Below are 72,089 nucleotides of genomic sequence, written 5' to 3'. Positions count from 1 at the left end.
ACGGGTCCAGAACTTATAGTGGACACCACGGAAAAGATTGCACAAATACGACAACGTATGGCGGCAGCTCGCGACCGTCAGAAAAGCTACGCGGATAAGCGTAGGAAGCCATTGGAATTTCAGGTCGGGGACCGGGTTTTACTCAAAGTCTCACCCTGGAAGGGTGTGGTTCGTTTTGGCAAACGGGGCAAGCTCAATCCGCGGTATGTCGGACCGTTCGAAATCGCAGAAAGAATAGGCAAAGTGGCCTACAGACTAAACTTACCAGCTGAACTCGGTGCAGTTCACAACGTTTTTCACGTGTCGAATCTGAAGAAGTGTCTGTCAGATGAGACCCTCATAGTTCCTCTGAAGGAACTCACTATCGACGAGCAGTTGCGATTCACCGAGGAACCAGTAGAAATTACGGACCGGGATGTTAAGGTCCTCAAAAACAAGAGAATCCCTCTTGTTCGAGTTCGTTGGAACTCCCGTCGTGGCCCAGAGTTCACCTGGGAACGCGAAGATCAGATAAAAGAAAAGTACCCCCAGTTATTCGCGAACAGTACAACCACTATTGAGGCTGAAGCTACCACGGAATTTCGGGACGAAATTCCAGATCAACGGGGGGAGGATGTGACACCCCAGGAAAACCAGTAAACGATACAACTTACCTAGCTTCCTCAGTGAGTACGTACCAAATTTCGGGACGAAATTTCATTCAAGTTGGGGATAATGTGACAACTCGTATTTCGAACCTATCTTGTGTAACGTTATATGCTTACGTGAAACTTTATTTATTGAGTGAATGCATGATTTTGCTATATGTTATATGTATTATTTGAACCGATCGCACAAGCCGTTTGGACCGCACATCTTTCACTCGGCCCAACCCCACTCGCAACCACTTACCTGACCCGAGACCTCAAGGGCGGCCCAATGATGGGTTCGGCCCACTCACTCCTTGTGCGCATACATGGACCTTAGGGGGTGTAGTTCCTCATAACTTGCAAAACACTTTACACACACACAAACCCTAGGAGCTCTCTCTTCTCCTCTCCCTTGTGCGACGGCGAACACCCCATCTCTCTCGAAGCTTTGTTACGGATCATTCCTTCCCTAACCGGTTAGTGTGTGTTTATCAGTTTCATGTTAATTGATGTTGTGATATGCATGCTTTATGTGGTGAGTATGGTTAATGATGTTTTAAACTGTTAAGGTTGTTATGCTTGGAAATCGGCTCATGTATATTGGTTGATGTTTATATAACTTGAACGAATTAAAAGTATGTTAACAGTTTTGATGTGCGGTTAAACTAGGGTGCATGCTAGTTTAGAACCGAATGAATATTATATAATCGGCTGTAGGCATATGATCGTGTTTAAGAAATCAGTTTGGAATGATTAGGGTTGCATATTAGATATCGAAATCACTAATTCGAATGCTACGATGATTGTTGTTCTTGATGTTGATTACAATTAGGATGCATGATCATTGATTAATTCCGGATTCATTGTTCTTGAATTGATATGAACGTGTTTGAATGCTGAGTAATTGCCGATTTGATCTGATTGAAACTGCCAAGAATTGTTAGCTGATATTACGGAAATCATGAACTGCAAATTAAGGAAATCTGTTACACATGCATAGTCTCGACACGGATTGCGAGTCGAGAACTCACTGTCTCGACTCGAGACCACAACACCGACACAAACAGCACAATCTGAGACCACGGTTGCGGGTCCGGTTGCGACTCGAGACCGTGAAGTCTCGACTGGTACATGATGCCCCGAGACCTCCTTGTTGCGACTCGAGACCTGGTGGCCAGCACAACTCGAGACCGTCTAGTCTCGACTCGAGATCCCTAGTCTCGACTCGAGACCATGAACACATGCACACCGTTTGGACTTTGCACACTATTACGAGCCCAACCATTTGGGCCGCATACTTGGACATTGTTCTACTGTTGCTGATCTGCCATGATTATATGTGTATGCTATGACCGTTACTTGTGTACAATACGTGTAGAATATACGTGCACTACTTGAATATGAACCTGACTTGTATGGTAACCGTGGTAGGACGTGGTTGACCACCTTATAGCTTGATTGACTTTTCTGTGTTTCTGCCGAGCAAACCAAGGTGAGTTCACACAGCCAAGGCATGGGATTCCCGGGTTGGGAATGGGTTGGAAGGTTTGAAATGGATAATTACTCGTACTTACGCTATTGCTAGACTATATACCATCGTCCTCAGGTTAGTCAGGACACTTACGTAAAGCCTACGTAAATTAGTATCTACCACTGTCTCCCGGGTCGGGAGGACACTTACGTAAAACCTACGTAAACTCAAACCTACTACCGTCTTCCGGGTCGGAAGGACACTTACGTAAAACCTACGTAAACCCCACGCGTACCCCTGTCCTCGGGGAAAGGCACTCACGTAAAACCTACGTGACCTTGTACGTATTCCTGTTCTCGGGCTAAGAAGAACACATGGTTGCAAATAGTGTTAATGCATGAAATGTCTGTTGACTACGTCTTCATGAAGTTTTAGGTCTAGAGAGGTCAACAGGGGATCTAAACAGTTAAAATTATGTATTCTATAGGTAGGTTCGCTTATTTGTACGTTAGAATAGAGGTCCGCTCATAGGTCTTTAAGAGGTTCGCTTATACATCAGAGTGTAACAGGTCCGCTCATATGACCTGTCATATGAGCGAACCAACTAGGCTATATATAGGTGTGTTCTCTGAGCAGATCTGAGATGCGTGATTGTGCTCTGGAGCGAAACTCTGTCAGAATTTACTCAGGAAGCTAATAAAAGTAGTGGAATTAATAGGACAAGCTGTTGTTACCTTGCATATTCTGTTTCCGCCTTTATATGTGAGGATGAGCTACCTTGACTGACTTTTCAGGTCAAATGATGGTCCAACAAGTGGTATCAGAGCTCAGGACAAGGAGTTCATACTACTACAGCTTATATCTGCAGAAATCTCTCTCTTCTACTCACTTTCTCTCATACTTTTTCGATTTTCAGTGGTTCCTACGGTTAAAATTGTCTGAAAATGAAACATAACGTGCAAAACATACTAATAACAAACCTTAGAAAGAAGCAGGTTAAAATTCGGACTAAAAATGCGTAAAACAGGGTAAAAACTAAGATTCGCTTTTATGAACAAAAGAGGTTCGCTTTTTCGGACAAATTCGAGTAGATTCGCTCATAATTCACTAGAGGTTCGCTCGAAATAACCTTAGTGGTTCGCTCAATCAGACAAATTCACTGTCAGCTTCGCTCGAACGGACACATATAGGTTCGCTCGAACATACATTCTGGTCCGCTCGAACGAACAATATTTGGTTCGCTCAAACTGATATTTAGTAGGTCCGCTCGAAAGGACATCTGTGGGTTCGCTTTTAGTACATTAGCTGATTCGCTTATCTGGTTCACTCGAACAGTGATTCGATTTTCTGGTTCGCTTATTTGAACCATATTGATTCGCTTATCTGTCATCTGTACAGATAGATTCGCTTTTGCGTCCTGATTTTCAAAAGTTTCGGAAAATTTTTCTAAGTGTTGGTTAATTTTTCAGGTACAATCAAAATGGATGATATTTTCATGAATCCCTTCAGCGACATGTATGCTTTCACAGGGAGTTCTGGAAACAATGACACCTCTTCAAGCAATGCAAACAAGAGTCCACCGAAAGAAAGAAAGAAGGAAGCTTGGGAGTCCGAAAGCGCATTTGGAACATATAACAAACCTCCTAAGCTGATGGCTATAGAAGATTACAGCAGGTGGGCAACAAAGTTCGAAGACTGGTTGATGGCATTCGCTTTTCCCAGCTGGAAGAGTATGAAGAATGGTTACGCCGAAGGAAAGAAGAATGGTGAAGCATTGAGATCGGTTGATGAGATTGATAGTTTTGTGGCCGAGCAAAAGTGTGTGGCATTATTGTTTCAGTCGGTGCGGGAAGACATCATTTCGCTGATAGATTACTCCAATGCTAAAGATCTGTGGGAGAAACTCGAAAAGAAATGTCTTGGAAGCAAAGAAATTGTAAAGAACAAACGAAAGCTTCTTAGAAAAGAATTTGATCTTTTTGGATGTCTAAAGAATGAATCGGTGTGTATGATGATAGAGAGGTTCGGTCATCTGAAACTAGAGTTAGCAAGACATGAAATCAAGTTTTCTGATGAAGAACTTGTTGATAAATTGTTCGATTCATTACCAGATGAGGTTGATTGGAGATATTATGCGCTTATGTTGAAGAATACTATTGCTCCTGAAAAATTGACTCCAGATTTGGTGATTGAGAGACTTGAAAGTCACGAGCTGGAACTGAAGAAAACTTACAAAGTCAATCATTCTTCTTCTCAGCAGAATTTGGATCTCTATTATCCAAAAAGCATGATGCCAAAAGTAACTTCTCCAAAGACGGCATTTTCAGCTGAGAATGTATCTCCAGCAAGCAAAGAAAGTCAAAGCAGTCCAAGTAGCGGAAGTCACAGTGGTTATCACAGTGGATCTTCATCTTCTGCAAATCGTTCTGATGCGAAGTTTTCTTGCAACATTGCGATAGATCTGAAGAGCGCACAGAATTTTGATGAGGAGTCGGCTAAGCAGCAGATGGTCTTTTTGGCATCTGTGCTAGAGTCTTATGAAGGTTTGGTGGCTGGTAAGATCGGGAACACAAATCTGACGAAAGAAGATTACGATCAGATAGACCCCGAAGAAATGGAGCTTATCGACATTCGTTGGGCAATGGCGAGTGCTGTTCGACGTGCTCAGTGTTTCATGGAAATTACCGGGAGGAAGACGATCGGTGGTCCGTTTACAAAGTTAGGGTTCGATAAGTCAAAGGTGACATGCTTTAAGTGTAAGCAGAAGGGTCACTTCAAGCGGGAATGCAGGAATGCATATGCTGATGAGTCAGAGAATCCGTTTCGAGATGATTATTACAAAAAGGCAATCTACCATCAGAATAAATCCGAGCCGCCTAGATTAAAGCAATCTGAAGATAACAGAGACAAATCAAGGGCTCTGGCTGTGATTTACGATGATGAGGGGTATGATTGGAGTAAGGAAGTTCTACCGGAAGAAGATGCGGTGGGTTATGCATTCATGGCAAGTAACGATGAACCCATTCCGTGGAAAGATAATCGAACAGAGGATCAGAAGTATAAATACCGGAAGATGATTGCTGAAAACAAGATTATCAGACTTTCTGGTATATTTCTGGAGGCAAAAAGAGCAAATAGATGGGATCCAGATAGAGAGTGCTACCTTGACAAGTATGGCAACATCGCGATTGATGACAAAACGCTAGATATCGAAGCCATCATCAAGGAGTACAAAGAAGAAGATGAATACTGGCAGCACAAGTGGTGCGGAACGCCAACTGAGAAGATGATTGAAGAAGAGAAAGAGAAAGAGAGAAAGGAGAAAGAGGAGAAAGAGATGAAAGAAAAAGAAGATATTGAGAAAGTAAAGAAAGTTGATACGGGCTTGATCGATACTACGCAGGACTTGACGGATGAGAACCTGGGAAAGATGGCTGACAAGGTGCTGGCTGCGAAAGCACTTGAGGTAGACCCTAATTCTGTTACTGAGTCAAAGGGGCTGGTCAGTCAAATTGTGTCAACAAATGCGTCAGGTAACAAGTTTGATGGAAATGCTGACTGCAAAAATTGCACCAAACAATGCAATTCTTGTAGCACTGTCACGTACCTTAACAATGAGAAAATCAAGAATCTGACAATGAAAGTTAAAAGTGTTGAGGATCAGATTCTCGGTCGTGACAAAACTGTAAAAGCTTCAACCGAACGGATCAAAGAATTAACGGCTCAAATTGAACATGATAAAACAGAACGTGAGAAAATAAAATGTGAAAATGAAAAGTTAATTCTTGAAAACCGTCAGATCTCAGAAAAGTTTGAAAAACTTAAAACCATTGTGAAAGATAGTGATGATCGAAATGGCAAAACATTTAAAGAAAATGAACATCTGGGAGCTGTGGTGAGAATAAAAGAAGAATTAATTAACAACCAACTGGATGAAATTGCTAAACTGAAACTTAAAGTTCAAGAAGCTGAAATTGAAAATGAAAGAATTCAGTTGAAGTTAAACAGCTATAGCTCAGCAAGCTTTGTTTTGCAGCATATTGGTCCTAAACCCATAGGGAAAAACAAAGCTGGCGAGGATGTGTTTTCTGATGGAACGGGTGTAGGGTTTCCCAAAGTTCCACCGCCAATTTTAGACAATTACACGAAAAAGCAGTCTAGTTTGTTGGAAATTGAGGAAGAAAGTGATGTTAAACTTCCTGAGAACATTGATGTCACGTTCACGTCTTCCAATGACGAGGGTGTCCAAAATGATGAGGTGAAAAGTGTGGTAGACAAAGTGCTTAAACCGGATTGTGACACTTCTGAGGAGGATGGGTGTTTCTTGGATAAATACATTCCGAAACAAAAGTCCAAGAACAACTTAGATGAAGAATCAAACCTTGTCATGTACAAGATGATGGGTTCGGATAAGTTGTTTTCGGATTCAGAGTTTCCGATCGAGAATGTAAACATGAACAAGTTGACAAATGTTTTTAAACTGGTTGAAGTCGAGTTGTCAGCAGTAAATAATCTGAGTCGAAAGAAAGATAGGGTTTATAACAAGAAATCTGTTAATCCACCATGTTTTTACAATAACAACAGTAACAACTAGTCAGGTGGTTATCAGGGGGGTAAACCGTATCAGAAAAGAAATGTTCCAAACAAGAGGTTTGTCGAGAAGAAAAAGTTTGTGAACAGTTCGAATTCACTTGCTGATGAAGAAAAAGAAATTTTTTCAAAATCTAACAAAGAATTTTTTGAGAATAGAGCTTCACAGGCTCAGTCTGAAGGCACGAGTCGAGTAGCTGATACTCGTACTTGTTTTAGGTATGATAAGGTTGGTCACATTGCACGAAAGTGTACTTATGTGAAGCCTAAGACTGAAGCTGTGAAAGTTCAACAAAAGAAGGTTGATGTGAAGGGTAAAGCACCGATGTTTGTTGAGAAGAAGGTTGTTGAGAAGAAAAATTTTAAAATTGACAACTTAAAAGTGAAAAATGAACCCGTAAAGAAGTCGGTAATTAAAAATGACATATTTTACAAAAGGGTTGCAGTAATTCAACAGGTGTGGAAACCTAAAATTGAATAAAAAGTTGAGAAGAAAGTTTCAACTTCTGAGGTGAAAGAGGCTGAAGAGCCAATTACTGTTGATTATGATGCAAATTTTCCGCCTCTCAAGGCTGAAAATTTCAAAATTCAAATTGCTAGAGTCAAGGTTACACCTAAGGCTGATGAGGCCTGGGTGGACTCGATGTTTGACTAAATAGTTTGAATTGCCGGAGCTTCCTGGTTAGCGAAGCATGAATCGGCATCTTTCTTGAAGTTGTTTAAATGATGATTTGTTATGTGCAGGATCTTCCAAAACTTGTATCCAGGTGGATCATGGATAGTGGAGCATCAAGACATATGACAGGGAAGACCGCATTACTGTATGATGTGAATAACATTAACGGTGGTTACGTGGGTTTTGCGGGAAATCGAGGAAAGATCATAGGTGAAGGAACGTTATCAAATGGCATCGTAACGTTTGAGAGGGTTAACTACATCGCTGAGTTGGAGAACAACCTGCTGAGTATCTCCCAGATCTGTGATAGGATGTATACTACTCATTTCACCGACAAAGAATGTTTGATCTTGAAACCGGGATTTGTGATACCTGAGGAATGGATCATCATGAGGGCACCAAGAGTCAATGATCTGTACGTGTTGGACATGAGCGTCGCTACTACAACCACGGGTCAGGCTCATTGTTTTGTGTCCAGAGCAACGGAAAAAGAGTCAAGATTATGGCACCGAAAGATGGGGCATATTCACCTAAGGAAGATGAATCACTTGGTGCATAACGATTTGGTGACAGGAGTGCATGTCAAAGGTTTTCATCTGGAAGGGGAGTGCATAAGTTGTGTCAAAAGCAAACAGAAGAAAAAGTCACACCCTATAAAGCAAGTTAATTCAGTTTCAAGACCATTGGAATGACTTCACATGGATTTGTTCGGTTCAGTGAATGTCAAGAGTATAACAGGAGATTCCTACTGTTTGGTCGTGACTGATGATTATTCCAGATTTTCTTGGGTTATGTTTTTGAAATCAAAAGACGAAACGTTTGACAGCCTGATGGCGTTGTTTAAGAGAATTGAGAATTTGTACCAGAGGCCGATTTGTAGAATTCGCAGTGATAATGGTACTGAATTCAAAAACAGTAAGATGGAAGAATTTTGTGATGAAAGAGGTATACTGCATGAGTTTAGTGCTCCGTACACTCCGCAGCAGAATGGAGTTACAGAACGTAAAAACCGGACACTAATCGAGACAGCCAGAACGATGCTTGCAGACTCTAAGTTACCAATTAATTTCTGGGCTGAAGCTGTTTCTGCTGCATGCTATACTCTCAACAGAGTTCTTACTATAAAGAAGTTCAACAAGACGTGTTTTGAGCTAATCAATAACCGCAAGCCGAATTTGAAGTATCTAGAACCGTTTGGGTCTCCCTGTACGGTGATAGAGCCTAATGGAAAGTTTGGTCCGAAGAGCATTGAGGGTATCTTTGTTGGCTATTCAAGTCCTACACGGCGTGTCTTCGTTCCAAGCGAGAAGCGGATTATTGAAGCAGCGAATGTTGAATGTCAAGGTTACACTATGCCGCCACAGAATCCTGGTGATTCACGGCGTTATCATTATGACAAACTTTGGGATTCGTTTGACATGAGAGAAGAATCAGAGGAAGAAGAAGATTTCTTTGATGAGCTGGATATTTTGCGAGAGTATGAGTCGCAGCTCAGGTTCCCAGCGGAGTATTCTAGAAGACCTCGGGAAACTTCAAATGATGATGAAGCAGGTCCTAGTAATGTTGGTGAACATGATGATGAAGTTGCTCCTGGTAATCAGTCGGAGGTGAATGATGATCAAGAAGCTGATAACATGCCAGTATTTGACCATGGTGATTCAGATCTTGAGGGGGAGCAGATCCAGTTGTCAAGTCAAACAAACCAAGTTGGTGAACAAGATGCAGAGCAGAATCTTACTAATCTGGAGGGAAATGTAGAAGTTCCAAGCGAAGTGATGCCGCGAACTCTTTCTTATCATCCAGAGGAGTTGATCATAGGAGAATTGCAATCGGGCGTTCGCACGAGACGTCAAATTGACCAGGGCTTAACATGTTTTTATTCTACAGTAGCACCTTTACAAACTGAATTTTCATTAAGTTGTTTTATCTAGCAGGTCGAACCTAGAACTTACAAAGAGGCGCTTATTGAAGACTCTTGGGTCATAGCGATGCAAGAAGAGTTAAGTCAGTTTGAAAAGTTGGGTGTGTGGAAGTTAGTGGATTTGCCGGATGGTCAAAGGAAAATCAATACAAAATGGGTTTTCAAATGTAAGAGGGACGATAGAGGAGTGGTTGTAAGGAACAAAGCTCGACTCGTTGTTCAGGGCTTTAGTCAACAGGAGGGGATTGATTTTACCGAAGTCTATGCTCCTGTCGCACGACTAGAGGCTATCAGAATTTTTCTAGCATTTGCGTCTTGGAAGAATTTCAAAGTATATCAGTTGGATGTAAAATCAGCGTTTCTTTATGGGAAGGTCAAAGAGGAAGTTTGTGTTGGTCAGCCGCCGGACTTTACTGACCCAATACACAAGAACAAAGTTTATCTGCTGGACAAAGCGTTGTATGGTCTACATCAGGCGCCGAGAGCCTGGTACGAGACTTTGTCTCAACACCTACTCGCTAACCAGTTCATACGCGGAAAAGTGGATGCCACTCTCTTCACTAAAGTCGTTGATGGTCATCTTCTGATAGTACAAATTTATGTGGACGATATAATTTTTGGGTCAACAAATGAGAAATTGTGCAAAGATTTCGAACAGGTGATGAAGCAGAAATTCGAAATGTCATCAATGGGGGAGATAAAATTCTTTCTGGGTCTACAAGTTGAACAACTTCCTGAGGGAATTTTCATTCATCAAACGAAGTACGTGCATGATATTCTAGAGAAATTTGGAATGTCAAGTTCTACTCCAGCTGCTACCCTACTTGCGACTAATCATGGGATTCACCCAGATCTCACCGAAGACAGGGCTGATGAAACGTTCTACCTTTCCATGATAGGCTCTTTGATGTATCTGACTGCTTCACGTCCTGACATCATGTACCCAACGTGCCTCGCAGCTAGATTTCAGTCTAACCCGAGAGCATCGCATATGATTATTGTCAAAAGGATATTTCGGTACTTGAAAGGCACACCCACATTGGGGTTGTGGTATCCTAGGAAAGGCGATTTTACGCTCGAAGGGTATTCCGATTCGGATTTCGGATGCTGCAAAGTCAACGCGAAATCAACAACCGCAGGATGCCAGTTCTTTGGTCCTAGATTGGTTACCTGGCAGTGTAAGAAACAAACATCTGTGGCGCTATCTACATGTGAAGCGGAGTACGTTTCTGCTAGCAGTTGCTGCTCTCAGATCCTGTGGATACAGCAACAGATGCGCGACTACGGTTTGCAGTTTCTTAACACACCTCTGTTTGTTGATAATGAGGCCGCAATTAACATTACTAAAAATCCAGTACATCACGCTAAAACTAAACATATAGAAATTCGTCATCACTTTATTCGCGATTGCTTCGAGAAAAAGTTGATACGAATTGCGAAAATCCACACTGACGAACAAAAAGCTGATTTGCATACCAAAGTTTTTGATAAAAATCGGTTTCAATATTTGTTAAAACTTAATGGTATGAAATTGCTTTCGGTGTCGGATGGAATTGTGAGCGTTGATGAGAGTACTGTTGCGGATGAAGACGAGAAACAATCTGCGATGGTTTGTCGATTTTTTACGTATTTTGGTATTTAGGGGGAGATAGATAGTTGTACATAGTTTATTTTCAGAAAAATACAAAAACAGTAAAAAATGAAAAATACAAAAACATGATAAAATTGAAAAAGAGCTTGTGTATATAGGGAAAATGATTGTACATCAGCTAGACAATTACAGTATGCTAAAGATTTGGATAGTCAAAATGAATTAAACAATCTTACTAACGATGTGTCGATAGGTTTTCGCACATTTAGTAAATTTATTCGGGATATAAACCTAAAATTTCAAACTGGTGAAATTCGTGGGGAACACTACTTGGATATATAGGTAACCCCTGAAATCTCGTTTGAAAGGTCCCATATTCTGAGATACTAGGTCTTTATACTCAGTGATATCTGGGGTATTATTCCGGGACTTCTGCTGTATGGAAGTACTGACCTAGTCCCCGAATAATACTTTCTGCAAAATGCTTGAAATATAGTATCGCCCTCAGCAAGCTGATGAAACAATAAAATTGATAGTCGCTGCTGTTGTAATGCTAAAAGATCCTCTAAATGGGACACACCAAAAGTCGAGCCGTCATCTCTCTGCTGAACGGAAGTTCTGACCTGAGCTCTCACGGTTTCGCACCTAACCCCTTACAGATATCATCTGTGGTATACTCACCTGTAAGACTGAATATCTAGGATTCTGGATACGGGAGTATATTCAAGAGGTGGGACACATGAATTGATCTAAGTTCTTAAGACACTTAAACTGTATCCTGAATAGATTGAAGTTTGTGTGAGAATTTAAGATGGATCAGTATATCGACAATCGAGGTGAATTGTTTAAGTCTGAGTATGAAATGTAGCTTAACGGTACTTGTAATCTGTCTAAAAAGCTGATATGATTCCCTGACACGCTCACCAAAATAAACGTGTAAATAGTTTACTTTCTGCAATTTAAGTTTTCTGTTATTTCATTTCTTAGTTTAGATCATATCAAAATCCAAAAAGATTTTATTTCTGCTTAATTTAGACAAACCAGAGTGGAAAGTTGATTGTCGGATTCTAGAAAGATGAAGCAGATGCAGGAGATTCTGAGCTGAAGAATGAGGAGGGCTTACATTGTTGGAAGTTTGATTGTTTTCTGAGTCACAAACAAGTTCATTAACTTGATACTTGTTATTTTCAGAGATAGTTGAAATGATTTTACTAAATCAGTTTGTTTCGTCAAAAAGATCAACCAGGGTCATTAAATTGAACTTGGTGGACTAATCAAGTGATCAGGGTCATTAATTTGAACCTGAATACTTGAGTGGATGTTTATAACTGATTGAGTATGAGTTTTATTGATTGAAAAGATAGATTGTGACGTTATTGGTTGAGTAACAGGTTTGGAGACTTCATTATTCCAACGGAGGCAAACTGTCAAAGCTTGAACCAGACATCTCAAGATCCCAGCATACTGAGAGGGGGAGTCTGTGAAAGGGGGAGTCTGGATCAACAGCTAAAGGGAAGATTGAAGATGGAGTCAGGTGGTGATTCTGAAACCTGTGAAGAATGCTTACGAGGAGAAGACAGAGTTGGAGAAAAGACCAAGACCGAAGACTCTGGATGTGAAGACTGATAAAGACTACGTCAACATCCAAGGGGGAGTCTGTTGATGCATGAAATGTCTGTTGACTACGTCTTCATGAAGTTTTAGGTCTAGAGAGATCAACAGGGGATCTAAACAGTTAAAATTATGTATTCTATAGGTAGGTTCGCTTATTTGTACATTAGAATAGAGGTCCGCTCATAGGTCTTTAAGAGGTTCGCTTATACATCAGAGTGTAACAGATCCGCTCATATGACCTGTCATATGAGCGAACCAACTAGGCTATATATAGGTGTGTTCTCTGAGCGGATCTGAGATGCGTGATTGTGCTCTGGAGCGAAACTCTGTCAAAATTTACTCAGGAAGCTAATAAAAGCAGTGGAATTAATAGGACAAGCTGTTGTTACCTTGCATATTCTGTTTCCGCCTTTATATGTGAGGATGAGCTACCTTGACTGACTTTTCAGGTCAAACAACGGTCCAACAAATAGTCTAGTAAGTATAAATATGGGAAGCCCCCAATAGTAATAAGCATAATCACGGGAAACCCCCCCCCCTCTAATAGTACCTACATACATGGGAAGCCCCCACTAAATGAATATACGATTTGTAGTTACGAACTTACTTACTGTGAACTCGCTCAACTAGTTGTTGACTCTCTGTTGCATGCCTTGCATGACCTTAGGTACTTATGGAGCTTGCACAGGGAGGAGCAGGTCGTTGTGGGACATGGATCGTGGATGCCATGTTAAACGTTTAAACATTTGAACTTATGATTCACTTTGGGTTTACATACTTATGCTTCCGCTACTCAAATTAAGTTTTGTTTGGTTGAACATCAATTGTATTGAATGGGGTTTTACGAACTACTTTAATTATTAAACACTATGTTCAATATGATTGATGGCTTGATCCTGGTCAAGTCACGCCTCCAAGCGGTGGTACTCCGCGTGTGGATTTTGGGGTGTGACAAAAGAGCTGGCCGATAGGCCAGGCATCCCGATCGGACAGCCTGCTCGATCGGACAGTCCGTCCGATCGGCTGGGCTGTTCGATCGGCTAAGAGCCTAATCGATCCACAGCCTGCTTTGAGTGTTTGGTGCGACGATTTCTGATATTTCGATTTTGATTGAAGACAATACGAATACGATAGAGTTCCCTATTCAAATTACTTTTAATCCCAACCACTATATCTACATACAAACATCTATATTTCACACTATCCTTTCGCTACCATTCATCATAATTCGATTTCGATTGAGTTCGATTGAGTTTCGAGTTTCGATTCGATTGATCACCACACATAACATAAATTAAACACGCACAGGTAACACGTAAGGCACACACACACGTAATATAACACCAAATTCGCATAATTCGAGTTTCGAGTTCGATTGATGATTTGATTAGCTTGATTATTGATTGATTAACTTTGTCGCATTGTTACTTCCTAATATTCACAGTCGTAAAGCGTTTCACGTCGATTAAAATTCGATTACTTCGATTATTTGATTAATAACACTTACTCCACATAATACAACTAACAACACACAATTTAGACTAGATACAGTCAAAGAAGTCAAACTTGACTTTGACTTTGACTTTGACTTTGACTTTGACATTCGGTAACACGGGGTGTTACAGACTTGGACCTTAGTGACAATAAAAGATGCAAGACTAGTTAATTATGTTATGTTTCTTTGTTTTTAAGACATTGTAACCTCTTTTAATTCAATAAAACAAAACTTCAATTTCCATGTGTTATGAAACAATGATTCTGTTACGACACTCCTCGACGTTTCCGCCGCGGTTTGTTGTTTTACGCGGTCGAGGTGTGACACCCTTCGTCTAAAAACATCTGAACCCTCTCCATGTATAATCCATCCACAAACCCTATGAATAACAAATTAAAACCCATAACTTGTGATTAGTATAGCCTATTGACTGAAAATTGTATGTAAGTTTTAAATAATCAGAAAAGATAATTATATAAATTAAAAAAAATCTGAAACAAAAAGAATAGATTAAATCAAATTGAATAACATTTTCTACTAATAAGATTTCATCAATCTCTCTATGTACCTCTCATGTTTTAGGTTTTCCTAGAGAGAGAAAGTTCTAGAAAGAGAAAGGTTGTAAGGTGGTTCAAACAAACCAGAAACTCTAAAAGAAGAAGAATATTAACAGATCAAACTGAAAACACTTTCTACTTAAAAAATTTCATAAAAACTCTCTCATATTTTAGGGCTTTCTAGAGAGAGAAAATAAGGAGGTGTGGTGCGGTTATCCAGGGGTAGGGTGGGGTGGTACGGTGATCTAGGGGTAGGGTTGTAAGTCCAAAAATCTTATCAATCGGATATCACAACCATAATCAAAGTGCTGAAAACTAAGAAGGTGATAGAACAAAGATGAAGAAAGTAAAATTGGATTAATGTATATTGCACACAAGTTCTAAGACTTGTCTGGTACAATTCGCATGAAACACAAAACAATCAACAACATGCTTATATTGTACAATACTTGTTGATGCATTATCTATGATACGAGAACATACATTAACATTGACGAGACGATCCGTAGTATATTATAGCGCTATAGGTGTAACAACCCATTCCCTCTTCCGATAATATTTCAAGAAGAACCCACCGGGGAATGATAGAACCCGTGAAACGTTGGACAAACCCTTTGGTGGTTTAAACATGACAATTGGTTTCTATACATGACGATTGGTTTACACATACATGACAATTGGTTTACTATACATGACGATTGGTTTACACATACATGACAATTGGTTACTCATACATGACAATTGATTTTTCAAGTATACATATATATAAACCATACAATTTTACAAGAAAACATTTTGATTACGTACCTGATTTCACAAAGAAACATTTTGTCGAGTCTCATGGCTACAAGTTTCTCTTTTAAACATACCAACTTTCTTAGTTGGTAAAACATTTTGCAATACCAAACACATTTGTTACAAGTTGATTTCAAAGATCTTATTCATCGACTCTCGTAGTCGGACAAGGTATTGCAATAAAAACACAAAGCCATGAACTTGACCACAAAACCTATGTTACTCACTGGCTTTTTTATGTTGACCGACTTTTTCACGTATGTTTCAGGTATTGACTTTCAAGTATGCTACACATAGGAATGCATTCAGGCCTTAGACTTCTTTAAAACAAAAATAATTACTTGTATTCTTGTGTTGTAGAACAATGTTATTAATTCAATGAAATTTTTAGTACCATGTGTTGTGAACAATTTGTAACGTGACTCTCCGACAATTCCGCCGCGAGTTGTTTTATTACGTGGTCGGGGTGTTACAATCTTGTTCTTGACTGAAACCTGTTTCTTTTTCTTCTTTTGATTCATCTCATGGATTGTAATTTCCCAATAACTTCTTCAAGTACAAATTCATCATAATGATCTTTTTCTTTTAACAATGTTACATATGAATCAAACCTTGTTTCTAATGCATCCAAAAACCATTATTTAAGTTCTTGTCTTGAATATACAGTGTTGAAATGACTCAGTTCAGTTATCAAATGATTAAATATAACCATAACGTCCTCTAACCATTTGTTATCCACATATTTGAACAACAAGAATTCTATTTTGAGCAATTCACCCCAACTCTTCTTAACTCCATCATCTCCCTCACATCTTTTCCATAGAGCAACCAATAAAACCTTTAATGATTTAAACCTTCTAAAATGTAAGTGAAGTTAACATTGTTTACATGCAATCACCCATACTTGATGCATAGTGTTTAATCATTGTCTTTCTTGATTGCATCTATGCTCAGTATTTGCTAGTTGATACTTTTGCTACATACTACTTTAGCCCAAACTATTTGTATGTGAAATTTTCACTGCAAATGTCCATGTTCCCATGCGTTTCATTTTGCAAAGAAATTCAGTTTGTTTTATTTCTTTATTTTGCTTAAGCATTGGATCTCCTATGCGTATCGAAAGATAGACCTAGAGGTTATTGCTTAGGTTTCTACTTTATTTTCTTGGTGCATCGTTCAAGCTTTGGAGTGGCATCTCTGCGTATATTCGTCAAATATCGACCTGTCAAATATGAACCTTTCAAATATCGACGTGGTGGTTAAATCCTGAACAATTTCAGTTTGTTTTACATTTTTTAGTTTTGCACAAAATATTGGACTCTCTCTGTGTATACCTCGTCAAGTATCGACCTGAGAGTTAAGATCTCGAGATTCTGATTTGTTTTCCATTTTGACATAGCTGATAAAAAGTTTTAAAAGTAGTATTAGAGTTTGTGCAGTGCACGATGAAGGGATATGTTGATAGTGTGGGACCCATAAGGTTTTGTGTTTAATAATATATAACGTATCGCATTGCAAACGTGGATAAGCAATACCTTTGATCATTGTGGATTGCTATCTAAAATTCTAGATAATTGAACAAAAATGTATGTTAGTTCAATTTGCATACTGGTATGATCCTCTTTCACTTGATACTCAAAAATATGTGTTGTAGATACTTTATATATTTGATATTGAAAAATCCAAAAAGATTTTAGGTGTGTTTCAACATGTGTTTTAACATAAACTTCTTAAAATCCAAAACGAATTTTCTTTTCAATTTGTTTTTGATAGTCTTCCATATAAAACTTAATAAAATGAGTTTTTCATATGCACCGAGGCATATTTGAGATAAACACGGGTTTATCCATAAATGTGAATTGGTCTAATGGGGCTTTCGAGAAGTTGTTTATGATTGAGAACAGATTGGTGTTTATAAACGCATGAGGTGAAGAATTCAGGATACAAGTTGGAGTGAAGATTTCGAGAAGATCACCTATTCGAGAATTCAGGATACTCACTAGGGTAAAGTATTCCGAGGGAATGAAAAAAAATATGTTTGGTTGGTTAGGTAATAGAATCACCCATTCCATAAGGCATTCCATTCCATCTAAAAACCTCAAATTCACTGCATCTACACCCCTTGTTTTTTTTCATTCCATTCCCTTTTTCACCCTTCATCACCATCAACAACCGCTACATGCCACCACCGCCACCCACCGTCGCCGCCGCCCCGACCACGACAGACCATCGGTGCCACCGCCACCCACCAATGCGACCATCCACCACCACTACTGCAATCCACCGCCACCCACCGTTGCCACTCGCCATCCACTCCGACCACCGCCACCCACCGCTGATTTTGTTCCTTCGTCTTTTTCGGCCTACCAAACAACACAAAGTAATGATTCATTCCATTTTCACATGGTAACCAAACAAGACCAGGGAATGGTATAATGCTCTATTTCATTCATTCCTTTGTCCATTCCATTACCCCGGTCATTTCGTTTACCTGTACATTCCATTACCCCATACCAAACAAAACCTAATTTTAGTCAACATAACCTAAACTCTGCACTTAGTTAAAATAAATAATACAATCCAAAAATATAAAAGAACACTAAATTATACTAATTCATAAGGTCTTGTGATTATTATTTTGTGAGTTATGGACTTATGGGTTGTTTTTCACTTTTTTTCCAGCAATCCTCATTTGGGTTATTGGCCCCCTATCAACAAAAACTATAACGATTAGGGGGTGCATGTTTGTCTAATCGGGGTTTGTTCACAGCTCACGGGTTAGCAGGTGAACCGTGAACGTGTCTATTTTTTTTTATGAAAGTTCAACTTCATTCACAAAACCACCAAGCCAATAGGCAGCCAAACAACAAACTACATCAAATTACACAAAATCAAACTTTACACCAATTGGACCAAAAGATTGACATGAATCCTGACATACTTTGTTTTGTTCTTGTGTGATTAATGCTTAAACCCTTAATATATACTAAGATCGACTGCTTATTATTACTCTACTTAGACCTCTATTATTGGCATAAATCGTAAACGTTCCTTTGATGTTTTACAGATGTTGACCATTATTCACTCTATCTTGTGAGCTTTCATGGAGAAACAAAATGATTACATATATATAAATGAATAACCAGATGTTATCTATGTTGGAAATTGAGGAACTTGATGGCATACACGAAAGCAAAGAAAAATAGAAGGATCCAACCAACATGTGCTATTGCCACCACAAGAAGGAATTCATACTCGTACCCGAAGCGTTCTTTGATGAAGCCTTTCACAGTCATGTTACCAGATCCAGGCACCTCCAACATGTAATTTTCATCACCAAGTTGGCTGGTTATGAGGCCGTAGATTGTCCAGCTGAAAGGGTTTGCCCAGTAATACCACCTGCACCATATTGGTGCTTGCTGAATATTAAAAATAAGTTTATTAGTTTCAAGCCTTTGTTGAATGGGATATGTCAGATTATGGTTTATTTCTAATGGACCAAATGATTAAGTTAAAAGATTTACTATAAAGGAAATTCAAGCGTTTGTTGAATGAGATATATCGGATTATGGTTTATCTCTAACGGACCAAATGATTAAGTTAAAAAGATTTACTATAAAGGAAAAGGGTCAAAAAGGACTTGTATCAAATGTATTCGTTCGCTATCCAACATGCCCATTTGCACCTATGCATATTAGTTTACACTACTTTTTTTTTAACGGCAAATTTCTTTTATTCCTATCGTTTGTGGGACTTGAACCCAAAACCTCCCCCTCCCAAGGTGTTTAAAGGCTTTGCGTTTGCCAATGGACCACCACCCCATTGGTATTAGTTTACACTACTACGGTGACTCTTAAAGGAAGAAGGTGTAAAGCAAGACAAAATACCGGTTTTGGGGTGATGATTCCAGAGAACAAGTTCCAAAGGCAGATGAAAAAGTATATCAAAACAGCAGATATTTGGGGGTTTGGTGTCAATGCCACAGTCATCATACCAAATAAAGTGAAGTAGATAAAGCTCATAAACATATAGTAGTAGAACCACAAAAACTTAGCAGCTGTCCACTCGAACCCCATCATCGGGTACAAAAAAAAGGTGTAAATACTAGTTTGAATAGCAATATATAACGACTCTATGGTCACCTGCACAATGTCATCATTCAAGTTACAATAAGTTCTTACCTATTATATAGTAAATTAAAAACTCGACTTTCTCGGACTCATATCTTACCTGGGCAAGTGCATAAGGTAAGGATGAATACATCCCCGCAGCTCTTTCGCGAAAGAAAACTGTTCTCTCTACAGAAACAATAGGCTGCACTGAGTTTTGATTTATTGCTCCAAGGAAGAGAACAACAACATACAAAGCTCCACACAAATCCAGAAGATCTTGTTGTTGATGTCTGTATGCACAAACTCAAAGGTAAGGTTATGTTGAACTATTCATATGCTTCTCTAGTAGTATTTTGATTATTAACTTGTGATCAATTTGTTTATCTTCACTTTAAATTTTCAGATAAGAGAAATGGAAAGAAAGTGTAATAACTCCTTTTTAGTTAATACATTTATATACATATAAGTTTCTTTTATGTGGCCTTCTAGAGCGAAATCATGGATAGATTAAGTAGAAGAGGTTAAATTACTAAGATTGATGAAGCAAAGTATGAATAGCCATACATCTTTTCACCCTTTTTGAAGAAAATAGCAGCAAATAGACCAGCAATGACGATTGTAACAACAAAGCGAATGACATTATATTGCGGGTTCTTCCAATACGACCAGTGTTGTTTCCACAAACACGCTTTGCATTGTATGATAAACGGTTGTGTGTACTTGGTTCTAAAAGAGAGATCCTTGGAACCACTTGGTGGGACACTAAGTTCCGCAATTAGTTTTTGATTGTCCCTGATAACACCATAGAGTATCCATAAAACATATATTAGAAATATAGAACGAAAACAATTATACCAGATATAAGACTTAGAAATTACTGATAGAGGGTGGAATTGGCATAAATCTGAGCATAGTCAACATTAAGTTGAATTTCAGCTAAAGAAGAAGTCACTTCCAATACCCATGTAGCAGGATTATAACCATTCTTGATCTTTGGCACCCCTGAAATAGCCTAAAGGAAATAAAAGTTAGGAAAATTTCATTTGAAGTACACAAGATCATGGCTAATATTTGCTGGTCATACTCATACTCACTTCAAAATATTCCACAAGCTTGTGAGACCGGTCACCTAATGGTCCAGCGTAGATAATTTGTCCTCCAATTTTCATCAAAAGTAACTGCAAATTTAAGCATCACACCAGGATTAGCATAAAAATGACACTTCTATAGATTTGCCCGAGATGTGGCAATTTTCACCCATTCACTTATGAATGGGTTAATTTTGAGCATTGTTTTATCTCATACAAGTCAAATAAATTTTTTTTTTGTCTATATGGAGAATGGGTAAAGTGAATTGACAGTTGTCAAAAGTCTATTTTTAATGCATACAACCTCCTAAAATTCGTTTTCTTCAAAGACTTCAAATATTATTGTATGATATATGTTACTCTGAGCATATACTTATCTATAAATTCTATTTAAAATGACAAATGAGGTATTTATGGGTCAACCCAAAGCGACCCATTTTCAAAATCTCTCATTCGTATGCTACAAACCTCATCAAAAGATTCGAAAATATCTATGCTTGGTTGGTGAATTGTGCAAACAACAGTTCTCCCCGTGTCAACTGTGTTTCTTACAGTACGCATAACAATGGCTGCAGATCTAGCATTAAGACCAGATGTTGGTTCATCCAAGAAGATGATGGATGGATTCGCCACCAACTCTACTGCTATTGTCAACCTCTTCCGTTGCTCTATCGTAAGACCATTTACACCTGGAAGCCCAACAATTCCATTCCTTAAAGGATGAAGCTCTACTAGTTCCATCAGTTCATCAACGAACATCTAAAATTCAAAAAATTGTCAACACAAGAGAGAACATAGAGGATTCTGAACTTAAATAGTGATAATTATAATGAAAAAGGGCATAAAAGGTAATAATAAGTAAATACCTTGCGTGTACTTGTATCAACTTCTGAAGATAGGCGAAGCCATGCAGAATATAAAAGAGATTCATAAACAGTGACATTTGGTGAGTGAATATCATTTTGTTCACAATAACCACTAACACGAGCAAATGTTGATTGATTCTTTGAGTATCCTAAAACAAAGATATTTCCTTCAATGTATCCACCAGTCTTACGACCTGCTAACACATCCATCAAGGTTGTCTTTCCAGCACCAGTAACTCCTATAAGTGCAGTCAATATCCCTGGTCTAAAAGCACCACTAACATCATTGAGCAATTGCAGTCGGCAATCTTTAACCCCTCTAGCCTTCATTTCCTGGTCATATATAGTTTGATAATTAAGGGTGGCGAAATGGGCAGGCAAGATAACATGTCAAAAACAGCCAACCAGACCCCATAACATGTTTTATTCTTTTTCATTTTAACTTTATGGTTCAATAGCATGTTAAATTAGATAAAGAAAACTATACTAACTAGAACAATCTAAACTTATTTTAATATAGTAATTTACCAGGATTTAATTTATGCATTTCAATATGTTTAACAGTTTGATGCGTTCAACCCATATGACCTGAAGGAATCAAAAACTAATCTAATCTATCCTAAACTATTCCTGATCTAACCTAATCTAGAGAGAGTTTATTGAAAATTATGTATGTCTTGTTGTCCCTGGCTTATGACTAGTGATGACACAGAAATGATACCAAATTTTACTACTTGAAACAACCACACTTCATTCATACTCAAAGCTTACATAAATAGGGAAGACTCCATGCAAGGTTAACAAGGAAATAACTACTAACCCCCATGACCTAGACACACTACTTGCATAAATAAAAATGACAACTATCCCTCACTAAGACTCATTTATTGACCCCACTAACCCATACTGAAATCAGCTCCGAACCAGATCCATAACTCGAGTTTAACCCATCAAGATTGACCCAACATTTCTCAAGTTAGAAGACTTACGTTGATTAAATACAGTTGATTTTCAATAGGAGAATCCATAGTAAAGATAATATAGAAAATGATGGATTGTAAGAAAGTGACTAACATAAGGCGCATCTATGTAGTAGTTCACATGGTTGAAAGCAAGTGAAAGAGGTTGAAATGGTAGAACCATTCCTCTTCTTTTAACGGTTGAGATGTTTCTTCCTGAACTGCTTCTCACGACCATATCAGTACCTTCACGATCATTTACAACATGTCAAACAGAATTTATTACCTTTTTACAAAGACCAAGCATCATGATATAAAAATCAAAGGCTCACCTTCATTGACATTTTCCTCTCTGATCACAGGTTTAGCATCACCAAGGGCTGAAAGAAAGGATTCATAGAGTCAAATCTATAGCAAGAACCGAGGAAGAAAATGTGATGCGAAGCTATACATACGATTCAGGAAAGTTAGTGCTACAATAAATAATATGTTGAAGATAATCGAAAACCCAAGGAGTGCTCCAACAGATATCCAGAACCAGTGCTCCTCTGTATAAAAGCTTCTTGATTTGAGAAGGGCTTTCCCAACTGTTGATGCATTAATTCGCGGATCAATATTGGGCTGCATAAAGGAGAGTTTATTTTATTGAGGTGCAATGATAATCCTTCTAATCATTACTTTCTATTAATTGAAGTGTGTTATCAAGAGTTAACTTACAGCACTCCATCTTTTGTCAAGAAATTCATTTAGAACCAAGGCATTCTGTGCATACATCATAGGAGAGACATAGAATCCCCACGACATCCATGGCTTACTATCATCTGAAGTTACATCATTAGATATATCAGTTTGTATTTTTATGGTATTAGATGATAATATCATGGGTCAAAAATCATGTAAGATATGTAAAAGAAAGTTTTCACCACAAACCCGAACATAGATGACACTAAAGGGGCAAATACAACACGCATATGTGCAAATTGGTCAACTTGGGTTATGTTCGGGTTAATAGTGAAAACTCTTTTTTAACATATATAACATGGTGAGCCCACCAGCCCAAATTTTGGATATATAAATAGAATTAAAATTGTACCCTTTGCTATTATGAATCCTCCAAGGGTGACTATCAGCAATAGGGTAAAGGCACCCAAAGTGTTTGAGAGTACTTCTGTTCTTCCAACAGCAGCAATCAATCGGAAAAGGGAGAGAGCCATTTGATGTATGGCAAAGTAAGTCAAGAACTGTTGAGCAAACCTACACCACAAAAACTGTTAGATATTGAAGAAGTATAATGATGAAATCTTGTTAGCACAAGTCACTATAATTTTACCTGGTGAAACCTGGAGCAAAGCCTATAGTGTAATATGTAAGAACCACCCAAATACCTGATTCCATAATAGATAAGGGGATTCTAAGCACCCAAATGGGAAGAGCAAAAGCCCATGCGGGATACAACAACACATCTCTTTGTTTATAAAATACTGGAAGCCGCATGACTGTCAATGCAAGATCAGCCATCCCATTAAACATCACAATAAGGAGGCCAAAGAAAAGTGCACCAACAAACTTCCCTCCATCTTCTAAACTTCCCACATGCATTTCAGTTCTGAAAAACATGGCCATGCCTACCAATGACATAAATGTCAACTGGAACGACTTGAATATGTACAAAAAAGAATTACGCTTCGATAACAACCATTCCCTATCGAAGCACGCTTTCAGTAATTCAAGATTTGATGTTCCATATTTTTCTTTTACCAAAGCATCGGGATGTGTTTTGGATTTATCATATGGAATATGAATATCTGTTTCAAGTTTCTGTCCAATGTGAAAAGACTTGAACGCGTGCGAAAATTCATAGATTGTGATAAATTGATAAGGTTGATTTTTCCTGAACCAGTATTGTTTTTGGTCTTTCTTTGAAATTACTTCTTGAAGGAAGTCAGCTACCCCCTTCCTTTCTGGGCACTTAAATCCCATCCACTCAAAAAACTCAAGAACGTTTTGGCAAGGGCCTTGATACACAATGTGGCCTTCTGACATCAATATGACATCATCAAAAAGCTTGTATGTCTCAGGGTCAGGTTGCAAAAGAGATATGACCATTGTTAAGTCCATTACATGAACCATCTGTCTTAAGAACTTGGTGATTCGACAAGTGGTTGAGCTGTCCAATCCAGTCGATATTTCATCCATGAAAAACACGTTTGCTGGCCCAACTAACATCTCTCCTGTATAATTTTTCAAATCAACACACATTAGTTTCATTTCAGTCACAGTTTTTAATTTTTATTTATAATAGGTGGATCATTGAACTGTCCTTAGATTGTAATTCTTGCAGCTGATATCCGACATTTTGTTGGACATACATAATAAACCTAATTATTTATATTGTATTTGTTAGATTTGTATTATTGTAATTAACAATAGTTATATGTTATTTAGGATACTATCAAGGTTAATTCGATAGTTATGTTAAGATGGATTTGGAAGTTGTGTCATCAAATGGTTTCGAATAGTTTTTGTCGCCAATCACCCTCCAACCGTTTCCATAACTGTCTCATAGGTGTTAATTAAAAAGATATACAACGAAAGTGACTAGGGTTTATTATTAGAGAGTAGGAAATGAATAATACAGAGAAGACATAAAGGCTATATATAGCCATAAACATAAGCCCTAACTAAACATACAGAAGCCCGATAGAAGGGCCAAACTTATGAAACTTATTAGGCTAACATCCGCCATTAATATGCTTTGTTCACCCTCAATAAAGGCTATATATAGCCATAAACATAAGCCCTAACTAAACACAGAGAAGCCCGATAGAAGCTTGTGTTGTAGATGATGATGAGTGAAGTGACAATCAATCTCCATATGCTTTGTTCGCTCACAGAAAACAAAGTTCTTTGCAATTTGCATAGCACTTTTGTTATCACAACGCAGAGGAGTAGGCTAAGAAATGTTGACCCCCATATCTACAAGAAGCCAACGTATCCATACAATCTCACATGTAGCCACGACCATAGCACGATACTCAGCCTTGGTGGAAGATCTAGAAAAAACATCTTGTTTTCTTACTTTTCCATGAGATTAATGAATCTCCATGAAAAGCACAGAAACCAGTAGCGGATTTACGATCATCATGATCACTATCCCAATCAGCATCACCTAGAATACGAAGTACAGTGCCCCAGTGAACAGAAGTAGGAGCAGTAACAAACTGACTAACCACATGCATAGCGTGAGCTATATCTAGGCGAGTAACTATAAGATAAACCAAACTGCCCACAATGTTATGGTACAGACTCGGATCTACTAAAGGAACACCATCACTAGGAGAATACCATGCATTGGTTTCAAGAGGAATGTCTATAGTCCAGTTGTCAGAGAGTCATGCCCGGTGAAACAAATCTGATATATATTTAGTCTGAGAAAAGAGATAACCTTTCCTAGACTGAGCCACCTCAATACCCAAAAAATAACGTAGCAATCCCAAATACTTCATTGCGAACCGGTGAGCCAAATCTCGCTTCAATGACTTAATACCATCATGATCATCAACAGTAATAGCCATAGCATCAATATATAAGGACAAAAGAATTCTTCCTGCATTCGTACATCTAACAAACAACGTTGAGTTGTGATTACTTGGGACAAAACCAAGTGAAGTAATCACCATGGAGAACTTCTCAAACCAAGCACGAGGGGCTTGTTTGAGACCATATAAGGCTTTTCGAAGCCAACAAACTTCACCCGGTTGGTGAGCAATACCCCGAGGAGGAGCCATATAAACTACCTCATGAACTAAACTACCTCATGAACGTCACCATTCAGAAATGCATTCTTGACATCCATTAGAAAAATCTTCCACTGACGAACGGATGCAATTGCAATCATAGTACGAACTGTCGTCATCTTTGGCACTGGGGCAAAAGTCTCCTCATAATCCATACCATACATTGAGAGTACCCCTTTGCAACAAGTCTAGCCTTGTATCGCTCAACAGACCCATCAACCTTTGTCTTTATCTTATATACCCATCGACAACCAACTGTATGTTTCCAGGTGGGAGTGGAACCAAATCCCATATATGGGTTTGATGAAGAGAAGTAAGCTCTTCAGTCATGGTATTCTTCCAAAGAGTATCAGACACAGCCTCTCTATATGACTCGGGTTTAGATCAATGATGTATGTTTGCAATAAAGGAAGCAAACGAACCTGAGTAAGTGGAGTAAGCAAAATTTGGTGGTTTTGTGGACTTACATGAATGGGTAGACCTCCTCAAGGTCGTGAATCTATGGTCTCAATAATCGAAGGAGCAGCCTCAGGCGGCATAGATAGAGCGGAAGCACTATTGGACTATGTAGACATCTCATGAACTGACACATTAGGTGGCATAGATGGTTCAAAAGCAGAAACCTCTGTGTCAATACCAAAAGGATCAATATGCAGAAGATCTGACATCGTTACATTCTGTGATTTAGAAGGAATCGAGAAGAAAGGAATATGGTCCAAGAAAATTACATGTCTTGAAACATATAGTTTTTTACTTACAAGATCATAGCAACAATAACCTTTTTATCTAATACCATACCCCAAAAATACACATATAGCTGATTTTGGCCCCAACTTATTTCGTTCAACATGAGGGCAAAGGACAAAGCAAGTACATCCAAAAACTCGTTATGTAGAGTAGTCTGGTAGATGACCATATAACTTCTTGAATGGAGAAATCCATGAATTCATTGAAGTGGGAATTTGATTAATCACATGTACAACAGTGAGAACTGCTTCTCCCCAAAAGGTACTAGGAACCTCACAGATAAAAGCAAATAACGCGCAGTCTCAACAATATGACGGTGTTTTCTTTCTACAACACCATTGTGTTCAGGAGTGTCGATGCAAGACGACTAATATATACTTCAGGAACAAGCAGCCTAAACAAATTGATCAACCTTTTAAAAAAAAGGGGGTACTCAAGCGTTTCGGATTCAAATCATTCAAAATTTTGGTGTATTATCCCCCTAATTCACACCTTAAACACTTCATCACAGCTAAATGTTATGCCTTTACAAGAGTCTAAAGTTGATGTAAATGCCAAGAAAATCAGATTTGTGCTTCATAAGATACACCCACGTATAACGAGTATAATCATGTATAAATCATATATAATAGTTCGAGCCACCCTTTGTGGATATTGGCAATGAACCCCACACATCAGAATGAACAAGGTCCAAAGGAACAACAAAATAAGACACGCTTTTATTAAATGGTAAAGCAGAAAATTTTGCCAGTTTACAACCACTACAATCAGAAATATCACAAGTGTTCAAATGACCTAAAGCACCAGTAGAGGCTAAAAACCGAAAACGTGACGCTCACACATGTCCTAAATGAGAATGCCAAATATAAAACTAAGAAGACAAAGGACTCAAACGAAAAGAAGACAAATCAATACTAGAGGCAGCAACACCAAACACTTTAAGTTCTTCAAAAACCTAGAGTTCCCCCAACCTACGGCCAACCCCAATCACCCTTTGAGTGTGTTGATCCTGTTCCACACAAAGAGAATAAGAAAAGAATACCCAATGACCAAATTTACACAACCGATTGACCAAAGCAAGATTCAACGCAAGTTTAGGAATATAATAAACATCAGAGAGAGAGTAATGTGGGGAGTAGTAACAGAACCAACACCCTCCACTGGCATAGATGTAGCACTAGCAGGCAAAACAGAGACTGGTGAAACACGTGACAAAGAACCAAACACTGACAAATAAGGTGACATACGATGAGATGCAGTAGAATCCAAAATCCGCAAGGATGTTGATATGGCAGTAGGATTAAAGGTTAGATACTATTTGAACTACTCGAAACTGTAGAGATCCAACGCAGAAGGTGGCATGGTGCTAGAAGCCTCGATATCTATTGATGGTGCAGAAGCGGCTGTGAATTGTGGAAGACGAGGTGACCATGATGGAGTAGAAGAACGTAACTAAAATTGTCCACCTAATCTGTTTAGTTGACCACATTATTGTTGCTGCACTGATTGTGGTTGTTTAGGTCTAGTAAGTAACAATGGCCACTGAGACTTTCAGTGATTTTTCTGTTTGCAAAGTGCGCACTCATCAAATGCAACTTTAGGAGTTTGTCTAGATTGGTTGGAAGGTTAAGATCATGATGGTCTACATTGCTCAGTTGGAACAGCAAACATGACAGGAGTGGCTATGGCTTTAGACCCTTTATCAACTTGAGACTTGATATGAGTCTCCTCTGCAGTCAGTTCATGAACAACTGAATCAACTGTGGGAAGAGGAGACCGATGAATGATTGTTCCACACAATCCTTCAAAATTTGAACGTAACGCCATAAAAAGCTAAACCAAACGTTGCTTTTCCCTCGTTGTAATGTATGCCTTAAAAACTTTCAAATCTTTTGATTCTTTAAGGGCAAATTGATCCCTCAAGTCAGACATGGCAGCATAAAAATCTTGAATACCCATATCACTTTGCTGAAGAGCACGTATATCATATCCCAACTGGTACTGCTTAGCAAAATTATACTTTGTAAATAATCTATCCAAATGCTCCCAAACTTCCTTTGTTGTGTCATACTTAGCCAATTGAATACCAATTAATTGTGTTGCAAAGTTGTTGATCCAAGTGATAACTTTGAAGTTTTCAATTTCCCATGTGTCAAGCAATAGTGCATAATTTTCATCTTTCTCGTTTATAGGCTTGGCTTTAACCCTAGTGACATAACCCCACATATGTTTTCCACGAAGAAAATTTTTCATGACATAACTCCAGTATGCATCATTTTTACCATCCAATTAAGTACTAATGGACCAAAGAGAATCATCTTTTCCAGCCATATTAAAAAATAATTAAATACGGACGACGAAGAACAAGTACAATATTCCCATATGTGACAATCCAACACCAAAAGCGAACTGGGTGACGGACGCAAATACGAATGAGAAATATACGAGACCAATAAATACGAACCAAGTAAATGATCTTCCACAATAATTAAAATCCAAAGTAATTAATTCTATTGTAATGTCTTGCACACTAGATTGTGGGATTGAGTAATATTACTTCAATAATAATATAATAATACACCAATTAAAATAATTGTGGAGAAACTATCAACTACAAGGACAAAGTAAGTAAATGGCCTCATTGTTATAATAGTTCAGCAGAAGATGGAATCAAAGAACTCAAGGACAAAATTCAAAATGACTAATCTTACTTACATACTTTCTGGTAACAAAATTATCGCATAGAAAGGAAGGTGTGTCATTTAAACAAACAACTTGTTCAAAAAAGGATCCTGAATGAGTTACGTGTGAATGAGTGTAACTCAACAGGCCAAACCTAAGGCTTGAGAAAGTTGAAGATGAAGAACCAGACGATTCCACTAGTTTTAGATATATTTTAGGGAGGTTAAGGTGTGCACCCACCCACATGATTTGTTATTTTTGTCCAATTAGGCGATAATAATGTTATCACGTGACAAAATCAAATGACTACACCAGTGTCATATCTAGAAACAAGGAGGATGAAACACTCCGGAAACAAAGGGAGCTAGTGGTTTACACAAGAAGAGGACCAACTCAAGAACACAATCAAACCAAGAACCCTAATCATATCCAAGAATATAACTAGATGGCAAGATTCTCACATACAAGAAAAGGGTGTTAGGATGTGAGCTAAGCAACCTATCTCTAGATTTATATTGCATTCCATTTCTTCATTCCATGCATTCACATCCGGATTATATAACATAGTCAATCCCAAGAATATTGAAGAGGCCCTATGTGTTCTCTAGTGAAATTTTCTTCTTGATGAAATTCCAGACCTCAAACAGAATTATAAATGAAACTTGTTGGAATCACCACAAGGTTGTGTGTAAACTCAACAACTCCTTAAATGGTCTAAAACAATCTCCATGGTTAGATATATTCTTAAAAGTACCTTTGCAATATAGAATTATTCAAAGAATGAGACCATCATACCATGTTTGTTACTCATAGACATGGATAGATTGCAGGTCTTGTCGTGAATGTTGGTTCTATTATTGTTAAAAAACCAAAAACTTAATGGCACAATAGTTTAAAGTCGAAGATCTTGGAGCCTTGAGGTATTTCCTAGGTATGGAGTTTGAAAGGAGCGAAAAGGGTATTTAGTTTATGAGAAAATTACCAAAATAGCCAAGAAAAAGTTTGACTTACCAAAATAGCCACCTCATGAGTCTTTGGAGAGGGGCATCACGGATTCAAATGCGCGGGATGCCTCTTTCAAGACCCCTCATGCGTCTTTAAATATTGAAGTGACACGTGTCTCAATGATTAGGTGGACTCCTCCAACGCCTCAGGCAGACTCATCCAATGACTCAGCAGACTCATCCAATGCCTCAACAGACTCCTCCAATACTTTAAGAAAATACTTTAAAATATTTAAAAAATACTAAAAATATTTTTTTTTAATTTAAAAAAAAGTTACTTTTTTAAATTTATATACGTAAAGATATCTTGGCTAATTTTAAGAAAATACATAAAAAAATTTAAAAAAAAATACTTTAATAAAATATTTAAATTAATTTTTTTCAAATATTTTTTTTTTAAATTAAAAAAATATTTTAAATTTATATACATAAAGATATCTTTAAAATACTTAAAAAAATACTATACATATATAAATTTAAAAAATATTTTTTTAAATTAAAAAAATATATATTTAAAAAAATATTTTTAGTATTTTTTAAAAAAATTTTTAGTATTTTTTAAAATATTTTAAAGTATTTTCTTAAAATATTTGGAAGAGTCTGCCTGAGGCATTGGAAGAGTCTGCTGAGGCATTGGATGAAGGCATTGGATGAGTCTGCCTGAGGCATTGGATGAGTCTGCCTAAAGCATTGGATGAGTCTGCCTAATCATTGAGACACGTGTCACTTCCATATTTAAAGACGCATGAGGGGTCTTGAAAGAGGCATCCCGCGCATTTGAATCTGTGATGCCCCTCTCCAAAGACTCATGAGGTGGCTATTTTGGTAAGTCAAACTTTTTCTTGGCTATTTTGGTAATTTTCTCTTAGTTTATTCTAGGAAGTACACATTGGATCTTTTGGAAGAAACATGAAGGCTAGGATGCAAACCGGTTAATAGTCAAGTTGAAGGTGGTAACTATAAGCGTGTAGGAGAACCTATAGGAAAAGTGAGTTATCATGTGTAAAATAGGCTACCAATTCTTTGAAATCATATTAAAAAGGGACACTTCTTATAGGAACATACTTGTGTGCATCAACAAATAACGAAGGGCATACCAGTAGTGAGACGTTTCTTTTCTCCACCAGAGATACCTCTTCTCATTTGATCACCAACCATAGAATCAGCACACGTTTCCAGCCCAAGTATCTAATAAGAAAATATTTGTACTTCCAAATTATGTATGTATGTATGAACTGAAATTAACAAGAGGCAACAACAAAAAAAACATGTTTTCACTTCATTTCATAATATTTTGATTTGTTTTATATATTTTATTTAAAATTATTCTTATTTGTTTATTTAAAGATAAAAATAAATTTTATGATATCAAAAAACAAAAGAATAAATGGGAAAGTGCCAAAATCGTCTCTGAGGTTTGATAATTGCCAAAATTGTCAATGGGAATTAATGATACATTTTAACTGAGATAGTGGTTTAGATGAAAATGACAACAAAAATGAAAACTTGAGGGTCCAATTACAAAAGGTTACATTTTTAGACTTAAGTGTCAAAACTGACCAAAACTCATGGACCATTTTGAGATTTTATTTTAGTCTATAAGAATTGGTATAGTAAACCTTGAGAACATAAAAAGCAAGTGATTGAGTTGGTATAATAAACCTTTATAATATAATCACTTATCAAACTGGTTTCTCTTCCTGGAAGTGTTGTAACATTTATGAATGCATCAATATCAGGGTCAGCTTTGGTTCCAGCTTCTTTCTCCATCCTCAAGATATCTGTAAGTAGTTTATATCTTGGCCCAACCCCCAAGCATCGTCTTGAAAAATCCAATGTTTCTCTAACCGTCATCTCACCAGTATGAAGGTTATGTGGACTTACGTAAGCACATGTACGTTGAGGAATAAAATCGTGGAATTGGTGGCCGCAGTAGGTAACATTTCCAGACACCTGCTTCATGAAACGATTATCCAACAGTGAACAAACACATTGAGGTTTTCAAAAAGATGTGACCAGAATAATATTACTTTGAGATCGTGATCGAGTTTCCCAGCAAGTGCTAGCAACAATGTGGTTTTTCCCGCTCCGGGTGGACCTAAAAGTAGTGTCAACCTGTATTTAATAATACTTTTAATAATAATAATAATAATAATAATAATAATAATAATAATAATAATAATAATAATAATAAATGTACAAAATCTTTGCACAGTGAAATGGTCATCATATTTTTAAGAAATAGTAGATTACATGAAACACTAAAAACAATTCCCCTATATAATAAAAAGGAAACGTTTTGAACAGTAAAACAATATAAGTATATTAAAAAGGTCATTAAGTAGAAAAGCAGGGGCGCAGCTTTCTTGGGGCGGAAGGGGGCGCCCGCCCCCCTGAACTTTTCGACGCGTAGTGTTATGAACAGTACCTTCGTATAAAATTTTTTAGGTATATACGTTTTCGACCCCCCTCCCCCCGGAATTGGGAAAAATTATTGTAATTTCTGATACGTATTTCGACATACCACATGGAATGATCTGTGTGTTTCATTGTGAACAGAATAAAGAACACAAAGTAAGTTACCTTGATGGACTGATAATCCCATTAATGGATTGAAGGATCTTCACGTTTCTCTTCTTCGAAGGAGCGAGCCCAGTCGATTGCAGTATGTTCTTCAGTTTTGTTTAATATCTTAGAAAGCCAATAGATATCATACTTTAAGAAAAACTTGAAGAATAAGTGTACCTCAATAAAGTTTAAAGTGACATTATAAAGAGATGGAAGAGCTCTATCACCCACATAAGCTTCTCCTTCAACTGATAAGTTCTCATATCTCACTTCAATCTTTGGTGTCTCAATTCCATCCCTGCATAAATTAAGGTTATGGGAGATAGTAGTAAATCAAACATTACACTTACTAGCAATGAAAATATCTAATTCTTGGCAATTTTAAATTAATTCGAACGTCTCTAACGCTTTAGACATTAAGAGAATACATCTAAGGTAGAGGAGAGGTAGCTAGATTTGATAACATATACGTATGTCATTCAATCTTGTACATTACTACTCATCTCTCGTTTTGGAAATAAAATTATACCAAGACCTATATAAAAATTGCCACATCGTCACGGCATAACAAGAATTTTTTAGAACATCGTATTTTATAACTTAGAGCATTCACATTCTGCGCGGAATGTATTGGAGTTGGAATTAGAATTTGTATAGGAACTAGAATTGATTCCGCGCGTTGCTGGGCTAGTTTATTTAATGCGATTAAAGCATACGGATTTTTTTTTTCCAATTTCCTTTGAAGAGAAAATAATGAGCGATTACATTTCCAACTCTTTAGATACTTCCAAAGTTGTTTGAGAAAATTAATTATAACAACCCTCTTAAACGCTCTAGTTATACCCCCTATACTCGTAAACGACCCTAAATAACATTAATTCATTAAAAAACAAATAAAACAAATATTTAAGGTGCTCGCGGGCCGCGACCAAGTCAGCTGGCCGGTTCGCGGGGCACAACCGAGTAACACCAGGCGAGCCCTCAGGCCGCCACGTGTCTAGGTGTGTGTGAGATCTAGGGTGTTGATTCACCCAAGCTAGGACCTAGCCTATCCTCTTGCGGGCCGCGAGCCACCCCTGATCAGGCCTATAAATGGAGGTCGAAGCCTAAGTTGTTCGACGCTCAATTTCTTTTCTCTCTCAAGTCATATAGTGCGAAATTATCAGGAATAATACCCCCTAAAAAGCGAAGCTCTGCCTCGTTGTAAGTATTAGAACCCCCGATCACGTATTTGTTACCCTACCCGATTGATCTAGGGCTCCGTAACGCATGTCAAGGCTCTGCCTGACTCAGTTCGTTGGAGTTCTGTCTCGTGTTGTATGGCTAATGTGATTTGGGTTATCTTACTAACACGGATGCATTGTTTAATTGTAATAGATAATAACCAGGAGAATCATCAGGAAGCTAAAGTATTATTAAGTCAACAGTGTGAGTCATTCTCTTTTTCTACCAAACTGTTTTACAAAACTTCAATTGTTTCAATTATACTTAACAGCGATTCAGTCTATGTATTCTACAATTGTTGCCGGTATGTGGGGTTTTGTATACACTACTTGTAATCCGTTACTATTGGACGACGAGTTAGCCAATGTGTAACATGACCACAGTCATGGAACTTGGATCAATGAAATGACAAATACTGAATGAGTATATTGGTAGATATAAACATTGTAATCGCTCTCAATACTGTAAAGTTATAAAAGTTATTTTGATTAAACTGTGATGCACTCATCAGTATTTCTTACTGATAAAATCTTTTTAAAACGCATTTCAGGTAACTTAATGTGAAGCCAATAGAAGCTAGCAGGGGAGCACTGAAAGCTTAAAGAAGTAGCTATAAAAGTTACATAAATAAAAAGGAGTTTATGTTTTCAATAATTAGGGTTTATTCCTATAAATGAATTATGTATGAAACTTGGATTTTATCCCATTTAATTATTATAAAAGTTTGGTGTTTTGAAATTCTGATAATATTTCCTAACTACGGTCCTGATGTTAAATTCCGCTGCCAATTTAATAAACCCCGATACCACCCGCTATGTGTGCTCACGCGACCGCCCGCTCCCGGGGCAGGGGTCGGGGTTGCGACATTAATCGTAGTCGGATCTTATGGTGTGTTAATACGGTTGAACCTACATCTTACCGCAATTTTGTATTTATTAATCCTAGTTGGAGTGTTTGAGTGTCTTTTTACTAATCATAGTGTTTGAGTGTTTTTTTAGTTTCAATTTCACTCCTTACACTATATTTAATAAACACTTTTAAATCGTCATATTTTGTATTTAATAGCCCCATACTGTAAAAATAAACGCTTTTAACTCGTTTACTTTTATTTAATTTTTTTCTCTAATATTTACGTTCGTTAACACTTTTAACGTTGTTGTATTTAAATTTTTGACATCAACGTTTCCTCATAATTTTTGTTGAAAACAGAATTGTTTTCTAATTAGATTAATTTTTTTTAATACGTAAGTTATAGCGAGTATCAGTTTCAATCGAACCAGTTACAAGAAAACAACTTCAGACCAATATTATTATTGTTAAAACAGATACCAATATGTGTTTTTATGATCTATATCGTTTTGGATGTAGTTGCTACAATTGCCGGACAAATTCCACTATCTAAACAAAGGGAATTTTAGTTTCATACGCCATGTACTTTGGAGAATATACACCAGTGTCTGTAAACTGTAGTTTACAACAAGCTAAACTACAGTTTACAGTTTTTTTTTTTTTTTTTTTTTTTTTTTTTTTTTCAGATACTATTGAAAACTGCAGTTTACGAACTTGTAAATTGTAGTTTATACTATTTTATTGGTTTTTATGTATAAAAGTAAACCAAAATTTTCTATACTAAACTGTAGTTTACTAAACAATAAACTTTGAATAAATTGACTCTTTTATCATTATGTATAATTGTTTTTTAGTTTTTATTTTTAAACTATTTATTATTTAATATTATAAATTTATTATTTAATACTTGTTTATTTACTTTTTATTATTTATTATTATCTTCTGATAATTTGTTTACTATTTATATTTTATTATACTATTTGTATTTTGTTAATTATAAACTCCTCTTTATTATACATAAGTTATTTGTTATTTGTTATTTTATTAGTTATAGATATCAGTTATTTAGTAGTTATGTCTATAATAATAATACGAAATAAAAAAAACTAGTACATTGTTACGATATCAATATTATTTAATTTACATATTGAGTTTTAATCTGTGTTTACACCCTGTGGTTGTTACCCATGGTCATATTACAATCTAAATGTTGATTAAGATGAGATTTTGATTTTTTTGTATAGCCTCCCCATTATGTGCTATCTGCATGAAGAATTTGGGTACGACCAAGAAGAGTTAATTTTATAAGTTTAGTAGGTTTAGCCGACGTAATTTGTATATATGTTGTTTACAGTTTTCTTTATCATTTTATTCAGTAATTTATGATGGGGCCACGAAGAAGATTGTGTAAATGGGTTCCCATTTTCATTTTCAACATCTACATTCTCAAGATTCGGTAACAGTGCTTCTCACCGATTGGGTGAAATGGGTGGCAAAGGGAATAGTTCCAGGCAGCTGTCTGGCACTACCTTATTGACTCAACAAATTATGATTTTCTCCCGCTTTAAAATTACGATTTTACCATCACTTCAAAACTATGTTTTTACCCCCACATAAAAATAAATTAACACTTTTGCTCCCAGCTAAAAGTTTCAATTTTGTCATCCGTTCAAAATTACGATTTTGCCCCGTTTAGATTATATTTTTCCCATTAGTTTTTTTTCATAAAATTACGATTTTGTCATCAGGTCAAAATTATGTTTTTACCCCCACTTAAAAATAAATTTACGCTTTTGCTCCCAGCTAAAAATTTCAATTTTCACCTCGGTTCAAAATTATGATTTTGTCCCGTTTAAATTTACAGTTTCATTAGTTTTTTTTTTCTCACAGCCAAGTTACGATTTTGCACTCAACTTAAATTTACATTTTCTCCGTCGTTTTTGTTTGTTTTCCTGGTTAAATTATAATTTTGCCTCCAGTGTAAAATTACAGTCATACCGGCAACTGCTTTGCACTCCCCCATTGGTCCATTTACTTTACGATTTTATCCCTAAATTAAAATTATGATTTCGCCCTCAGTTCAAAATTACGTTTTTCCCATCGTTTTAGTTTTTTAGCAAAACAATAAAACTTTTTTTAATTGGTTGACTCCATTTAATTTTTTTTCATGTCAAGGAGCTGCCTAACATTCGCTCATTAGTCTTGAAAAATTACAGTTTTGCCCTGAGCCGAAAATTACGGTCTTATCATTGTTTTAGTTTTTTTCCTAGCAAAATTACAGTAGTGTTTTTTTAGTTGATTGAGAATTATTCGGCCATCGCCCCGCAACGCGGGCGGGGCATCAACTAGTATACATATGAATAGAAAGAGATCATGAACAGCATTTTTTTATTTTTTTTAATATTATTTTTTTAGATTTTTTATTATATTGTTTTATTAGTTTAATTGATTGAAATATATATTTTTATATTACCTTTAAGATACGATATTGTTTTATTAGTTTAATTGATTTAAACATATATTTTTATATAACTTTTAAGACACGATTATCAAACAAGAAATCATAAGAACGAATGTATACTGGTACCGATGTTCAGTACGATATGGTATCGATACGATATTAATTCATCGAAAGCAAAAACACTAAAAATAAATATTGATACGGATACATATGTTATTCAATCGGCTTTGATTGAATTTGGTACAATAGCGACACAATATCCGTTTATAAAATATATATCGTAGTGTTGAAATAAAAAGAGAGGAAAAATTGTTTTTGATTTTTTTCAATATTATTTTTTCTAAGGTTTTATTATTTTATTGGTTTATTACTTTAATTGATTTAAGTATATTTTGGTCTCTCATATAACTTTTAAGATACGATTAAAGTACCCGTTATCAAACAGGAACAATAAAATAAACATAAAGCAAGCGAACCGAACCGATATCAACTGAACAACATATATGTGTTTTCTTATCATCGAAAGCATATCAATATGTGTTTTTTTTTCGACCGATACAGTGCTTTCTCTTTCAATTACTATATCGAGTACAGATACTGTAATAAACCAAATTAATACCGACTTAATGTCCGCCGCGAAGCGCGGAAAAATATCACTAGTAAAATGTATAAATCCCAAAAACTAAAGGTGGTGTACCAAAAGAAAGATATATCATAAAACCAATCAAAGAAGTTGATGGGGCCACGAAGAAGATTGTCCAACTATATCTAATAAATGCATAAGTATGCCCTGTCAAAAAGCAGTTGAGGAGGTGGAGTATTCAATGAAATCATGACCTTAACTTCACCTCCATATTTTGTGTATATTATTACATAGAGGATAAAACAAAATTCAACGTGAAATAAGAAAACCCGTATAAATCCTATCAAATAATCAAAAAGTTATTTATTTAATATATATCATTATACTTATTTAAAATTTAAAATAAACTAATCTAATGTAAATTTGTAAGCAGTTGTTACGCATATGTAATAAAATGTCACTGTTTAAATAACGGGCATAAATGGGGGTTGACACTAAAGAGCCTGTTATCACGATGAGTGCTTCGAACGTAAGTGTTGCAATTTCTAGCACCGTATTAACTTCTGTCGCTGAAGGACGAGGTACAACGGCGGCGAGTATTACGACTACAGTCCAAGCTCCAGCGGTTACTAGGTCTTTAGCACTCGAGCTTGATGCTGAGTTGCTTCCAGGATATGAAGGGGGTCAGGCGGGCGCCACGTCTTCAAGAACGAGGTTCCCACCCTTAGGAATGGGGATTACGTTGTCTCCCGCTACATCAGCGGTAGCAACAGCTATTTCAACCACCTAAACACAGGGGGTGCCTCTGTTGGTGTGACAACTCGAACTTTAGACTTACTTTATGTAACGTTACATGCTTATGTGTGCTACATTAATTGGTTTAATGTTATGTGAGTGTATTTATTATGTTATGATTATGTGATTACATTACTTGACCGAATCGCACAACACCGTTCAATCGCACAAGCCCATTTGGGTTACACCTTGCATTCGGATCAATGAGTAGCCGAGTTGGGCTCGGCCCACTCCCCTTTCACGCAAACAAACACCCTTAGAGGGGGTTGTTCTCTCATTTGCTACAATTCTCATAACACACACACAAACCCTAGACTTTCTCTTTCTCTCTCGTGTTGCTTGGAACCCGACGGCACAAGATCATCCTCTTGTTCGGATCACACTTCTTTACTCGTAATCGGTTAGTGTTTTGTTTATGCTTTCGTGTTAAGTGATGTTATGATTACATACTTAGATTAAACGGATTAGTGTTGCATGTTATTAAACTAGGGCCGATTCGATTATGTTGTTATGCTTGGTCCTCGGATGGATTGTTATGATGATAAATATAATCAGATTAGTATGAATGTTAATCGGCTGGAATGTCATGTTTTCGGATTTGTTACACAACCGTTTGGATGAGTTAATTAACTTAGAATCGGATGTATAGATATAGAAATCGGCTGTGATGTGATAATGTGTCAATCGGATTTATGTTTGTGAAATCGGGTTTGCTTATGGTTGAATATGAAGTGTTACATGATGATTAAATCCTTAGATGATTATGTTTAAGGTGTTTTGAATGATTGTTCATGATTATCGATCATCTAGGGTTCATGAGAGTTCATATGGATTAAAAGATAATTGCCTTGTTTGATCGATTCTATGCTAAACGAATAGTTGGAAACTTGTTAATTGATAAGTGTAGATAAGGAAACTCGTTGAATGATTGTAACTGAATGCATGATTTCTGGAAATTCAAACTAATCGCACAAGGGGCTCTGATCGCACAAGAGACCCCCATCACACAAAGGCTTGTCCATTCGCACAAGAGGACCCGAGCGCACAAGCAGTCCTCAGTCGCCCAAGCTGTCACAAGTTGGGCCGGACGTGCACATCGGACTGGGCTGGTACGGATCGCACAAGGTTACCGGATCGTACAAGCCCATCCGGGTCGTACAAGCTACATCGTCCATTGGGCTGCGTATGACCATGGGCTGCTGGTATTGGGCCTCAAAGCCCAAAGGCCAATCGCACAACCTAGCTTAGTCGCACAAGGTTAACCGGGTCGCACAAGGTTAACCGGGCCGCACAATATGTTGTTTAATTGCTTTGGGCCGTGTATGTTTGGACTGATTACTTACTTGTGGGCCGGGTATCGTTGGGCTTAGACTTTGGATCGCACAAGTCACTCATGAATGATTATGATATTCGGGCCGATTACGTTTGGGCTAATAATTTAAACGCACAAGTATGATTTTATTATACTCTTGACTGCTAAGATGTTGCCATGATCAAAACATGATTATTAACGTGTTAACTTGTATGATTTATACATGCATTACTTGAAGTCAAAACCTGACTTGTATGATAACCCTGTTAGGACGAGGTTGACCACCCTTAGTTCAAGAAACCCTCTTTGTGTATCTGCCGAGCAATCCAAGGTGAGTTCACACAGCCAAGGCATGGGATTCCCGGGTTGGGAATTGGGTTGGAATGTTGATATGGAATGAATACTCGTACTTACGCAATCACTAGACTATAGACCATCGTCCTCAGGATAGTCAGGACACTTACGTAAAACCTACGTAAACTAGTATCTACCATTGTCTCCCGGGTCGGGAGGACACTTACGTAAATCCTGCGTAACCTACCACCCACTACTGTCTTCCGGGTCGGAAGGACACTTACGTAAATCCTACGTAAACCCCACGCGTACCACTGTCCTCGGGGAAGGGCACTCATGTAAATCCTGCGTGACCTAGTACGTATTCCTGTTCTCGGTTTAAGAAGAACACATGGTTGTAAATAGTCTAGTAAGTACCATAATGGGAAGCCCCCATTGTAAAGGATAAATGTGAGGATCCCTCACCAGTAGTATATACTTGTATGGGAATCCCCCACTAGAGGAACATACGCATTATTAATACGAACTTACTTTCTGTGAACTCGCTCAACTAGTTTGTTGATTATTTGCTGCATGCCTTACAGGACCTTAGATACTTATGGAGCTTGCACAAGGAGGAGCAGGTCGTTGTGGGCAAATGGATCGTGATTACTTATGTCATTTCATACATTAATACTTTGTTTTGATGAACACCTTTCATATTGATGGATAACTTTTGCTATATATATTTACATGTTCAATATGATTGGTGGCTTGATCCTGGTCAGTCACGCTCCCAAGCGGTGGTACTCCGCAGGTGGATTTTGGGGGTGTGACAGATTGGTATCAGAGCCATTGGTTATAGAGAACTAGGTTTTAATGTGGGAAAACGTTTTATTAAAACCAGACTATAACCAGAACAGTGCTCTCAACGATCCACAACGACGCTTCGCTCCACGTGCAAGACTCGACATCCTAGGTAATAAGGTTTATGTTTATTGCCTGTATGCTAGAACTATATAGAACTTTGCTCGCATTACGCTTAGATACACATGACTATATTACATGAGAACACCTACGTGCTTACACTTTTCTGTCATCGCCCTACTCGCGAACCATTCTCACTTACGTTACTTTTACTATGAAGATCATGTCTGGACGAATTAACATGACTCAAGCCCAGCTAGAGGCTCTCGTTCAAGCTCAAGTTGCCGCGGCACTTGCAGCTGCTCAAGCAGGTAGTATATCCTGTAGTCATAACTTACGCTAGGATCTTTAGATCCTACACTCCTAAACTAGCCCTTGTATTTAAACTTTGCCCTATTCGTACACAATAGGTCAACCAGCGCAGCAGCAAGTTTGCACCTTTAAGAACTTCATGGACTGTCGTCCAAGTACTTTCAGCGGCACAGAGGGGGCAGTGGGACTCCTCCACTGGTTTGAGAAGCTGGAGTCAGTGTTCGAGATGTGTGAATGCCCTGAGGCTCGCAGGGTGAAATACGCCACTGGCACGCTAGAAGGAATAGCACTAACTTGGTGGAACGCCCAAGTTCAGATCTTAGGGTTGGCAGCTGCTAACGCCACACCCTGGAACGATTTCAAGGAACTCATCAAGCGTGAGTACTGCACGCGTGACGACATTCACAAGCTGGAAAATGAGTTTTATCATTTGAAGATGACGGGGTCAGAGATAGAAGCTTACACGAAGCGATCGAACGAACTGGCTATTTTGTGTCCTACCATGGTAGACCCTCCGATCAAGCGCATCGAGTTGTACCTCAAGGGTCTAGCCTCAGAAATTCAGAGCCATGTTACATCGGCTAACCTCGACAACATTCAAGATATCCAGCGTCTTGCTCATCGCCTCACGGATCAGGCGGTGGAACAAAACAAGTTGCCCAAACGCATCGGTGCTACTACTTCAGCCGCTACTCCCACTACACCTAGTGACAACAAAAGAAAGTGGGATGGGGATTCTAGCAAAGGTTCAGCAACAGTTCAGTCTCAAGCTCAGCAGCAGAAGACTGACCACTACCAGAGCCCTAGCCAGCAATCTTCTGGTGGTCACAGACAGAGGAGGTATCAAGGGTTTCACCCCAAGTGTCACAACTGCAACAGGCATCACAGCGGCCAGTGCAACAAGGGTCTTTGTCAAAGATGTCTCAAGATGGGTCACGAGGCCAAAGACTGTAGGAGCCCACGGCCTGCAAATCAGAACCAGCAACCGCAACAACCAGCTCCACAGAATCAGCAGCAGCAGCAGCCACAGCGTGGAAACCGGGGATGTTTCCAGTGTGGGGCTGAAGGTCACTTCAAACGCGATTGTCCTCAGTTGAACCAGAATCGCAACAACAATAACCAGGGCAACGGGGGAAACAACAACAATGGCAACGAGGCAAGGGGTCGAGCTTTCGTGTTAGGACGAGGAGATGCAATGAACGATCCCAATGTGGTTATGGGTAAGTTTCTCCTCGATGATATTTATGTTACTGTTTTATTTGATTCGGGTGCGGACACAAGTTATATTTCTGTGAAAGCCAGTAAATTGTTAAAACGTACATTGACACCCCTAAACACCAAACACGTCGTAGAACTAGCTAATGGTAAGAGTTTAGAGGCCACGCAAATAGTCAGGGGTTGTAGTATTGTCTTAGCCGGTCAAGCTTTCTCCATCGACCTTATTCCCATAGTCTTGGGAAGTTTTGATATCGTTATTGGGATGGATTGGTTATCCCAACATCAGGCAGAGATCTTGTGCAGCGAGAAGATTATTCGTATTCCCCGTTCTGGTCAAGAACCTCTTGAAGTTCAAGGCGACAAGAGTGGTGCCGTGGTTGGCATCATCTCTTTCTTGAAGGCTCAGAAGTGTCTGCGGAAGGGTCACACCGCAATCTTGGCACTCGTTTCAGATGCATCAGTGAAGGAAAAGAAACTGGAGGATATTCCAGTTGTACGCGACTACCCTCAGGTGTTTCCTGAAGACTTACCTGGCTTACCGCCCCCTCGCCAAGTCGAATTTCAAATCGAGCTCGCTCCAGGAGCAGCACCCATAGCTCGCGCACCATATCGTCTAGCTCCATCAGAATTGGAGGAATTGTCAAAGCAGCTACAAGAGCTCTTGGAAAAGGGCTTCATTCGTCCAAGCTCTTCGCCTTGGGGAGCTCCAGTACTATTTGTGAAAAAGAAGGACGGTACCTTCAGGATGTGTATAGACTACAGGGAACTCAACAAGGTGACGGTAAAGAACCGTTATCCTCTTCCACGCATAGACGACTTATTCGACCAGTTGCAAGGGTCGTGTTACTAATCCAAGATAGACTTGAGGTCTGGCTATCATCAGCTGAGAGTCCGGGATGAGGACGTCTCCAAAACCGCATTCAGAACTCGCTACGGTCACTACGAGTTTCTTGTCATGCCGTTCGGGTTGACGAACGCGCCTGCCGTATTTATGGACCTTATGAACAGGGTGTGCAAACCCTATCTTGACAAGTTCGTCATTGTCTTCATCGACGACATTCTGATCTACTCCAAGAGTCAGGAGGAGCACGAGCAGCATCTACGCCTTATTCTGGAACTCCTACGGAAGGAACAGCTGTACGCTAAGTTTTCGAAATGCGACTTCTGGCTTCGTGAAGTCCACTTTCTAGGCCACGTAGTGAACAAGGATGGGATCCATGTCGATCCATCCAAGGTAGATTTGATCAGAAACTGGCCTGCACCACGTACGCCAACGGAAATACGCCAATTCTTGGGTTTGGCGGGGTATTACAGACGGTTTATCAAGGATTTCGCAAAGACTGCTCAGCCGCTTATGCTACTGACACAGAAGGGTGTCACCTACCGTTGGGGAGATCCCCAGGAAACTGCTTTTCAGCACCTAAAGGATAGACTTTGCAGTGCACCTATCCTCTCCTTGCCAGAGGGCACAGATGACTTCGTGGTTTATTGTGATGCATCCATTCGGGGACTTGGATGTGTGTTAATGCAGCGCGACAAGGTTAATGCTTACGCTTCACGCCAACTCAAGATTCACGAACGGAACTACACGACGCACGACTTAGAGCTGGGAGCTGTTGTTTGCGCGCTTAAGATATGGCGACACTACCTGTACGGTACCAGGTGCACGATTTACACCGATCACAGTAGTCTCGAGCATATTCTTAAGCAAAAGGATTTGAACATGCGTCAACGAAGATGGGTTGAACTACTTAACGATTACGAATGCGCCATCAAGTACCATCCAGGCAAAGCCAATGTTGTGGCTGATGCCCTCAGTCGGAAAGACACTCTACCACGGCGCGTGCGAGCGCTACAACTTACGATTCAGTCTAGTCTTCCTACACAGATACGAGATGCTCAAGTAGAAGCATTGAAACCCGAAAATGTCAAAGCTGAAGCCTTACGCGGCTCACGACAATGAATGGAACAGAAGGCAGACGGCGCCTACTATGTTACGGGGCGTATTTGGGTCCCACTTTATGGCGGTCTACGCGAACTTGTGATGGACGAAGCCCACAAGTCTCGTTACTCGGTACATCCAGGGTCGGACAAAATGTACCACGACATCAGAACTACTTATTGGTGGCCAAGCATGAAGGCCCACATCGCTACGTACGTTGGAAAATGCTTGACCTGTGCGAGAGTCAAGGTCGAATACCAGAAACCAGCGGGCCTACTTCAGCAACCCACGATACCTAAATGGAAATGGGAAGAAATTTCCATGGATTTCGTTACAGGCCTACCTAGATCCCAGCGGGGGAATGATACTATATGGGTGATCGTGGATCGACTCACCAAGTCTGCACACTTCCTGGCTATAAAGGAAACGGATAAGTTCTCCACGCTCGCAGACGTCTATCTTAAAGAAGTTGTTTCGAGGCACGGGGTGCCCACCTCCATCATTTCGGATCGGGATGCATGATTCACGTCAGAGCTTTGGCAAGCGATGCACAAATCTTTCGGCTCACGTTTAGACATGAGCACAGCGTATCATCCTCAGACAGATGGGCAGTCCGAACGAACGATTCAAACTCTTGAAGACATGCTTCTAGCATGCGTCATCGATTTCGGCAACGGCTGGGAAAAGCACCTCCCTTTGGTGGAGTTCTCATACAATAATAGTTATCACACCAATATTCAAGCCGCTCCATTCGAGGCATTGTACGGACGTAAATGCCGGTCACCTCTCTGTTGGGCAGAGGTGGGGGATAGTCAGATCACGGGTCCAGAGATCGTAGTGGACGCCACAGAAAAGATTGCACAAATACGACAACGCATGGCGGCAGCACGCGACCGTCAGAAAGCCTACGCGGACAAGCGTAGAAAGCCATTGGAATTTCAGGTCGGGGACCGGGTTTTACTTAAAGTCTCACCCTGGAAGGGTGTGGTTCGTTTTGGCAAACGGGGAAAACTAAATCCGCGGTATGTCGGACCATTCGAGATCATTGAGAAGATTGGCAAAGTAGCATACAAGCTAAATCTACCAGCTGAACTCGGGGCAGTTCACAATGTCTTTCACGTGTCGAATCTGAAGAAGTGCCTATCAGATGAGACCCTTATCGTTCCTTTCAAAGAACTCACTATCGACGAGCGGTTGCAGTTCGTCGAGGAACCAGTTGAAATCACGGACCGGGATGTGAAGGTCCTCAAAAACAAGAGAATCCCTCTTGTTCGAGTACGTTGGAACTCCAAACGTGGCCCAGAGTACACCTGGGAACGCGAAGACAGGATGACAGAAAAGTACCCCCAGTTATTCGGAACCAATGCAACCACTACTGAGGCTGAAGCTACTACTTCGGAATTTCGGGACGAAATTCCAGATCAACGGGGGGAGGATGTGACACCCCAGGAAAACCAGTGAACAATACAACTTACCTAGCTTCCTCAGTGAGTGCATACCAAATTTCGGGACGAAATTTCTTTTTAGTTGGGGATAATGTGACAACTCGAACTTTAGACTTACTTTATGTAACGTTACATGCTTATGTGTGCTACATTAATTGGTTTAATGTTATGTGAGTGTATTTATTATGTTATGATTATGTGATTACATTACTTGACCGAATCGCACAACACCGTTCAATCGCACAAGCCCATTTGGGTTACACCTTGCATTCGGATCAATGAGTAGCCGAGTTGGGCTCGGCCCACTCCCCTTTCACGCAAACAAACACCCTTAGAGGGGGTTGTTCTCTCATTTGCTACAATTCTCATAACACACACACAAACCCTAGACTTTCTCTTTCTCTCTCGTGTTGCTTGGAACCCGACGGCACAAGATCATCCTCTTGTTCGGATCACACTTCTTTACTCGTAATCGGTTAGTGTTTTGTTTATGCTTTCGTGTTAAGTGATGTTATGATTACATACTTAGATTAAACGGATTAGTGTTGCATGTTATTAAACTAGGGCCGATTCGATTATGTTGTTATGCTTGGTCCTCGGATGGATTGTTATGATGATAAATATAATCAGATTAGTATGAATGTTAATCGGCTGGAATGTCATGTATTCGGATTTGTTACACAACCGTTTGGATGAGTTAATTAACTTAGAATCGGATGTATAGATATAGAAATCGGCTGTGATGTGATAATGTGTCAATCGGATTTATGTTTGTGAAATCGGGTTTGCTTATGGTTGAATATGAAGTGTTACATGATGATTAAATCCTTAGATGATTATGTTTAAGGTGTTTTGAATGATTGTTCATGATTATCGATCATCTAGGGTTCATGAGAGTTCATATGGATTAAAAGATAATTGCCTTGTTTGATCGATTCTATGCTAAACGAATAGTTGGAAACTTGTTAATTGATAAGTGTAGATAAGGAAATTCATTGAATGATTGTAACTGAATGCATGATTTCTGGAAATTCAAACTAATCGCACAAGGGGCTCTGATCGCACAAGAGACCCCCATCACACAAAGGCTTGTCCATTCGCACAAGAGGACCCGAGCGCACAAGCAGTCCTCAGTCGCCCAAGCTGTCACAAGTTGGGCCGGACGTGCACATCGGACTGGGCTGGTACGGATCGCACAAGGTTACCGGATCGTACAAGCCCATCCGGGTCGTACAAGCTACATCGTCCATTGGGCTGTGTATGACCATGGGCTGCTGGTATTGGGCCTCAAAGCCCAAAGGCCAATCGCACAACCTAGCTTAGTCGCACAAGGTTAACCGGGTCGCACAAGGTTAACCGGGCCGCACAATATGTTGTTTAATTGCTTTGGGCCGTGTATGTTTGGACTGATTACTTACTTGTGGGCCGGGTATCGTTGGGCTTAGACTTTGGATCGCACAAGTCACTCATGAATGATTATGATATTCGGGCCGATTACGTTTGGGCTAATAATTTAAACGCACAAGTATGATTTTATTATACTCTTGACTGCTAAGATGTTGCCATGATCAAAACGTGATTATTAACGTGTTAACTTGTATGATTTATACATGCATTACTTGAAGTCAAAACCTGACTTGTATGATAACCCTGTTAGGACGAGGTTGACCACCCTTAGTTCAAGAAACCCTCTTTGTGTATCTGCCGAGTAATCCAAGGTGAGTTCACACAGCCAAGGCATGGGATTCCCGGGTTGGGAATTGGGTTGGAATGTTGATATGGAATGAATACTCGTACTTACGCAATCACTAGACTATAGACCATCGTCCTCAGGATAGTCAGGACACTTACGTAAAACCTACGTAAACTAGTATCTACCATTGTCTCCCGGGTCGGGAGGACACTTACGTAAATCATGCGTAACCTACCACCCACTACTGTCTTCCGGGTCGGAAGGACACTTACGTAAATCCTACGTAAACCCCACGCATACCACTGTCCTCGGGGAAGGGCACTCACGTAAATCCTGCGTGACCTAGTACGTATTCCTGTTCTCGGTTTAAGAAGAACACATGGTTGTAAATAGTCTAGTAAGTACCATAATGGGAAGCCCCCATTGTAAAGGATAAATGTGAGGATCCCTCACCAGTAGTATATACTTGTATGGGAATCCCCCACTAGAGGAACATACGCATTATTAATACGAACTTACTTTCTGTGAACTCGCTCAACTAGTTTGTTGATTATTTGCTGCATGCCTTGCAGGACCTTAGATACTTATGGAGCTTGCACAAGGAGGAGCAGGTCGTTGTGGGCAAATGGATCGTGATTACTTATGTCATTTCATACATTAATACTTATGATTGGGTTTTTTTTTTTACTTTAATGCTCCCGCTATACTTAACTATGTTGGTTTTGATGAACACCTTTCATATTGATGGATAACTTTTGCTATATATATTTACATGTTCAATATGATTGGTGGCTTGATCCTGGTCAGTCACGCTCCTAAGCGGTGGTACTCCGCAGGTGGATTTTGGGGGTGTGACAGTTGGACCGTTGTTTGACCCTAAAACGTCAGTCAAGGTAGCTCATCATCACATATAAAGGCGGAATCAGTACATATGATGTTACAAAAGCTTATCCTTTCAATTCCACAACTTTTATTGCTTTCAAATGTGATTTTGACAGAGTTTCGGCTCCTGAGCACACAAACACACATCTGAGATCCGCTCTAACTGACATCCCTATATATAGACATTAAGGTTCGCTTATATGACAGGTCATATAAGCGGACCTGTTACAATATGACAAATAAGCGGACCCTACAAGACCTAAGAGCGGACCTATATACTAAAGACCATAAAAGCGAACCTACTTCTATTTTACATAAGATTTACATTTTGACCCCCTGGTGACCAATCTTGACCTAGACTTCTTGTAGACGTAGTCAACAGACATTCCGTGCATCAACAGCCTCTAAGTTTTAGTTCTCCCGTGTTTACGCCGGTCTCAGGATCAAGAAATTACTACTACAGATCGTGTTTACATTTGTAACATTTTTATTTAGTTTTTAGGTTTGTAGGATTGAAAAATGGGTGATTCATTGTATTCTACATGTTCTCACAATATTTAGTGTTCTGTATAGAACTTTCACAAACACACACACACACGGTTCTCAAATAAACTTTACCCTATATATACATATATATTTATGGAGAAAGGTGGTAGAAGCTTATCATAGTAAAAACAATTAAAGGAGCTTCTTACCACTTAATGGAAAAATTACGGGATGTTGGAAAAATATTGTGAATTCGATTTCTAAATTGAAAATTAACAGGAAGGGTCTTAACAGTCTGATCTTGGGTAAGGTAAGGAACGGGGAGGAGATTCATTTCTGGTTGGACACTTGGTTGGATAGATGGCCACATTTGTTTGGTTTGGAATTGTCTAAATTATGTAGGGTTGCAGACATAAGGGATGAGAACCAAGGAAATAGCGGTTTTGTGGAATTGGTCTAGGCAACCAAAATCATGCTGAGCTTAAGGAATGGCAGGAATGTCAGGAGGTTCTCAGCATGCCGTCATTTTCAAATAATGAGGATCTATGGAGGTGGAACGTTGACAATCAGAAAGGATTCTTGGTGAAGGTCGTCAAACTGGCTCTAAATGAGGATAAAGGAGTTAGTCATCTCCCTAACTTTGAATGGTGTAAATGGGTGCCAATAATGCAATATTATGGCGTGGAGAGGTAATCCGGATAGATTAGCTACGAGAGTTAACTTAAGAAGAAAGAATGTGAATGTTACTTCGGCTATGTGCCCTTTTTGCGAAGAATTTGAGTAAACGGTGGAGCACTTATTTACTGCTTGTTCGGTGGTGGAGAGGGTATGGTCGGCATTCAACGCTTGGTGTAAATTGCCCTAGATATACGCTTTCGACTTCAAAGACATTATGGAAATGCACCATTTCACGAGTCTAGGTAAGAAAGCAAAGAGTCTAATTCAAGGTTTGGTGATGATTTTGTGTTGGTGTATCTGGAAAGGAAGAAATGAATTAGTTTTCAAGCTGATTAGACGAAGCCCGCAAGATATTTAGGGAGGTAAAATCGAGGGGGTATGGGTGGGTTAGAACTAGAACTCCTTATAAATGTATTAGTTAGGTGGATTGATGTAAATACCCGATGTATAAGTTGTAATTATCTGTCTTTTACCCGTTTGGGTCTGGGGTATTGTTTGTTGTTTGGCCTTTTACCCGTTTGAGTCGGAGATGTGTTTTAATAATGTTTTACTTTTCAAAAAAAAAAAAAATCATTTTACCATCGTTATAGACCGTTATGTATATTACAATTTTCATGACGGCATATCATAAATAATGATAAAACGAATAGTATAGTTGTGCATTAATAAATAAGTTAACAAAATAAAAAAGATGTTTTACCTGTGAAATCTTTCTTTTATTCTCCTCAAGAACTTGACGTGATCCTCATTTGCAGCCTCATGTACGCTATCCGTGACCTTATTATCATCATAATCTTCCAGACTCCAACGGTGGTTGCTCGTCACCTCACCGGAATAAGAAGAATCACCACCATGGTTGCCATTCACCATTATTTCAGGGTGGCCTGAAAAGTATTATATATGGAGAGGGAGAAGGGTGTACGTATGGGTATGTATCTAGGGATATAGATATATAAATACACCAAACGGTCAAATATTTATATGTAAAAAATGTCACTGTTTAGCCAATTATACCAAGTCACTTTGACTTGTGAAATACAAATTGCACTTGAAAAGAGTGGCTCGTAATTATAGGAGGATTGTCAGCGGTGCATTTAATGTCATTATATGTATTTTATCTTTTTAGTTGGTATTGATCATTACCTGTCAAAAAAAAAGTTGGTATTGATAATTAGGTAGATACACATGCCTATGTAGTCAAATGAGGCACGTAATGACATTGGGCACATGAGGTTGTAAGGGGCACTCCCCTAAGAGGGGAGTCCCCTCTCTTACGCATAACCAATCTTCGTGTGCTACGTCAACTCCCTTCTTAAACTCTCTTAACACCCTAAATTGATGGCGGCACTCCCCTCTTAGTTGACTTGGTTTTTATTTAAAAAAAAAGAAAAAAAAAAAAGAAAACTTTTGATTGGTCCACTCATCCCTCTCTCCTCCCCCTCTCTTCGGTAGCTTCCCACCGCTTTCCTCCCTCTCTCTACCTCACCGCTTGATTGGCGGCACCTCCACTCTTCCGTGGAGGAGTTCCCCGCTCTTGGTCACCGCATGCGCCCCGATCAGCCTGATGAACTTTCATTTATTTTCTTTACTAGATTATTAGACCCGTGTACTACACGGGTTTATGGATATAACTTTATAAATTATTTAAATTTATATTCTCTTCAAAAATTTACATAAGTGAATTTTTTACCATAGATGACGCAATAATTGGTCATGTTTAAAAACCGATTCTTTGACAAACACACCAACTTTACTTAGAAATTGTTCTATACTTTTATTTATCGTCATGACTAAACATAAAGCGAGAGAAAACATTCTTTTTTTCAATTTAAATGGAATCCTTCTGTTTCGCGGTATTAAACGAAATCTAGGGATAAACGTTCAAGTGCAAGTATTAGTTCCGGATAATATGAGTGTCTCAATAACCTGGTCACCCAGTGATAGAACCTGTAGTCGAGTTCCATTACATAAACCATTCTTTCGATTAATATTTCTTGATAACGTCACTGGAACACTGAACTTTGGTAATTATCAATGGTTTGGCAAGCCTAAAAATATAACTTAATTTAGGACATTCGGTGAGTATAGACATGCTTCAAAATTATTATGAAGATATTCTATCCTTAAACCCGTTTATTACACGAGTCTAATAACATTAAAAGTGTTTTCAAAGTATGGAAGTAAACCGGTTTTCAAATATCGGATTAACCCATTCTTTACCATTTTTATTGTTATAATATAAAATTATAATTTATTTAATAGATGTTTTAAACATATAGTAAAAGAATCATTTTAAAGAATAAGAAAATATTATCACATTGACATTATTTGAAATTGTTTATTATAAGTAGAGTTACTAATAATTAACTATATATTTTAGATAAGTAAAAAGTAAATAACCATTATCTAAGTATTTATTAGTATTAAGTTGTTAAGGATTTTTTTATTGTTTTGTATTAATTAATTAATTAATAATAATAGAAGTAGTAAATTGAATGAAAGAATGCCATGTAACATTAAATTGCTTTTATTTTAATATAAGAAATGTGACATTAATCATACTTTTTTATTAGTATTAGATATCTCTCTTTCTTCTTCATGACCTCTAAACCTATATCAAAATGATTTATTGTGCATCGTCTCTTGCATGTGCTCATGTTTAAAACTTGTATTTTGTCAAATGCCGACCGATGCTACTGCTAGCCCCTTAATTACATTTAAGACGCCAAAGTAAAATACCAATCAAATTCATAGAAACAAATGACCGACAATGGATTTCTAATCATGACTAGACATATATTTAATTGCATACTATTATATATAATACGAGAGGGTTCATTACCGAACACTAAAAAAATAAGAAATCAGTGAATACTCTTAAAATTTAATTTAACATGTTAAAAATTAATTTTTTAAATTTTTTGATCGCTTTTGTTATAAATACACGTAGACACATTTTTAATAAAAAAATAGTTTAAAAAACAGTTAAAAAGGCTAAAATATTTTGTTTACAAAAATGTTTTTTATTAGAATAGTTTCTACCCATTTTTATATGGAAAATCGTTGATTTTTTTAAAAAAAAATTTGATTTTTAACATGTTAACTTTATTTTATAAGATATTTTTATTTTAACTGTTTTTTAAACATTTTTTTTTATATTTTTAGTTTCTGATTTTTTATTAAAAATGCTTCTACATGTGTTTATAAGGAAAAGCGCCGATAAAAATTTAAAAAAAAATTGATTTTTAACATGTTAAGTTGAATTTTTAAGAGTCTTCTCCTTTTCCTTACCTTTTTAGTGTTCCTTAATAAACCTCACATACACACACACAGTATATATATATATATATATATATATATATATATGGAGAAGTTCATTTGAGAAGAATCTTCTTAAAAGAAGAAAAAATGAATTAATCTTGACCATATATTTTTTTGATCAATGGTTGTGAATCAAGATATCATTTTTGTCAACTTTTAATGAATGTTTAATTACTAAGGGTGGTATAGACATTTTGATGTAGGATATTAATAAATATTTTAAAGAGTTACTCAATTCTTATGAATGCAACCATTAATTTCTCCTTCACCATCATTAATGTATTGCTCCTACACAAATTTTATTAGAAGTGACATAATTATTTAAAAATTTTGTGTCCTACGCATATTTTATTATGAATCATAAAATTATTTAAAAGTGTTTGAGTCTTACACATTCTGTATCCTACACCAAAATATTGTTTTAATGGTGTAGGAAACGTTAAAAATGTAAGATCATATGAAGGATTGTTTTTATTGTGTAAGGTGCACAACTATTTTATAAGATAGGCTCATTAAATGATTAGAGTTCATTAATTTGAATAACAAAAATAAATAATATTCTCATTAAATAATTTGTTCAAATTACTTTGTAACCTTTATTCTTTTTATTCTTAATTTTTAATTCTTCTCATTTGAACTCTCCACTATATATATATATATATATATAGGGGAAGGATAAATCGAAAACCCACTTGAGTTGAGAAAACTCAGAAAACCTTTGTAAAAAAACCATGTAAACTCAAGAAACATTTCTAAAAAAAATAGGAAATGTAATATACATATATTTGAACATTTTAAAAAAGAAACACAAAAAAACACCAAGTAATTCTTTTTTTTAAAAATGTCACAAAATTTCAGGTTACATAATATATATGTCCAAAAAAAATGTAACATACAAATTTTCAACATTTTTTAAAAAAAAATAGTAAGCGTTTTTTACATTTTTTTTTCATAAATAGGTCCATGTACATTTATATTACATTCCCTATTTTTTTTAGAAAAAAATAAAAATGTTACATAGGGTTTATTTGGGTTTTCTCAACTAACATGGGTTTTCGATTTATCTTTCCCCTATATATATATATATATATATATATATATATATAGGGGAAGTGTTGGTCCCTGGTTGATCGGGATCTTCCTGTTAATGAATGTCACACTATGATTGCTGTGCGGAATCCAGCAAATCATATACAGATACAGAAAGACATATGATTTCCATGTTCAACAGTCTGCAATTCAATTGAAATATATGACAAGATACAAGTTCCAGTTGATCACAGACTTCAGCTCTCTAGGTTACAGACAGATTCAAAAAGTCCTAAATGAGCTGACAGAACTTCTATTTATAGGCAGGTCAGAATAAGCTAAGTGCTGTCCGATCGGTTAGGCTAACCGATCGGTTGGGCCACCCGATCGAACAGCTGTTCGATCGGTTAGGCTGTTCGATCGGCTAGGCCAGCCGATCGGCTTACAAAGCAGCACTTTTACAAAACAAACCCTGTATTCTGACGCCTTATACATTAAACTATACAACTTTAACAAAATAAAGACTTTAAGCTGACGGAAGCTACAGACGTTTATGTACTAACAGACTCCCCCTCGGATGAAGCTGTAGTCCCTTCCAGCAAAGTCTTGATTATTTCCTGTTGCGTCTTCTATCTCGTGCCTTTTGTTTTCTCTTCTCTTCTCGTTCAGCTAACATTTGTCTTCTCTTATGTCTTCCTTCTGTTATCCACCAATTTCTGTACACTGGATCTCCATCTCTTTTTCTGTCCCACTTAGGGATCTTGTTCTCTTCAGACTCTATGGGTGTCTGATCAGTAGGAGGTACAAATCCAAGATTTCGTCTTCCTCTTTCAGCAGCTTTTCTCTGAATTTCCTTGGATCTTAAACTTCTCTTGTACACCTTTAGAAACTCATCAACCTCTATTTCTCTCCATGAGGTTTTCCAGTTCTTACCAGAGTTGATTTCTTTAGCAAAACAGACATCAACTACACTCTGGTACTGCTGAGCAATGGCTTTGTCTTTCTTGTCATAGATTATCTTGTTGACAAACAAGCAATCTATGTCTTTCTTTGAGCAATTTACCAGCCACATCGGGTCTAGAATACAAATTTTCCTAGCTTCACCAGTGTCTTTATCGTACAACGAGATCACAGCTTCAGCAGTAGAAGGATTATAGAGCCATGCTTGAAATAAATCATAGAAATCCTGCTCAATAGCCCTTAAAGGCATGCTCTTCAAACATTTTGGCGGTTTAACATCAAGAGTAACGTCCTTCTCACCTTTAGCTGTATACTTCACAATTCTTTTAGGAAACTGTGGTTTCCAATCTGGATAATTGATCGTTGCTTGATACTTGATGTAATTCCACAGCTTCTGGTCTCTCTGTTTTACTTCAGGACCGTAGTAGAGTTGTTTAATATTCTTTGTAACCACCAATTCATCTACGTCCCACCAAGGTAAGGTAGCAAGATCAGAAATGCACCTGAAGTATTGAACACCTTGCTCTCTTCGAATTGCATAAACATTCAAGTCTTCCAGATACCCCCAAGAAAGAATATCACCCCAAGATAAGTCTTTATCATGAGTAAAATACTGTAGGGCTCTAACAGGCTTTCTTTCCTTTGGCATTGATCTGAACCATTTCTTTCTCTCTTCAGCAGAAATTTCTCTTGGAACTGGTTCAGGCATATCAGCAGATGCAACTCTTTCTTCAATTTTTCTCTTCAATAATTCTGCATTCATGTCTTCAAATAACTCTGTGAATGTAGGAAATGCCATGTCTTCACCTTCATAGTGAAAATCTATTCTTTCTTCTTCCGAATCTGAATCAGTCTCTATGGTCACATTATCATAAAATTCTGCTTCAAGTGGAAATTGTGGTTCAAAGTTTTTAATCGGAGACTCTGGGATTTCATCTTCGATATCAAATTTAAACTTCCCATCTTCTAACCCCAACTCCTCAAGCATTTCAGCTCTTGTTCTGATAATATCTACTTCTCCTTGATGATATTCAGAAAGAGAAATAAAAGTAGATGTGAGTTGATGTACCTGATCACCGGATTGGTTTCCAGAAGATGACCCTTCACACTCTGCATCATCATTCTGTTCATTCACTTCATCATTCATGAGTTCATTTACTTTATCTTGAACAGATGGATCATTGATTAGCAAACCCGATGTGCCTTGATCATCATCATCATCATCAGACTTATCATCATCATCGGATTTATCGTCTGGTTTATCATCTTTATCATCATCTTCATCTTCTTCCTCCCAAAAATCACTATCAGATTCTTCTTCCACTTCTCCTCTAGCTATCTTCCCTTGATCCTTTAATTCATGAAATCTTAACAGCTTGGCAGATTCTTCTTCACTATAGGGCACTCTATAGGCTTTTCCAACTAATACAAACTTGTCGGTAGAGTACTCCAGTAGTAATACTTCTTTAGCCTTTTTCTTTCTTTGTATGATTTGAACGTCTCTCAAAACATTCTCCGGAATAATAGACTCTACAGATTCACCAACCATAATAAACTCTGGTTCATGAACTGCTTCATTTTCTGCTTCCACCATTTCTTCATCATTTACTGTAACATCTTGAGCATCCACCATTTCAATTTCTGGTTGAGAAGATGATCCACCTACCTCAAGTTGATTTTGTGAAGATCCAACAACTTCAACTTCTTCTGCTATGCCTTTATTTTTCAGGTTAGCTTCTTCAGCAAGCTGTCTTTCTCTTTCTTTCCTTCTTTCATTTGCCTTGATAATGTCAACTTGATCAAAAGCCTCGTGGATGTTCACCTTCAGATGTGCTTCAATCACAGCCGTAAGCATTTCTAGTTGCTTATCTTTCATCACCTTATCTGCTCTCATAGCTTCCATCTCTAGCTTCATTGCCTTCATTTCATTTGTCGAAGCTTCATTCATCTCATTTAAGAGTTGATTCAAAGTATGATTGATATTCTTCAAATCTTTGACTTTGGCGTTCAATGCAGCAATTTCATCAGTAAGTGCGCTAATAACTTCTGCATTATCTTTTATATCTTCCTTCATTTCATTCAATTTCTCATCTTTTGTAAGCACTGCATCCATTACGTCTTCATGCCGTTTCTCCAAATTATCAATCATTTCCTTCAACTTTATTTGTACAGCTTCGTTTTCTTCCTTTTCCTTTTCCAAGACTTTAACTTTTTCTTCCAATTCTTTCATCTTTTTATCATGAAATAGGTCTCCTTCACTCTCTGGCATATCTTTAAAGAAATCTCCAGTAGCACCACCAAGGCTATCAAAATCTAAGTTGAAATAATCTGTCTTTCGTTGTGATGATTCTGGAATATCATGACGATCAGATGTTTGTTTAGCAGATTTGACTCCAGTGATCTCCACATAATCATCATAAGAAGTTTGAGTTTCTATTGGAATTTCTGTTAAAGGAACTTCTTTTGGTATCTCAACTACAGGACTAGTTTCAGCAGTGTCCTGTTTCTTCTTTCCTTCCTTCTCTTTTTGTGATTTAGCATTCTGTTTCTTTGCTCTAACCACTCTTGGAATATCACCGCTGCGAGTAGCTTTTCTTTTCTTTCTGTTTTTCTGGGAATCCTCAGGATTGTACGGTGAATCTTCATCTTCAGAATTCTTTCTTTTCTTTAAAGGTCTTTTCTTCAGTTGTACCTTTCCTTTTCCCACTGTCTCTTTGTCCAGTTCAGATTCAGATAAAGTTTCTTCTGAATCTTCATTACTGGAGTTCTTTTGAGCTTCCTCTTCTTGACCAACTTTCTTTTGAGCTTGTGCTTGTTCAGCCTCTTCATGCTTTTTAAAATAGCTTTCCAAAGTCTCTTTTAAACCAACACCTTTATCAACCACCTCCCTTGGTTCTATGACAGGTTCATCAATTAGCTTTCTTTGAGGTTCTTCAGAAGACCCTGCAAAAACAATTATTTAAAGCAAAATTAGTAACAATTTTCATAACATACTCTAAGAATCATATAGCTCCCCCTATCACTGTACCCTTTGCTGTTTCTTTAATTACAACCACAGGGGTCGACTTTGGTGTTCTCTTTCTCTTTCCATCTTTGATACACCACCATCTGGTTTTCTTTTCAATCATTTCACTCATCTTATTGTCTTCATTGTCTGAATCACTATTATCATGTCTCCATTTATCATTTTCAGGTGCTACGTATGATTCATCCTTTAATGCACAAATCAACTCTTTTGTTTTAGCATCCTTCTCCTTTGTGATTCTCTGAATAGCAGTCTTATTCACTTCAGCCATTGCCATAATATCATCATTATTCTTTGGCAAATCCTTAACTTTGTCATCCAAGATCATCATAATGAATCTTGGGTACATAATGTATTTGTCTCTCCCGGCTAAGCAATTTTCTTTTAAAAATTCAAAAATCACTTGTGAAATATTGTATTTCCTGTTCAGCACAATACTTACAACAATGTTCATTATGTAGTCAGACACCTCATCATAGGCTCCCTTTCTGTGAGATAGGGAATGCACTAAGCAATGCATTAAGTATCTGTATTGACTCGAGAAACTCCTTTTGAACATTTTTCCGTTGATGTGTGAAGAAAATCCCAATCTACACCATAGCCCTTTAGCAAGACGTTCTGACATGATCGTTGGATCATTGTCAGAATCTTGTAAATCAAGAACCCTTCTTATGTCCTCTACTCCAAACACTACTTCAACATCAATATCCTTGTTGTTTTCATCTTTCTTCTTGACTACTGCATGAATTTTATTATCCTTTTCTTCAAACCTTGCAGTGTCCCAGAATCTTCTAACATGAGATTCATAAACTATTGTTGTATCAGACAATGCCTTAGCAATTCTGCTTTTTCTTAAGCACTCAGCCATTTTTTCTGCTTCTGTTCCTTTTGTAGAGACCTCATCAATTGCACTTGGAACATTGTGTCCTTTGTTAGTGTCTTTTCCTCGTCCCTGTGAAAAATTTAAACATTAGATATAGAGACTTGAAACACTTGAAATATTTAGAGTGATAGAACAGTGAATCGAATGGCTTGTTCAATCGAATAGTATTTGCTGTTCGATTGAATAGGAATGATGTGTTGAAAGAACCTTTGCTGTTCGATCGGCTGGTCTGATCGATCGAGTGGTCTACTCGATCGGCTAGCAAAATACTGTTCGATCGATTAGCAAAAGACTATGCAAGATATCTAAGGTCATCAAACAATGCTGTTCGAGTTAGCAAAATGCTGTTCGATCGACTAGCATAAAGCTGTTCGATCGGCTAGTAAAATACTGTTCGATCGGCTAGCAGAATGCTGTTCGAACGACTAGCATTTTACTACTAGAAAGATTAACCAAGATAGTCATGCATATATGAGATAATGCAATGCTGTTCGATCGACTAGCAGAATGCTGTTCGATCGGCTAGCATTTGCTGTTCGATCGGCTAGACTAACCGATCGGCTAGCACTTGCTGTTCGATCGGCTAGACTAACCGATCGGCTAGCAAATGACTAAACAAAAACAACATACATCAGATTCATTCTAACACTTTAAACAATGACAAAATATTTCATGGCACACATTTCAAGGCAGAAAAACAAAAGATTTAAACATTATTCATAAATGAAAACATGATGCTGTTCGTTCGGCTGGTCTAGCCGATCGGCTAGCACCATCTTCATCATGAAGAACATTCAAATAATCATGAAGAACAAACTAACAGATATCTTAAAATTGAACACAGATTATTATTCTTCATGATATCGACATCAAAACCCTGTTTTCATTTTCTCTAAAAACAACCTAAAACCTGTTCAAATCTTCATCTAAAGTTCCGACTGACGTCACTTTCAATCTTAGATCTATCAAGATTAATTAAGATTTTGCAAAAATTAAACCGGTAAACTTGTAGATCATGCAATTCCGATCAAAACCCTATTCTCAGAATCATCTAACTCTATCTTAATCTTTCCTAATCTTGATTTTTCTAACCGACTCAATGAAGAACATCAAACAGTTAAGAACATGAATGAAATCACTGATTCAAAGATTGAATGACATACCTTTACCATTTGTGATGATGAGTGAGCCAACAACACAAATTTGAAATGAAAAAGAGATCAAGAATCTTCAAGAACAATGAATCGAGTAGCAGTCTGTTCGAACGGAAATGAAAAAGTTTTCTAGAAGCCTTGACTGCCTATTTATAGGTATGACCTGATCGATTGGCCTAACCGATCGGCTAGCCTAGCCGATCGGCTAGTCTGTTCGAACCAAAGAACATGACCTCTTTACTCGAATAACTTTTGACCCTTTTTCTGATTTTGAACCTTTTCATATTTTATCAGTGAATGAGAAATCCATTTAAGCATCTAGGTCCAAGTTAATGACCCTAGAAACTTAATTCGTCTACCAAGTTCAACTTAATGACCTTGGTTGACCTGAAGCAAAACACACTGATTATTTTCAAAGATTTTTCTTGAAAATTTACAAGTTACAAATTAATGAACTTGTATTTTGATATTTCAAAACTCTCTGTTTTTGATTAGCTCCCAACTCGCCTTTTCAGTACAGGATCAACTTTCTGCATTTGCATCAGACTGTGAATCTGATGATACGCTTTCTACCTTGGTTTGTCAAAAATAAAGTAGAAATGTAAAATATATTTTCGTATTTTCAATGCATGAAATAGATCAAAATAAAACTGAAATATTAACAGGAATGAAAGTAAATCTTATTTACAAACCTCTTTGTGAGTTTGTGTAAGAGGATCATATCAGTTCATGAGACAAATCACTAGCACCGTTAAGCTTTTAATCGTTTTAAGTTCTAAACGATTCACCTCGATTGACGATATAGTTGTCCTCTTAAATTTTCACACAATTTTCAATCTATTCAGGATACGATTTAGATGTTTTAGGAACTTAGCTCAATTCATGTGTCCCACCTCTTGAATATACTCCCGTATCCAGAATCTCAATATTCAGTCTTACAGGCAAGAATTACTACAATGATGTCTGTACATAATTTAGGGGTTCAATGCGAGAGCTGAGGGATCTCAGGTCAGAACTTCCGTTCAGCAGAGAGATATCAGTTTCGACTTAGCAGTGTGTCCCCTTTAGAGGATCTTTTTAGCTACAACAGATGATTATCAATTTTATTGTCTAATCACTGAGGGCTAGAATGCTATGTTTCAAGCATTTACTGCAAAGCATTATCCAGGGACTAGGTCAGAACTACCGTTCAGCAGAAGTCCCGGAATAATACCCCAGACATCATAGAGTATTAACACCTAGTATATCAGAATACGAGACCTTTCAAACGAGATTTCAGGGGTTACCTATATATCCAAGTAGTGTTCCCCACAAATTTCGCAAGTTTGAAATTTTATGTTTATATCCCGAATAAATCTACTAAATGTACGAAAACCTATCGTCACATCATTAGTGAGACCGTTTATCACATTTGACATTACATTTCTTTAGCATGCTGTGATAGTCCACTGATGTATTATCATTTCCTCTTTTATCAACAAAACTCATTTTTGCTTTTTCAATGTTTTTGGTATTTTGAAAATTTTATCATGTTTTTGGCTTTTTGAATTTTTACTGTTTTTGTCTTTTCTAAAAAGATATATTTACAATATTTACAAATATTTCTATCTCCCCCTAAAGACCAAAACATGTAAAAAGACGACAAACCATTGCAGATTGTTTATCATCATCATCCACAGTGGTTTCTGCATCAATGCTAACAATTCCATCAACCACTGAAAAGAGCATCATACCATTTAGTTTTAAAAGATATTTAAAACGATTTCTGTCAAAAGCTTTGGTATGCAGATCAGCTTTTTGCTCATCAGTGTGGATTTTCTCAATTCGTATCAACTTTTTCTCGAAGCAGTCGCGAATAAAGTGATGACGAATTTCTATGTGTTTTGTTTTAGCGTGATGTACCGGATTTTTAGTTATGTTAATTGCAGCCTCGTTATCAACAAAAATAGGAGTGTTAAGAAACTGCAAACCGTAATCGCGCATTTGTTGCTGTATCCACAGGATTTGAGAACAGCAGCTGCTTGCAGATACGTATTCTGCTTCACATGTGGATAGCGCAACAGATGTTTGTTTCTTGCACTGCCAGGTGACCAAGCGAGGTCCAAAGAACTGGCATCCTGCAGTTGTTGATTTCGCATTTTGTTTGCAGCATCCGAAATCCGAGTCGGAATACCCCTCGAGTGTGAAATCGCCTTTTCTAGGATACCATAACCCCAATGATGGAGTTCCTTTCAGGTAGCGTAGTATCCTTTTCACAATGATTAAGTGCGATGCTCTAGGGTTAGATTGAAATCTTGCTGCGAGGCATGTTGGGTACATAATGTCGGGCCGAGAAGCAGTTAGATACATCAAGGAACCAATCATGGATCGATATAGTCGTTCGTCTGCCCTGTCTCCGGTGAGATCTGGGTGAATCCCATGATTTGTTGCTAGTGGGGTTGCAGCAGATGAAGAGTCTGACATTCCGAATTTCTCTAGAATATCATGGACGTACTTCGTCTGGTGTATGAAAATTCCTTCAGGAAGCTGATCAACTTGTAATCCTAAAAAGAATTTCATTTCCCCCATTGACGACATTTCGAATTTCTGCTTCATCACTTGCTCAAAATCTTTGCACAAGTTTTCGTTGGTTGACCCGAAAATTATGTCATCCACATAAATCTGAACTATCAGCAAGTGACCATCGACAATCTTTGTGAAAAGAGTAGCATCAATTGTTCCCCGGATGAAGTTATTGGCTAGCAAGTGCTGAGACAAAGTCTCATACCAGGCTCTCGGGGCCTGGTGTAAGCCATATAAAGCTTTATCCAAAAGATACACTTTGTTTGAGTGATGTGGATCGACAAACCCCGGCGGCTGTCCCACATATACTTCCTCTTTCACTTTGCCATATAGAAAGGCCGACTTTACATCAAGCTGATACACTTTGAAATTCTTCCATGATGCGAATGCTAGAAAGATCCTGATGGCTTCGAGTCTTGCTACAGGAGCGTATACCTCTGTAAAATCAATTCCCTCCTGTTGACTGAAACCTTGAACGACGAGCCGAGCTTTGTTTCTGACTACTACTCCTCTGTCGTCCCTCTTACACTTAAACACCCATTTGGTATTTATTTTCCGATGACCTTCAGGTAGATCCACCAGCTTCCAAACTTTCAACTTTTCAAATTGATTCAATTCTTCCTGCATCGCGTTGACCCAGGAATCCTCAGTAAGTGCCTCTTTGTATGTGCGAGGTTCTATCTGCGAAATAAAACAACACAGTGAGAATTCATCTTGTAAAGACTTTACTGAAGAATAAAAACTTGAAAGGCCCTGATCAAGTTGACGTCTGGTGCGAACTCCTGATTGCAAATCTCCTATAATCTGTTCCTCTGGATGATACGAAAGAGTTCGAGGCATCACTTCGTCTGGAACATCTACATTTCCTTCTAGATTTGTAACATTCTGTTCAGCATCCTGCTCACTAACTTGGTTTGTTTGACTTAATACCTGGATTTGCTCCCCCTCAAAGTCTGAATCACTATCATCAAACACTGGCATATTTTCAGCTTCTTGATTATCATTTACAACTGACTGATTACCAGGAGCAACTTCATCCTCATGATCACCAGTATTGCTAGGACCTGCTTCATTGTCATTTGATGTTTCACTAGATCTTCTCGTATATTCTGCTGGAAATCTGAGCGATGATTCATATTCTCGAAAAACATCCAGCTCATCAAAGAAATCTTCTTCCTCTTCAGATTCTTTTCTCATGTCAAACGATCCCCAAAGTCTATCATAGTTATAACGCCATGAATCACCAGGATTTTGAGGTGGCATAGTATAACCTTGACATTCAACATTTGCTGCTTCAATAATACGCTTTTCACTTGGAACAAAGACACGCCGTGTAGGACCTGAGTAACCAACAAAGATTCCTTCAAAGCTCTTTGTACCAAACTTCCCATTAGGCTCTATAACCGTGCATGGTGACCCAAACGGCTCTAGATACTTCAGATTTGGTTTGCGTTTATTAATCAGCTCAAAACACGTCTTGTTGAACTTCTTCACAGTAAGAACTCTGTTGAGAGTATAGCATGCAGCAGAAACAGCTTCAGCCCAGAAATTGATTGGTAACTTGGAATCTGCAAGCATTGTTCTGGCTGTCTCGATTAGCGTCCGGTTCTTGCGTTCTGCAACTCCATTTTGCTTAGGAGTGTATGGAGCACTAAACTCATGCAGTATACCTCTTTCATCACAGTATTCCTCCATCTTACTGTTTTTGAACTCAGTACCATTGTCACTTCGAATTCTACAAATCGGTCTCTGGTACAGATTCTCAATTTTCTTAAACAAAACCACCAAACTATCAAAGGTTTCGTCTTTTGTTTTCAAGAACATGACCCACGAAAATCTGGAGTAGTCATCAGTCACGACCAAACAATAAGAATCTCCTGTTATACTTTTAACATTCACTGGACCGAACAAATCCATGTGAAGTCTTTCCAAAGGTCTCGAAACTGAATTGACTTGTTTTGTAGGGTGTGACTTTTTCTTCTGTTTACCTCTGACACAGCTTATGCACTCCCCTTCCAGATGAAAACCTTTAATATTTACTCCGGTGACCAAGTCGTTATGCACTAAGTGATTCATTTTCCTTAGGTGAATATGCCCCATCTTTCTGTGCCATAACCTTGACTCCTTTTCCGTTGCTCTGGACACAAAACAATGAGCCTGACCCGTGGTTGTAGTAGCAACGCTCATGTCCAACACGTACAGATCGTTGACTCTTGGTGCCCTCATGATGATCCACTCTTCAGGTATCACAAATCCCGGTTTCAAGATTAAACATTCTTTGTCGGTGAAATAAGTAGTATACATCCTGTCACAGATCTGGGAGATACTCAGCAGGTTGTTCTCCAGCTCAGCGATGTAATTAACTCTCTCAAACGTGATAATACCATTTGATAATGTTCCTTCACCTATGATCCTGCCTCCTTGATTACCCGCAAAACCCACATAGCCACCATTAATGTCATTCACATCGTACAGCAATGCGGTCTTCCCTGTCATATGCCTTGAAGCTCCACTATCCATTATCCACCTGGATACAAGTTTTGGAAGATCCTGCACATAACAAATCATCATTTAAACAACTTCAAGAAAGATGCCGATTCATGCTTCGCAATCCAGGAAGCTCCGGCAATTCAAATTGTTTAGTCAAACATGGAGTCCACCCAGGCCTTATCAGCCTTAGGGACAACCGTGACTTTTGCAACTTGAATTTTGAAATTCTTTGAATTAAGAGGTGGAAAATTTGCATCATAATCAATTGTCATTGATTCTTCAGCATTTTTCACCTCAGGAATTGAGACCTTCTTCTCAATTTTTGTTACAACCTTTGGTTTCCACACTTGTTGAGTTTCAGCACCCCGCTTATAAAATTTATCTTGTTTAGGTACCAACTTCTTCACGTGTTTAGAATTTTCTTTCAAAATGTTAGTTTGAACAACTTTCTTCTCAACATACATCGGTGCTTTTCCCTTTTTGTCATCTTTTCTTTGTTGAACCTTCACAATTTCAGTCTTAGGTTTTACAACAGTACACTTTCGTGCAATATGACCCATTTGATTACATTTGAAGCAAGTACGAGTATCAACTACTTGACTTGTGCCTTCAGACTGAATTTGTGAAGCTTTCTTCTCAAAAAATTCTTTGTTAGATTTTGAAAAAATTTTCTGTTCTTCCTCAGCAAGTGAACTTGAGCTGTTCACAAATGTTTTCTTTTTGACATACCTTTTATTTTGATCAAATCTTTTCTGATATGATTTACCCCCCTGATAACCACCTGACCAATTTCTGTTGTTATTATTATAACCACGTGATGGATAGGCAGTTTTCCTGTTATGAACCTTTTCGACCTTTCGAGTGTTTACTGTTGACAACTCGACTTCAACCAATTTAAAAACTTTGGCCAATTTGTTCAGATTCACATTCTCTAATGGAAACTCGGAATCCGAAAACAACTTATCCGATCCTGACATCTTGTACATGACAAGATCAGATTCATCATGTAAGTTGCTTTTGGATTTCTGTTTCGGAATGTATTTGTCTAGAAAACAACCATCCTCCTCAGAAGTGTCACAATCTGGTTTAAGCACATTATCCACCACACTTTTCACCACATCATTTTGGACACCCTCGTCATTGGAAGACGTGAACGTGACATCAATATTCTCAGGGAATGTAACATCATTTTCTTCTTCAATTTCCACCAAACTAGACTGCTTTTTCGTGTAGTTGTCTAAGATTGGCGGTGGAACTCTGTGAAACCCTACACCTTTTCCATCCGAAAACACATCCTCACCAGCTTTGTTTTTCCCTATGGGTTTAGGAACTATGTGCTGCAAAACAAAGCTAGCTGAGCTATAGCTGTTTAATTTTAACTGGATTCTTTCATTTTCAATTTCACTTTCTTGAACCTTCAGTTTTAATTTTGCTATCTCATCCAGTTGTTTGTTGATTGTTTCCTCTTTTATTATCAAAACAGCTCTTAAATGCTCGTTTTCCTTAGTTGTTTTTCCATTTCTATCATCACTCTCTTTAACGACATTTTTCAATTTTTCAAATTTTTCAACAACATTTCTGCTTTCAAGAAGAATTTTGTCATGATCAGCTTTAATTTTCTGGTTTTCAGTTTTTAATTCTTTTATTTGTTCAGCTGATTCTTTTGACTCTTTGTCACAATCAAGAATTTGACTTTCAAGTTTTCTAACATTATTTGTCAGATTCTTGATTTTCTCCCCATTGAGATATGTGACTGTTGTACAAAAGTTGCATTGTTTATTACAACTTTTGCAATCAGCATTGCAATTGTTTTTGTTACCTGACACAGTTGATGACTTAGTTTGACTGACCTGTTTCTTTGACTCAGAATTAGGAGTAGAATCTACCTCAAGTGCTTTGACAGCAAGCACTTTATCAGCCATTTCTCTCAAGTTTTCAGCTGTCATCTCCTGTGCAGTGTTGATCAACCCGGTGTCAATTTTCACAGGTTCTTCTATCTTCTCCTTTTCTCTTCTTTCTTTCTCTCTTTCTTCCTCGATCATTTTCGATGTTGGTGTACCCCACCATTTGTGTTGCCAGTACTCATCCTCTTCTTTGTATTCTTGGATAATGGCTTCAATGTCTATCTTCTTGTAGTCGACAGCAATGTTACCATATTCATCCAAATAACACTCTCTATCTGGATCCCATCGGTTTGCACGTGTTGCTTCCTCATAAACACCTGAGAGTCGGATGATCTTTGCTTCAGCAACCATTTTTCGATATTCGTACTTTTGTTGTTCTGTACGATTATCCTTCCATTGAATTGGTTCATTATGACTCGCCATAAAAGCATAACCAATAGCATCATCTTCAGGTAATACTTCCTTACTCCAATCATATCCTTCATCATCGTAAATCACTGCCAAGGCTCTAGATTTTCCTTTGTTGTCTTCAGATTGCTTTATTCTTGGCGGTTCGGACTTATTCTGATGATAGATAGCTTTCTTGTAGTAGTCATCCTTGAATGGATTCTCAGATTCTTCAACATATGCATTTCTGCATTCTCGTTTGAAGTGGCCTTTCTGTTTGCACTTGAAACACTTCACCTTTGATTTATCAAATCCCAGCTTTGTTGAAGGACCACCGATTGTTTTTCTTCCCGTTATCTCCATAAAGCGTTGTGCACGTCGCACTGCACTCGCCATTGCCCATTGGATATCAATTAACTCCATCTCTTCGGGATCTATCTGATCATAGTCTTCTTTTGTCAGATTAGTATTCCCAATCTTTCCAGCAATCAGCCCCTCATATGATTCTAGCACAGATGCTAGAAACACCATCTGTTGCTTCACAGATTCTTCATCAAAGTTTTGTGCATTCTTCAGATCAACAGCAATATTACATGAGAACTTTGAATCAGAACGATTTGTCGAGGCAGTAGGAATAGAAGTAGACCCACTATGATATCCACTGTGACTTTCTTTGTTTGAGTTGCTTTGATTTTCTTTAGGAGCTGGAGATATGTTTTCGGCAGAAAATGCAGTTTTCGGTGATGAGGCTTTGGGCATCAAACTTTTGGGATAGTATAGTTCTGGATTTTGTTGATATGAATGATTGACTTTGTACGTTTTCTTTAATTCTAGCTCATGGCTTTCCAGTCGTTCAATCACTACATCTGGTTTTAGTTCTTCTGGCGGAATGGTGTTTTTCAACATCAAAGCATAGTACCTCCAGTCCATTTCATCTGGTAAAGAATCGAACAGTTTATCAACTATCTCCTCATCAGGATATTTGATATCATGACGTGCAAGTTCCAATTTAAGATGACCAAAACGTTCGATCATCTTGCAGACTGACTCATTTTTGAAACAACTGAACATATCAAACTCCTTTTTTAGTAGTTTAGTTTTGTTCTTTAAGATTTCTTTACTTCCCAGACATTTCTTTCCCAGTTTATCCCACAAATCTTTGGCGTTGGTGTAGCTGATTAGTGAAATAATATCTTCCCTGACAGATTGAAATAGTAGTGCTACACATTTCTGTTCAGCAACGAATAGATCAATCTCTTCATTACTTCTCAATACTTCACCATTGTTTTTACCCGCAGCATACCCACTTTTCATGCTTTTCCAGCTGGGGAAAGCAAACGCCATCAACCATTCTTCAAATTTTATTGCCCATCTTGTATAATCTTCAATAGCCATTAACTTTGGAGGACGATTAAAAGTTCCAAACGCGCTTTCTGATTCCCATGCTTCCTTCCTTTTCTCTTTGATTTGATTCGTGTTGGTATTGTTTGTTGTAGAATCATCATTTTCTGGATTTCCTGATCCTCCTGAGCTTACAGTGAAACCATACATATCACTAAAAGGGTTTGTGAATATGTCATCCATTTTGAATGTTCCTGTAAAATCAGACAAACACTTAGAAAAATTTTGACTCCTTAAAAACGCTTAACACTAACACTTGGATCGAACAGGGTAGTCGATCGAGTAGTGTGTTCGATCGAGTAGCTTAGCCGATCGGTTAGACAAATGCTGTTCGATCGATCAGCTGTTCGATCGAATAGGAATCTAATAAACTTCAAACTTCCTTTTAACAACAATGCAGTCCGATCGATCAGCTGTTCGATCAGATTACCAAGATGATGTCAGCAATAACTACCAAAATATCTTTGAACGGTTATCCCTTTCAAATCGATGACATCAGCAAACGAATGAATATGCTAATCGATTCGACCAGCTGACATCAGCAAGTTCATGCAGTTTTTCATCGAAATTGCTCAATTTTAACACGAATTTGTTTGAATCTGATTATGAAACTTAGTAGGATTGTAAAATTTGAGATTCCGAACCGATTGATAGTAATTTTATCAAGTTTTATCCATTGAATCTGTTTTAATTTTGAGTTTTTCAAGTTTTATGATGAAAAAGATGAGGAACGGAGAGAAATATGAGAAAGATAGAGTAGATCTGCAAGTTTTCCGGTGAAAACTATATCAGAAACAAATTTCCGATGAAATTTGTTCTTCACAATGCAATCTTCGCTTGAATTCAGTTGAATCTCTCTTCAAATCTTCAAGAATTTGACTGAAATCGATGAACTATGTCTTCTGGTATCTTCAATCAACATCCATAGCTCTGATACCACTTGTTGGTCCCTGGTTGATCGGGATCTTCCTGTTAATGAATGTCACACTATGATTGCTGTGCGGAATCCAGCAAATCATATACAGATACAGAAAGACATATGATTTCCATGTTCAACAGTCTGCAATTCAATTGAAATATATGACAAGATACAAGTTCCAGTTGATCACAGACTTCAGCTCTCTAGGTTACAGACAGATTCAAAAAGTCCTAAATGAGCTGACAGAACTTCTATTTATAGGCAGGTCAGAATAAGCTAAGTGCTGTCCGATCGGTTAGGCTAACCGATCGGTTGGGCCACCCGATCGAACAGCTGTTCGATCGGTTAGGCTGTTCGATCGGCTAGGCCAGCCGATCGGCTTACAAAGCAGCACTTTTACAAAACAAACCCTGTATTCTGACGCCTTATACATTAAACTATACAACTTTAACAAAATAAAGACTTTAAGCTGACGGAAGCTACAGACGTTTATGTACTAACAGGAAGGTTCTATGCAGAACACTAAATATTGCGAGAACATGCAGAACAAAATAAATCACTAATTTTTTCAATCCTAAAAACCTAAAAAGTAGATGAAAATGTTATAAATGTAAGATTTATTGTTTCTCACACTATAATTTAAAACAAAATATGAAAAATCTTCAGTTTTTAAATAACCTACACACAAGTAGGTTATGTGTAGGCTAAATTACCTACATGTATGTAGATTATGTGTAGGGAAAAATATATGATTTTTATGTATATATAATACACATATGAATGTAAGAAACATAAAATTTAAGAAATATGAACTTAAATCCCAAAATTTAGTGATTTAGAATTGTTCTTTTTGTTCTCGCAATAATTAATGTTCTGTAATGATCCTTATCCTATATATATATATATATATATATATATATATATATATATATATATATATATATATATATATATATATATATATATATATATATATATATATATATATATATATATATATATATATATATATATATATATATATATATATATAACGGGTTCAGGAGAAAACGCTCAAAAGTGTGAGAACGCATTCTGGCCCAACACGTGTCCCGCGGCATAGAGAAGGGTGGAGGGGCTTTTTTGTCTTTTCATTCTTCTTTTATTTTCACAACGCGGTATAATATTTTCTGGCGTCTAAGTTTTTTTTGGCATTAATTGTATTTATTAAACTTTTTGGCGTTGAATTAATTGTTTTTGTGTCACATATATAATTTTTTGGGTTATATTGTTTTCTGGTTAATTTTTTTTGGCGTTTGTGGCGTTTTGTATAATAATTCTCTACGAGTAATTAATATTTGCATAAGATTAAAATAAGCCCAATTTTTCTTTTTGGCGTTTAGTGAGTTTTTGGCGTTCTAATACCCTTTACAAGGTGCTTTGCCAAGAGCTGTTCTCCTAGTTTTCATTCTACTAGCTTTTTGGTGTTTGTAGGTTTTGTCGTTTTATATAATAATGTATTTTATTTATAGAGAATTAGATAACAAAACAACATATAACTTGATATCAATACAATATAAAATGAAAACAAAAATAATTAAAAATGGTAATCTAATTTTTCTTTCCAATCTTCAATGTCATCATCCTCTTCCTTCTTGAATTTGTTTTTGGCGTTTTGAACCTTTTTTGAATAATTTAGCTAGATGTCAAGTTTCCTTCATAAACCCCGTCTTTTTCAGAAGAAGCTGCTTAGTGGCATCCTGTTTTTTGGTGTTATATTCTTGTTTGGTGTCATGTCATTAAAGATCAACTCTTGCTTGATACTATTTCTAA

General features: G+C 37.7%; 1 protein-coding gene across 3 annotated transcripts; it reads right to left on the bottom strand.

Moving 5' to 3' along the window:
• Positions 1–18,206: 18,206 nt before the first annotated feature.
• LOC110895813 (ABC transporter G family member 39) lies at positions 18,207–51,281 on the bottom strand. 3 transcript variants are annotated; one of them, XM_022143174.2, is made up of 20 exons: positions 50,943–51,281; positions 33,340–33,460; positions 33,178–33,266; positions 32,625–32,709; positions 32,257–32,547; positions 31,692–31,782; positions 23,695–24,595; positions 23,458–23,618; positions 23,082–23,185; positions 22,820–22,985; positions 22,697–22,744; positions 22,480–22,610; positions 21,406–21,738; positions 21,008–21,298; positions 20,546–20,629; positions 20,330–20,463; positions 20,016–20,243; positions 19,570–19,741; positions 19,227–19,481; positions 18,207–18,758 (listed from the first exon to the last, which is right to left on the bottom strand). In XM_022143174.2, the coding sequence occupies exons 1-20, from the start codon at positions 51,110–51,112 to the stop codon at positions 18,489–18,491; spliced, it is 4,125 nt and encodes a 1,374-aa protein (XP_021998866.1). In that variant the 5' UTR covers positions 51,113–51,281; the 3' UTR covers positions 18,207–18,488. The 3 variants fall into 3 exon arrangements, with proteins under 3 accessions (XP_021998866.1, XP_035837316.1, XP_035837315.1); XM_035981423.1 differs by having other exon boundaries at positions 18,224–18,758; positions 32,625–32,692; positions 33,178–33,285; positions 33,394–33,460; positions 50,943–51,014; XM_035981422.1 differs by lacking the exon at positions 50,943–51,281 and having other exon boundaries at positions 18,224–18,758; positions 32,625–32,692.
• Positions 51,282–72,089: the final 20,808 nt, after the last annotated feature.

This window comes from Helianthus annuus, chromosome 12, assembly GCF_002127325.2.
Source record: "Helianthus annuus cultivar XRQ/B chromosome 12, HanXRQr2.0-SUNRISE, whole genome shotgun sequence".
Lineage (NCBI taxonomy): Eukaryota > Viridiplantae > Streptophyta > Magnoliopsida > Asterales > Asteraceae > Helianthus > Helianthus annuus.
This window is presented reverse-complemented; position numbering and strand designations above follow the sequence as displayed.

Coding starts and splice junctions, on each gene's coding strand:
- LOC110895813 (XM_022143174.2), bottom strand. CDS start 51,112: ATGGTGAATGGCAACCATGGTGGTGATTCTTCTTATTCCGGTGAGGTG. Junction 33,461..50,942: donor ATAAAAGAAAGATTTCACAG/GTAAAACATCTT, acceptor TAATTTATGCAG/GGATGGAATTGAGACACCAA. Junction 20,244..20,329: donor GCCAATTCCACCCTCTATCA/GTAATTTCTAAG, acceptor TGGTGTTATCAG/GGACAATCAAAAACTAATTG.